Genomic DNA, 72,089 nt, shown 5'->3' on the forward strand with positions numbered 1-72,089 from the left:
TACTTCCTCTCTCTCACACATTTGGTACTCCCCTCTTTTATAGCAAATGTATTCTCACCTCCTCCCTGTAATTCTCACCCCGTCCTTACAGATACCATAATGTCTTACTTCTGCATTATCATTATCATCATGATCTAGTTCCAATAAATTGTTTGATAAACTGATGGATGGATGGATACATTGATTAATTGTTTGTGTGTTCTTGTTCTATAGTGTATTTTTGGGGTGGCAGATTTTTTTTGTATACAGTTTTCATAAATGTTTTGTGTCCTCAAAATACCCTCCCCACCCCTCTCCTTCTGTGTCCCAAATGGCACTATTCTTGTGGGTTCTGGTCCAAAGTAGAGCTCTATATAGGGACTACGGTGCCATTTGAGATGCAGACTTCCTGTTAACACTCTGTTGTGGTGTGGTGACACCAGCAAGTTTCATGATTTATTGTCATATGCACAAGTACAGTGAAATGCTTATTTGCTAGCACTGCTCCGTGGTCTTAGGCACTGCATCGCAGTGCTAGCTGTGCCACTAGAGATTCTGGGTTCGAGTCCAAGCTCTGTCGCCGCGACCGGAAGACCCATGGATTGACCCAGCGTCGTCTGGGTTAGGGGAGGGTTTGGCCGGCAGGGATGTCCTTGTCCCATCACGCACTAGCGACTGCTGTGGCGGCCCGGGCCCAGTGCACGCTGACACGGTAGCCAAGTGTACAGTGTTTCCTCCGATATATTGGTGCAGAGGAAACACACCGGGTTAAGTGGGCATTGTGTCAAGAAGCAGTGCGGCTTGATTTGGTTGGGGTTGTGTTTCGGAGGACGCACGGCTCTTGACCTTCGCCTCTCCCGAGTCCATATGGGAGTTGCTGCGATGAGACAACACTGTAACTACCAATTGGATACCATGAAATTGGGGGGGATACAAAAAAAATAACATTTATTCAGATCTTACAGAATCTCACTGATGTTAGAGAAAATGTATTAGTGACTAAAAGTGTTGGTAACACACTCAATATAGCAAGATAATACTTTGATCAAAGATAGGCATACATATTTCATTACTGTGTGCAGCTGCGGTGTTATCGCTTACTCACCTAAAACTGTAAACACTAAAGAGGTAGTGGCTAGGGCATGGAGGTAGGGGCTATGGAGAAGAAGCTATGGGTTACTATTGGATCACCAAGACCTAGTTCTCTTCACTGTTTAAGCGTCCTCTTGGTTTTGTCTCTCAGGACTGATTGGACAGAGGCGGCTTGGGACTTGAACCTGGCTTTCTGCTGCTTTCAGTGGTGAGAGAGAGAGAGAGAGAGAGAGAGAGAGAGAGAGAGAGAGAGAGAGAGAGAGAGAGAGAGAGAGAGAGAGAGAGAGAGAGAGAGAGAGAGAGAGATCAGTCTCATCTTTCACCACCCTGTAAAGTTCATCATAACTTATTTCACCTCTAGCCTAATAAACTGTAGCCTTTCCCGAGTCGTAGTGGGAGGACCACACACCATATCACCTGAATCCAAGTTGACTTCGATATGATGGTTATTATATCAATATCTGCGCATAAAGGTGTTTCCACCGCCATTTCTCGCATAATTCATTTTACCGACACAGAAAGATCCCACCTTGCCTGGCGTATTTTGTTTTGTCGACATTTGGAAAGTTTACAGCCAAATGTGTTGTTTCCATCAGGCCTGTCCTGACATGTTTAATCCGACATGTACTTTACTCACATAACAAGGTTGGATGGAAACCAGGTTAGTGATGCTAATATACATTATTACATTCAGTAATAAGCTACAGTCTGTCTGAAATGACATCCTATTCCTATAGTGCACTAGGGAGTAGGGTGCCATTTCAGACACACTTCAGAGACACATCATGTTAATATGCAGTCTTTGAAAATGTTGCCAATGGTTACGGGGTCAAATGAACTCTGAACTTTCCAGAGAGGATGTCCTGTGTCGGTGATGTCACAGGGTCCTGTTTTTCAGCGGACGGAGGGATGTTGTAGAAAACAGAGGACGGAAAGACATAGGAGGGAGAGGAGCAGGAAGAGGAGGAAGAGAGGGAGGAGGAAGAAGGGAGTAATGTGGGGGAGAGTGTGGAAGGAGGAGAGGGTTTGAGGAATTTTATTTCAGGGGCTTTGATTGCAGTGCATCTTATCTTGAAGGTCTCTGTTTCTGAAAAGAGAGAGAACAGCAGAAAAAATGAATATTTCAGTGTCTCAGCTTTTGTCCAACTCCTTTCTACCCGTATATTTTTACTGATTATTTCATCTAGTTTTCCAGCCATTCACTCTTACTTGTCTTCTTTAGCCCCGGAAGTCTGTGCTTTCTCTTTTTGCTCAGACAAATGTTATGTTTCTGAGCAGAACTGTCCAGAACTCCAAGTGACTGAGAAAGAGAGGGTGTGTGAGAGAGAGAGAGAGAGAGAGAGAGAGAGAGAGAGAGAGCGAGAGAGAGAGAGAGAATAAGAACAAGATTTTGCAGTGAGTGTTTATATACCAGGGCTCTCCAACCCTGTTCCTGCAGAGCTACTGTCCCATAGGTGTTCAACCCTAATCCAGAGCACCTGATTGTAATAATTAGTTGGCTTATAAGATGAATCAGGTTAGTAGCAACTGGGGTTGGAGCAAAAACCCACGGGGGGGGGGTAGCTCTCCAGGAACAGGGTTGGAGAGCCCTGTTCTATAGACATAGTCCTACAATAGCACTTTAAATGACTACAATACCCACAATCCTGCAGTGTGGCTCACCTCAACACAGAGGAAGTCAAGAAGGTCCTTTGATTGGGTCCTTATGGGGGACTTGCACAATTCAACAGAGTCATGGATGTCCTTAGACATGGGTCTGGAGTGGTCCAACTCACTCTCCTCCGCTGCATCATTGTCCAATAGTATCTTCGGTTTGATGACAGCAATGGCATCAGCTCCTGTGTCATTGTTGTTGTCTACTTCCTGTTGTCTGTTGTCCGATTGGTTGTCCATGATCTCATTCGGACTTGATTGGCTGAAGCTAACGGCCTCGTATAAAGAAAGGCCTATGTCCTCGTGGTTACGTTGAACGTCGCTGGGACTCTGGTCCAGTCTTTAATTGGTCGCCTTCCTCATAACCGTGTTGGCTAGCAGCCTCTGATTGGTAAACGGACGGTGAGGGGGCGGGACTGTCCTTGATGGACAGGAATGGTGACCACTCCTCTCCTGTTAGAATCTCGTCCACCAAGCTGATGGGACTGAAGTTGAACTTGAAAGAGCTGAAGGAGCTGAAAAATAGAGGGGAAAAAACATTGAAGTTAATGGTTTTGTCACAAAATGGCACCCTATTCCCTATATAGTGCACTACATTTGAACAGTGCTCTGATAAAACTATACACCATATTCCCTATAAAGTGCACATCATTTGACCACTACATTTAACCAATTAGTGCACTATATAGGGAATAGGGTGCCATTTGGGAAACAAAATATATATTATGTCGTCTGTCATGGGTTGATGAAACCAGTAGTCACATTTCTTTAAACAAATATATATAATAATAATTTTCACAAGTATGTGGTACATTTTCACAACTCTAGATAGTACAAAACTCAAAAGATATCATCTAAAAGGTAGTTGTTTCAAAACTTTAATTACATTTTCAATTGACAAAGTACAACACACAAACTCACACAGTCACTTTTTCACCACACTTAATCAGTGTTTAATCTAGAAATGCATGTTTGACATTGTAATACATGTTCATATAAAGTAATAGCCTTTCACAATGCATTGTTCACATTACTTATGATATGATTCTGTTCTCATTTGTTCAAATACATTGTTCTGGTACTTAATCCAACTGCTCTTAATTGATAATCACTTAACCATTTGGTAAACCTATATTCTCATTTTTATAACTACAGAATAAAAACGTATATTTGTAAAGTATAAACATATAACGTATGATATACACTGAGTGTACAAAACATTAGGAACACCTTTCTAATATTGAGTTGCACCCCCTTTTGTCCTCAGAACAGCCTCAATTCGTCAGGGCATGGACTCTACAAGGTGTCGAAAGTGTTCCACAGGGATGTTGACTCCAATGCTTCCCACAGTTGTGTCAAGTTGGCAGGATGTCCTTTGGGTGGTGGACCATTCTTGATACACACGGAAAACTGTTGAGTGTCAAAAAACCCAGCAGCGTTGCAGTTCTTGACACACTCAAAGTGGTGCGCCTGGCACCTACTACCATAACCCGTTCAAGGGCACTTAAATATTTTGTCTTGCCCATTCACCCTCTGAATGGCACACATACACTATCCATGTCTCATGAAAATCCTTCTTTAACCGGTCTCTCCTTCATCTAAACTGATTGAAATGGATTTAACAAGTGCCATCAATAAGGGATCATAGCTTTCACCCGCTCAGTCTATGTCATGGAAAGGGATGTATACTGTAATGTACAATTATGATGATGGCTATTGTGATTTGACTCTACGGTAAGTTTAAAAACAAATCTGATATTGACAAGAACAGAGATGTACTGTATGCAACCGATGCATCACCCACACAGTAAGAACGGATCGAAAATAATGTTGTTGTTTTTGTTCTTTTTGCAGGGGGGGTTTCACACTGGTTTACAATGCTGCACATCTCATTGAGTTACTCCATGAGATTGAGCAGGCCTGTCAAGGTGAATGAGTCACCTATGTCGTTGTGTGGGAAAATTCACCACATACTTGTGAAAATAGCACCAAAGCGATTGGGGGGAAATAACGATATTGCAAAAATGCCACATAACTGACCTAACAGCTCGGAGCACAGAATGTGTGTGTGTGTGTTTCTCCTCATCTTACTCCCTCTCATTCTGTCTCTCACCTCTGAAAACGTATCTCTCTCTCTCTCTCTCTCTCTCTCCTCATCTTACTCCCTCTCATTCTGTCTCTCACCTCTGAAAACGTGTCTCTCTCTCTCTTTCTCCTCATCTTACTCCCTCTCATTCTGTCTCTCACCTCTGAAAACATGCATGGTGTCCCACAGGCTTCCTCTCCGTCTCAGCTTGGCTGGGCTGCTCCATCGTTAGTGACTCCTGTGTAGCCTCATCACTCCTCTTCTCCTCCTCTTTCTCCTCCTCTTCCTCTATGACGGACATTTTAGTATGCATGTCGATGGAGGTTCACCTGTCAAAAAGATCACACCATGATCATCACCCTAAAAGAAGAGGGCGACTTCATTCTTAATCAATGTTAAATAGTTCAACTGGATGTTGATCTTGATTGAGGTTCACCTGTTCTAACATAACTGTAAGAGGAAAATGATGCAATAATTGTCTCATTATTTAATGTTAGATAGTTCATTGGTGTAAAAGAAAGAATACGAATGTAATTTCGTCGCATTAATGAGCAAGAAAGACTCACTAACGGCATTTCGCTCTCCACCTCTTTTCCTCCGTCGTCCTCCTGAATCTCTCCATTTCCTCTCTTCTCCTCTCGACTCTCCTTCCATCTGCTCATCATCTTCTTGGTAAATTTCCTCAGCTTTCCTCCCTTCATTTTCTTCATATTCGGGCGTTTCGACCCAAGCATACCCCCACCACCCCATGTTGCAGTGTCCTGAACCACAACTTCCTGTGTGCCTTCTAAATTTCCTCCCCCCTTCTAACAAACCTCCCTCCTCCGTGTTACACCGAATCTCTGCAGGGGTTCTGGAGCTCTCGCTCCCATCTGCGATGTGTTTGCTAGGCTCTGATGGTTCTCTAACTCCCTCTGTCTCTGGAGATATAGACTGGAGGCCAGGGGGGATGTCTCTCATTTCAGAGCCAGAAGAGGCACTTCCATCTGGGCTGTCCTGGGCTCTCCCTTCAGGTACCTGGGGCAGAGATCTGTTTCTGCGTGGAGGTTTTGGCATAAGTGGCTTGGGTGAGGTGAATTCCAATGGTTTGGGTATCCCCATTACCCCCATCCCCACCGGCTCAGAGGCTTTAGGGGGGCGCCCTATATCCTTCCCCCTCAAGTGGGAAGGGTCCTGTGTTGCCACGGACACAGTCGTCTCCAACTGCTGCACGCCCCCACCCCTCTGTGCTGTAGAGCTCAGAGTAAAATCCAGAATGGGCTGTGAGAATCGGCGTTCTGACTTAAGGGTGACAGCTGAGTATATTGACAGCCTATCTGCTGAGGATGATAGCATATCCTCCTCCTGGCCTCCAGGCCCTCTCCCATGCCCTGTAGGCCTCAGCTCACAGCCTGGGCCCTCGCCTACCACTCTCCCCCACACAGGAGCACTCTGGCTAGGGTCGAGGGCTGGTGGAGGGGGCGGCGGTGGTGGCCCTGTAGGGTGTAGCGGTGGTTTAGCCCTCCTCTTGGGGGGAAGGGGGGGAAGTGGGGGTCTGGCGTCCAGGCCAGGGGGACAGGGTAGCAACTGCCTTCCCTCCCTTCTGGGAATCACAGCAGGGCTTTCGCTGATTTCCTCTTCCTCCTCGTTGCCCAGTTTTTCCAATCCTGCATCCAAAAATGGAATACCAAAATTCCATTCTTCTCTTTCTGAATCCCTGTCTGATGATTCCAGACCGTTGTCCCTTTCAGTCAAAACTTCCAATTGGGGATCATTATCATTATCAACACAATCACCATCATCATCCTCAATCACTGCAACAAGCTTTCCTTTGAATATGAGCTCTGCATTATTGTGGTCCTGAGGGGTCACATAGAATCCCCTGTCTGTTTCCACTGAGGTCCTGAGGTGTTGGTGTGTGTTACGGTGTGTGTTACAGTGTGTGTTACGGTGTGTGTTAGGAGGTTGATCAGTGTCTTCTGCAGTGCTCAGTCTGCGCAGCATGGACTGGATCAGAGACATACTTCCAGAGTGACTGTCCGCCTCAGACATCTAGAAAGAGAGGAATACAGAGACATTTTTATCATGTGTGGCCCAAATGGCACTCTATTCCCTTTATTGTGCACTACTATTGACCAGGGCCCATTCCAAATATAGTGCCCATAGGGCTCTGGTCAAAAGTAGTGCACTACATAAGGAATACGGTGTCATTTTAGATGCATACAGAGTGTTGTTTCATAACCACATTTCTACAGTAATAATACACTCAGTGTCTGTCTGCCTGTCTGTCTCTCGACCTGTCTGTCTGCCTGTCTGTGACCAGTGTGTGTCAAAGTCAGCACAAGTCATTGATGGCATAATTTTACAGAAATCTTGACTTAGTTTTGTCAACTGAGGCTATTCACAGCTCGGATTCACTCATGACGTCCAATATGCCCCTACAGAAGCTGTACAACAAGCTGTTAACATTACTACGCCCTCTCCCTCAGTGTAATGTTAATGCATTTCAATCACTGCTTCTTCACAGTTCTTTAGAGATCTATGTATTAGACTTAAGGTTGAAAAATGTCGGTACATTTCCCCAAATTCCCAGGTTCTCTGGAAATTCCGGTTAGAATATTCCCGGAATCAGAAGGGAATACACAGGGAATCCCGAGACCTCCCACCAGGATTTCTGGAAAAATCTGTCTGTATATTTCTCTTACCGCTGTTCTGTTCTCTTCGTCTGTGTTTCCTTCCCTTCATCCTCTTCTCCCTCTTTCATTAAAAGCTCTCCTTTAAACTCAGCTGCTTTCCTTCAGTCCCTCTCTCTCTTTTTCCCATGTGTGTTCCTAACAAACACAACTCTAACATGTGCAGCCTCACTCTTCCCTCCTGTCGTTTCCCTCTGGCTCTGTGTGCTCGTGCATGTGTGTGTGTGTTTTTAATAATTTCTTCATCGAATCTGCCAAAACCAGTTCTTTCCCATTCCGCGCACAGTGTCAGTGACTCAAAGTTTAACATTGCATGGCATGCTATATTAAACACACAGTTTCCAAACATTAAATGATCCACCTTTTTCCTTGAACATTTTGAGATGCCAGTTTCCATTGGCTTCTGTGACTAAACTGTGTAAGGTAGATTCGGCATCAGATGTTGTGCACAGGAGTGCACGGATGCACACACACACACACACACACACACACACACACACACACACACACACACACACACACACACACACACACACACACACACACACACACACACTTTGACTACTTGCCTACTCCTTCAACAAGTAGGCCAACCAGGGCCGGCTTTAGCCTATAAATTCCTACAGCCAGCAAGTGAGCGGAGTTTGCCGTTCAAGATGTGATTATAGCTGTCCTCTGTACTCAGGATATACCCCAAAATAGCCTACATGTTTGCCATTGATTTAATATACAATATTTTTGAGGCAATCCGAACGGTTCCCTTCTATCAATAAATGCCAGTCGCTGAACCGCCTCACCCACTGGAAGAAAAGTGTAGGTCACTACGTACAGTAGGTGGCGGCACCGTGTAAACCCCACAGAAGAAGCTGAAAAGCCTTCAATAGGAAGTCGTTTTTTTGCCATCCTCCATCAAGTTTTCAAAACTGTCTTTGATACTTGGTAGTAGCCAGTAGCTCTGAGGCTGTGAGGAAAGTAGAGGATGGTGGGCTAAGGGTGAGGGAGCCTGAGAGGATCACTGTCAGTAGGACAGTACAGAGTTACCCGAACAGTTTGTCCTTTAGTAAGGCTGACTTCTTGGCATTGATTACGATGGTCATTAATTGTATTGCACAGTCGGAAAGGAAATCCCAGAACATTGAATTGGTAGTAGCAACAGAGACGTTGTTGGGTGGCAAGAGATTTTAGTGCAGAACTGCAGGGGGGGGTTGAGAAAAGGGGTTCCAGCCTCTCAGGCTGATGGCCTAGTATAGGATCTGTCCGGGCCAAAGTAGTGGGATGGGGTTGTGGGTTTGTTGGGGATAGAGGTATAGATCTAGGGTTGGATGTTGATGCAATTTATATTTTCCCCATTTCCATTTTCCCTTTATTGTGAACAAAATGTGCAATGCACTTTCTAAACTGTGAAAGGCAGCAATATGCCACACAAAGAAGAAGCCAGTAGCTTTTAGAATGAAAACGCCACAGGCTTTTGGAGGTAAAGAACAGTTTAATTGTCTGTATTTATCACCACCCTGTCACGACTTCCACCGAAGGTGGCTCCTCTCCCTGTTCGGGCGGTGCTCGGTGGTCGTCGTCGCCGGCCTACTAGCTGCCACCGATCCATTTTTCCTTTTCGTTTGTGTCTGTCTGTTTTTTCACACCTGTGTTCATTTAGTTGATTTCGGTGGGTTTATTTACACCCCGCTGCCCGCTAGTCTTTGTGCGGGATTGTTTGTATGTTTTCTACGTTAGGGGTGCGTGTCTGCACCACGGGGCTTTCGTTTTATTCGGTAGTGTTTACCGTTTTCGAGATTTTGTTTAGGAGTCAAGGTTTCCCCTCCGTGTGTAATTAGTTTCCCTGTGTGTATTTGAGTCAGGACTACAATAATAAATGTTTGTGCCACTGGAACTTCCTTGCTCTCCTGCTCCTGATTCCTGCACCTCCCTCCTACTAGGAGGCATTAGTAACACACCTAACGTTTTGAAATACTGATCAATAATACACTAGCTGCACACATTCGATATACAGTGCCTTCAGAAAGTATTCATACCCCTTGACTTATTACACATTTTGTTGTGTTAGAGCCTGAATTCAAAATGTGGAAATATATGTTTTTTCTCACCCATCTACACACAATACCCCATATGTATCTGAGAAATGTTTTCAGAAATGTTTGCAAATGTATTGAAAATAAATAAAATACAGAAGTATCTCATTTACATAAGTATTCACACCCCTGAGTCAATACTTTGTAGAAGCACTTTTGGCATCTGGAGTCTTTTGGAGTCTTTCTGGGTAAGTCTCTAAGGGATTTCCACACCTGGATTGTGCAATATTTGCCCATTATTATTTTCAAAATTCGGCCACTCAGGAACATTCAATGTCTTCTTGGTAAGCAACGCTGTGTAGATTTGGCCTTGTGTTTTAGGTTAGTGTCCTGCTGAAAGGTGATTTCCTCCCCCAGTGTCTGGTGGAAAGCAGACGGGTTTTCCTCTAGGATTCTGCCTGTGCATAGCTCCACTCCGTTTCTTTTTTATCCTGAAAAACTCCCCAGTCCTTAATGTTCGCATTATACACCCACCCAGACCAACCACCCTACTTTGGTTGTTGCCTTAAGTAGCCATCTGTCTGATGTAACCATACCAAACGTTTCATATCATACTCATTTGAGTGTCCTGGATTGACCTTTACTGTGTTACGTCTAGTCTGTGAGACCAGGCTGTGCAAATAGGATGCATGTTTTGGAATATTTGTATTCTGTACAGGCTTACTTCTTTTCACTCTGTCAATTAGGTTAACTTTGTGGAGTAACTACAATGTTGTTGATCAGTTTTCTCCTATCACAGCCATTAAACTCTGTAACAGTTTTAAAGTCACCATTGGCCTCATGGTAAAATCCTTGAGAAGTTTACTTCCTCTCCAGCAACTCAAATCAAATCAAATGTTATTGGTCACATACACATGTTTAGCAGATGTTATTGTGGGTGTAGTGTAATGCTTGTTTTTCTAGCTCCGACAAGTAATATCTAACAAGTAATATCTAACAACTTCACAACATATACCCAATACACACAAATCTAAGTAAGGAATGGAATTAAGAATAGAGCAACATAGACCAAGATAGAGTAGAATAGAATAGAATACAGTATATACATATGAAATGAGTACTGCAAAAATATGTAAACATTATTAAAGTGAGTAGTGTTCCATTTATTAAAGTGGCCAGTGATTTCAAGTCTATGCATATAGGGCAGCAGCTCTAATGTGCTTAATGTGCTAGTAATGTCTATTTAACAGTCAGCTTTGATGCACCTGTATTGACCTCACCTTCTGGATGATTGCTGTGCGAACAGGCAGTGCCTCGGGTGGTTGTTGTTCTTGATGATCTTTTTGGCCTTCCTGTGATATTGGGTGCTGTAGGTGTCCTGGAGGGCAAGTAGTTTGCCCCCGGTGATGCGTTGGGCAGACCGCACCACTCTCTGGAGAGCCCTGCGGTTGCGGGCGGGCGGTGCAGTTGCCATACCAGGTGGTGATAGAGCCCGACAGGATGCTCTCAATTGTGCATCTGTAAAAGTTTGTGAGGGTTTTAGGTGCCAAGCCAAATTTCTTCAGTCTCTCTGTGTGAGTGGACCATTTCAGTTTGTTAGTGATGTGTACGCCAAGGAGCTTCCCACCTTCCCCAGTCCTGAGTTAGGAAGGACGCCAGTATCTTTGTAGTGACTGTGTGTATTGACACACCATCCAAAGTGTAATGAAAACCTTCACCATGCTCAAAGGGAGGCTGTAACACAACAAAATGTGGAAAAAGTCAAGAGGTGTGAATACTTTCTGAAGGGACTGTAGATAGATTGATCACCAATTCGCTAGCATGGATTTTGAATCATGCATGGAGAGAGTGGATTGTTCGTTGGAGACAATAGACTTAATTTGAAATGTTAAAAAAAAATGTTCTCATCTTTTCATACACCAGATTGGAATGCAAAGTTTTTTTTCCCAAGTAAGGAAAGTTACGGCTTTCCTTCATTTGTGTGTAGTTTTACTTGTGTAAAGCATTAACATAAAAAACGACAATAATGCAAGATAGATAGCTAGCCTAGCTAGTTAACGTTACTTGGCTAGCTTGCTAAAGTTAGATGGCTTACTAATGTTAGCTACTTAGCTAGCTAGAAACATGAACTTAGCAGTTGCTAGCTAGCTAAACTATGGGGTAAATGCTGTTAAGTTGGCTAGTTTGCTATCTGACTGTGTCCTTGCTAGCCGATTTACGTAGCTAGCCATCTTGCTAACCTTAGATGGTTTGTTAATGTTAGTTAGCTAGATAGCTAACAACATTGACTAACTTTATATGCACATTCAGAGGAGAAAAAAGCCCATTTTATTCATGTTGAAGCCCCTTTTATTCATGTTGCTACTCTGGTTTCATTCAATTAGGGTATTCATTTCAATGTGGCGTTATTGTTTCAATCAGGGCCAGGAGAGAGACACTACAGGCCAACGGTGCCAAGTTTGGGCCGCAGACATGAAGGTAAGAACATAACTGTTAAAAACGTTAATGTTTTTATAGACTGTCACAATGAATGTATATATAAAAAATATAGGGGGTGGGGGAGGGAAATATGTTAACATAGTAAGTCATTTCTAATACTTCTCTTGCATTTTGTAGCTTAGGTTTCTGGCTGTAATGCCAAGGACCTGAAGTCGACAGTGTGGCAGATGCTACCTTGCCACGGATGAGGGTCCAGATTCAGGTCACCCGTTATCTGAAAGGGGCCTCCGATTGTGAAGGCAGGAGGTGGTGGCGCACAGGAGAGAGGGATCTGCTGCAGTGAAGGTCAACATCAACATTCAGACCACTTGTCTCAAAGCCAGCCTCTACAATCAAGCCACAATATTGTTCCAACAGCTGAACCTTGGGTTGAATATTGCACCATACCACACACTTACCATTTATTTTAATATTCTGTACACACTGAAATTACTTTGTAGTATACATTATCATAGTACAGTACCATCAATCACAAATGTCCCACCACACCTGATTTCCCACTAATGCTGATTTATAGTCCTAGCCCACTTCTAGGACAAAGAACAAAACTGTTACTGTTATTCGCCAGTGTAAAAAAAGTTAATTGAAATTGACAAAAAAGGTAATAAACATATACTTAATCAAAATGAAGGCAAGTAGTTTCAGTGATTTGTTAATTACATTTTACCACAACATTTCAGAATAAATCCTATTTAATATGTTGCTCAAAATGTATTATCATATTTCTCTAAACATAATTTAAGTTCTTGCAACAACTTGCCAAGTGGCTCCATTTTTCGAGGACTGTGGGTAATTCAAAAATGTTTTACCTTATGATTATTTTACACAATGTTGAATAACATTTACATTTTAGTCATTTAGCGGACACTGTTATCCAGAGCAGCTTACAGTTAGTACATTTATCTTAAGATAGTTAGGTGGGACAACCACATTATCTCAGTCATAGTAAGTACATTTTCCTAAATAAAATAGTTAGTAGGAAAAGCGCTAGCAATGCTAGTACGAAAAAAAAAGTCACTTCCGAGTGTCAATTCGATAAAAGGCAAGGGGTGGGTGGTGCTGTGGGATTATTTAAGATACTCTTTGAAGAGGTAGGGTCTCAGACGTTTTTGGGGAGAGATGGGCAGGGGCAAGCTTGTTCCACAATTGGGGTGCCAGGACAGACAAGAGCTTTGACTGGGCTGAGTGGGAGCTGACCTCCCTTAGAGGTGGGAGGGCCAGGAGACCAGAGGTGTCAGAGCTCGGGTTGGGGTGTAGGGTTTGAGCATAGGCTGGAGGTAGGGAGGGACAGTTCCCCTTGCTGCTCTGTTGGCAAGCACCAAGGTCTTGTAGTGGATGCGAGCTTCGACTGGAAGCCAGTGGAGTGTATGGAGGAGCGGAGCGACATGGGAGAACTTGGAATGGATGAACACCAATCAGGCTGCTGTGTTCTGCAACAGTTGCAGGAATTTAATAGCACAAGTGGGGAGCCCAGCCAACAGCAAGTTTTTGTAGTTGAGAGAGGAGATGTCTGGATTAGGACCTGCCCCGCTTCCTGTGTGAGGTAAGGTCGCACTCTATGAATGTTGTAGAGCATGAACCTGCAGGAGCGAGTCACTGCTTTGTTTGCAGAGAACGACAGGGTGTTGTCCAGGGTCACGCCAAGGTTCTTTGCACTCTGGGAGGAGGACACAGTGGAGTTGTCAACCATGATGGAGAAGTCTTGTAGCGGGCAAGCCTTCCCTGGGAGGAAGAGCAGCTCTGTCTTGTCGAGGTTGAGCTTGAAGTGGTGGGCCGACATCCAAGCTGAGATGTCTGCCAGGCACGCAGAGATGCGTGTCAGCACCTGGGTGTCAGTAGAGGGTAAAGAGAAAAGTCATTGACTGTCGTCAACATAGCAATGATAGGAGAGACCACGTGAGGATATGACGGAGCCAAGTGACTTGGTGTATAGAGAGAAGAGGGCCTATAACCGAGCCCTGGGGGACACCAGTAGTGAGAGCAGGAGAGGAGGGTCCGATGGTTCACGGTGTCAAAGGCAGCAGATAGATCTAGGAGGATGAGAACAAAGGAGAGATAGTCAGCTTTGGCAGTGTGGAGAGCCTCCATGAAGCAGAGGAGAACGATCTCGGGTGAGTGGCCCATCTTGAAGCCTGACTGGTTAGGGTCAAGAAAATAGTTCTGAGAGAGATAATGAGAGAGTTGGTCATAGACAGCATGCTCAAGTGTTTTGGAAAGAAAAGAAAGAAGGGATACCAGTCTATAGTTTGATGTCAGAGGGGTCGAGTGTTGGTTTCTTGAGGAGGGGAGCGACTCTGGCTATCTTGAAGTCAGTGGTCAGGGATTAGTTGATGAGAGAATTGAGGAATGGAAGAAGGTCTCCAGAGATGGTCTGGGGAAGGGAGGAGATGGGGTCGAGCGGGTAGATAGTTGAGCAGCCAGACATGACCCATCGCAGGATTTCATCTGGAATGCATGTTTGAAAAAATTAAGTATATTTCTATATCAGTATTAAGCAGCTTGTTGTGCCATGAGGTGTAATGCATCATGATGAATGGATAACAAAACCGTCATGTAAATTGTCATTTAATGATGAGATGGATACATTAGTGTAAAATTTCGTGTAAAAGGTAACTTTGTAATTAATACACCACATTGAAAGTAGAAATATAAACATTTTACTGCGGTTTCTGCGGTTTCTGTTTTTCATCATTGTTGCGATCATAAAGGTTATAAAATACAAATATTTTAAGGTATTTTGGGGCAACAAGGGAAGCCATGACCCAAAACGTCAATACAGGTGAATGCTTTTTCACCATTTACCTATAGGGGGTGCTGAAATGGACCTATATCAGATTTTGTTCAGCGTGAAAAATTATATAAGTGTGCCAATTTCCACGCTTCCATAGTAAATCAAACAATATGGTATTTTTTGGGAGCTTATCTACTGTACTATAAGATCATTGTCCTCTCATAGAATGTTAGTGCCTTTTGCATCCCTTTGATATGTTAAGTAGAAATTGTGCACCCATATTGAATTTTTAAAACCTGTTATATTCAATGTAGTGAACTTTAATATAGACCACATGGAGAATTCAATAAATCAGATTTTTAATATGAATAAAGACTTCCTAACTGCCCAAATTCAGAATTTTGACAGGTCCCTCTTTGCACCCTCTGTGACATCCAGGAAGATTTTAACCCACTTAACCCCAAAATGTTTCCAAGTTTTCACCATCAATGTGGGCTCCCTAGTGGCGCAGTGGTCTAAGGCACTGCATCTCGGTGCAAGAGGCGTCACTACAGTCACTGGTTTAAATCTTGGCTGCTTAGTTAAAAAAAAAAAAATGTAAGTCCCAGTTGCTTTGACAAAGTCATTTCTAAAGATTCATTTGCGATTAGTGATTCATTTGAAGATTAAAAAAAATGTAATCCCTAATTTTAAGGTCAACCCTGTTACGTGAACTAAACTCCCGTTTTAATATATTGAAACTATTCTTTTTTTAAGTAAATATTTAACATCTAATAGTCAATCATAGTGTAAGGGCAGGTGAGCTGGTTCTACTCTTTCTTTTGGTCGTTTTCTGGTGGAAAACTGAGTGGGTCGAGCATAACACGTCAACCCTGTTACCCACAGAGAGACAGGCTAGAAATGTTTTCATCATTTATTTTTTGGTGGAGCTTGCATTCATTTGCCCTTCCTCTTGCATTCAACAAGCCTCCATTCCCTATGCTACAAGGGGATTTATGGCTGATTGAAGATGAAATCATCAACCATGTTACTTCATTTGGCACTTATAGTAAACATTTTATTAACCTCTTGAGATGGGAAAACATGTTTTTTTATTAAATTGAACATGTGCTCCTAGGTGAAATGGTATGTTTTTTTCTCATAAAGCACCGAAATTGGTAGTGAAGTTGAGAGAAGCCTTTTAGTATTTGATGCAGTAGGTGCCCAGCCTGTAACAGTCGTCAAATGTATTCAGGTCACAGGCTCTGGGCATGTCATACCCTGCAGTCTCCTCCTGGAGATTCACTGGGACAGCAGCGCCACCTAGGGGACGATGATGGAATAACTACACTGTTTCACCAGGTAAATTGACTGAGAATAAAGTCTATTCTATGACTCTCGTTACAAATAAAAAAATACAATTTTCACAATGGCATTTTAAAGTAAATCATCCTCTCTTCTCCTTTTTTGTCGAGATAGTCCATTATCTAATATAAAATGTAATCTCACCTCCTCCCTGTGCCTCTCACCCTTACAGATACCGTAACCGTCTTACATCTGCATTACATTTGGAACACACTGTCGTACACGTCGATTCAGAGCATCCCAAACATGCTCAACGGGTGACATGTCTGGTGAGTATAAAGCAAAGGAAGAACTGGGACATTTTCAACTTCCAGGAATTGTGTACAGATCCTTGCGAGTAGGGCTGTGTATTATCATGCTGAAACATGAGGTGATGGCAGCTGATGAATGGCACGACAATGGGCCTCAGGATCTTGTCAATGTATCTCTGTGCATTCAAATTGCCATCGATAAAATGCAATTGTGTTTGTTGTGTGTAGCTTATGCTTGCCCCTACCACCACCATGGGGAACTCTGTTCGCATCATTGACATCAGCAAACCGATCGCCCACACGGCGCCATACACGCTGCCTGCCATCTGCCCGGTACAGTTGAAACCGGGATTAATCCCTGAAGAGGAGATGAATGCTCCAGCATGCGGTTGTGAGGCCGGTTTGTGCGTATGGAAAGTTTCTGTGATCTTTTACTTCAGCTCATGAAACATGGGACCAACCATTTACATGCTGAGTTTATATTTTTGTTCAGTGTACATTCAGTAATAAGCTATGTCTGAAATTACATCCTATTCCTATAGTGCACTAGGGAGTAGGGTGCCATTTCAGACACACTTCAGAGGCACATCATGTTAATGTACAGTATTTGAAAATGTTGCCAATGGTTACGGGGTCAAATGAACTCTGAACTTTCCGGAGAGGTTGTCCTGTGTCGGTGATGTCACAGGGTCTTGTTCTTCAGCGGATGGAGCGATGTTGTAGAAAACAGAGGACGAAAAGACATAGGTGGGAGAAGCAGGAAGAGGAGGAAGAGAGGGAGGAGGAAGAAGGGAGTAATGTGGGGGAGAGTGTGGAGGAGGAAAGGGTTTGAGAGGCTTTGATTGCAGTGCATCTTCTCTTGAAGGTCTCGGTTTCTGGAAAGAAAGAGAACAGCAGAATTGTTTTATATTTCAGGGTCTCAGCTTTTGTCCAACTCCTTTCTACCCTTCTGTTTTCACTGATTCCTTCATCCCGTTTTCCAGCCATTTAATCTTACTTCTCTTCTTTAGCCCCGGAAGTCTGTGCTTTCTCTTTTTGTTCAGATGAATCCAATGTTTCTGAGCAGAACTGTCCAGAACTCCAAATGACAGAGAGACAGAGAGAGATAGAGATTTGCAGTGAGTGTTTCGATACACTCAGGCCTATTACAGCACTCTAAAATGACTGCAATACCCACAATCCTGCAGTGTGGCTCACCTCAACACAGGAGACATCAAGAAGGTCCTTTGATTTGTTCCTTATGGGGGACTTAGAGTCATGGATGTCCTTAGACATGGGTCTGGAGTGGTCCATCTCACTCTCCTCCGCTGCATCATTGTCCAAATAGTACACTATATATGCACAAAACTATGTGGAAACCCCTTCAAATTAGTGCATTCGGTTATTTTAGCCACACCCGTTGCTGACCAATGTATAAAATCGAGCAGACAGCCATGCAATCTCTATAGACAAACATTTGCAGTAGAATGGCCTTACTAAAGAGCTCAGTGACTTTCACACAGGTTGTAGGATGTTACCTTTTCAATCAAGTCAGTTCAGCAAATTTCTGCCTTGCTAGAGCTGCCCTGGTCAACTGTAAGTGCTATTATTGTGAAGTAGAAACGTCTAGGAGCAACAACGGCTCAGCTGCTAAGTGGTAAGTCACACAAGCTCACAGAACGGGAACAGCGAGTGATGAAGCGCGTAAAAATTGTCTGTCCTCAGTTGCAACACTCACTACCGAGTTCCAAACTGGCTCTGGAAGCAACGTCAGCACAATAACTGTTCGTCGGGAGCTTCATGAAATGGGTTTCCATGGCCAAGAAGCCGCACACAAGCCTAAGATCACCATGCGCAATTTCAAGCGTCAGCTGGAGTGGTGTAAAGCTTGCTGCCATTGGACTCTGGCGCAGTGGAAACGCGTTCTCTGGAGTGATGAATCATGCTACACCATTTGGCAGTCTGACGGCCGAATCTGGGTTTGGCGGATGCCAGGGAAACACTACCTGCCCCAATGCATAGTGCCAACTGTAAAGTTTGTAGGTGGAGGAATAATGGTCTGGGGCTGTTTGTCATGGTTCGGACTAGGCCCCTTAGTTCAAGTGAAGGGAAATCTTTACGCTACAGCATACAATGACATTCTAGACGATTCTGCGCTTCCCTTGGCACTCACATCTGTAGCCATGAAAGGCTTTGAAAGGTTGGTCAAGGCTCACATCAACACCATCATCCCAGACATACTCCAATTCACATATCGCCCCAACAGATCCACAGATGACGCAATCTCGATTGCACTCGACACTGCCCTTTCCCTCCTGGACAAAAGGAACACCTATGTGAGAATGCAGTCCATTGACTACAGCTCGGCATTCAACAACATAGTGCCTCAAAGCGCATCACTAAGCTAAGGTGATGCTCTGTGCAACTAAATCCTGGACTTCCTGACGGGCCCACCCCAGGTGGTGAGGGTAGATAACACATCCGCCATGCTGACCCTCAACACAGGGGCCACTCAGAGGTGCGTGCTTAGTCCACTCCTGTATTGCCTGTTCACCCACGACTGTGGCAATGCACGACTCCAACACCATCGATAAGTTTGCCGACAAGACAACGGTGGTAGGCCTGATCACAGAAGACAATGACACAGCCTGTAAGAGAAGAGGTCAGTGACCTGGCAGTGTGGTGCCAGCAGTGGCGACCCGCCATTCAGGGCAGTTTTGAGCACCACCGATTTGTTGACTGTTTTGCATGTTATTTTGGCATTAATTCCTGTCACATATCAGTTTGAAAACAATGTAAAAACATTTGAGTGAATAAAGCCGCATACAAACGCCGTCTCTTTCTTGCTTTCTTGAGTAAGGCAACACCAAAATGCAGGTGTTTCAGCCAAGCTCAGTGCTTTCTGTTGTGGAGGGGCAGCCAGCTGAAACTACAGCGTAGGCGTTGGTAATCTTCTCTAGTTGCTCAGTGTTCTGTCACTCATGGGAACACTACGACAACGCAGAATCTACAGGGAGAGCTAGGCAGTTCAAGCCTCCTTGGGTGCTGCCATAGAGTTACATTAGAAGTGCCCATCCAAGAAGGCTCAAGGTCATTGGCCACAGATAAAATTACATTATATCCCATTATATCTACCGTGGCTTTGATTGGACTGATCATGTCAACATCATACTTTCAATATCGTAGCAAGCAAGCTAGACAAGCAGTCATCATCATGAATCACATCGACAATCTACTGGCAAATCCTTTTCAATCCTTGTCATATGAAGAGAAATGATAGATAAAACGTATTGGTGCTCATCGGCCATTGGATATAAACATTACATAACAAGTCAGAAATCGCAAATTCAACAAAGAGGGGTTTGGAAGGAACATTCACACACAACACCATGGGCCAGAAAAGGTTGAATACATTGGCCATGCTGTCAATCCAACATGACTTCTGCCGCTTTCAAAACAACTGGAAACTCTGAATTGGGAAATCTCAGACTTCAGTGAGTTCAAGCCAACTAGACGAGCTCCGACTTGGAAAACACGTTTTGAACGGTCATCCAACTCGGAATTCCAAGTTGGGAACTCTGGCCTCTTTCTGGAGCTCCGACCTGATGATCACTGACATCATGGAATCAAACTTATTTTTTTCCCCCCCAGTTCCCAGTTGTCTTGAAAGCACCATAAATCCTGAGAATGCCAGACCGATGACAAAATTTGGCCACAAGGACCGTTGAGCCACCTTCCTGTTCAAATGAGCACAGCACAACAATGGTGAGTCCAAAAATGTATTGTATGCTCCTGCATACAGAGCATTCGGTAAGTATTCAGACCCCTTCGCTTTTTCCACATTTTTGTTACGTTACAGCCTTATCCTAAAATGGATTAAATCGTTTTTTTTTCTTCCCCTCAGCAATCTACACACAATACCCCATGATGATAAAGCAAAAAGGTTTGTAGAATTCTTTGCAAATGTATAAAAATAAATAAATGCAATATCACACTTAAATAAGTATTCACACCCTTTGATATGAGACTCGAAATGGAGCTCAGGTGCATCCGGTTTCATACAACTTGCGCTTCACGGCACAGTGCAGCGTTGTTGTGAAGGAAGTTGTCAAGGAAGTGAGTTTGTGTTTATATAGGACCTCCCGCCCCCAGCTACCGTTAACCAATCATGTCAATGCGGAGATATACGGAGCCCTCCGTAACAGAATTCAAGCTCAATTTGGCCTCTGCATGCCTTCAGAGGCTCCGCAAATGCGTCACACCCTCCATATGAAGTCTACGACCATATTTTCGGATCAAGCATAAGTTGGCTCTTACACTGACACCCCAACACATACATGCATACTGACGCCACACACACTTTCACATTCACCACATACGTTGCTGCTACTGTATTATATATCCTGTTTGCCTAGTCACTTTACCCCTACCTATATGTACAGTAAATAGCTACTTCAATCAACAACAAAAATAATACTTTAAGTAAAATGTTTTTATATATTTTCAAATGTTTTACTTTTATGTTTAGATAATAATATATACAAGTATACATTCAGGTGTCTGTAATAGAATAAACTTGACAAAAACAAATGTAGACATTAATAAATGCATATCAAAACGTCCTTTTATATTGTTTTAAACCGGTGGGGGAGTGCCAAGATGGAGGCACCTATTTTCAAAACAGTGACCCATGAGTCATCTAGTGTATTAATCATTGGCACCATCATGTGATTCCAACCCCGGAAAAATAATAGAAAAAAAGTTTGATTCGCAACTTGCTCTGTCAAAACATTTCATTTTCCATTATTTTTTTAAACAGTTATTGCACCAATGCGATGGAATATATGATATAACAATGAAGTCTGCATTGTTACACGTTTTAGTGCCCTTTTGTGTTTGTATCGCTTTGGCGAACACTGGTCTATTCAACAGCGTTTTAGTCGACATGGACTATGATCACTACGCCGAGAAGACAGTTGACTACCTACCCTTTTACCTGGCAATGCCATTCAATTCCTTGGTCAATTTGGGATACATTTTCATGGGCATTTACTGGCTACTTCAACGGACGGACGGTAAAAGAGACACGAGGGCAGATTACATCAAAGACATGTTCGCACTCATGGCCATTGCCTACGCACCTGTGCAGTGGGTGCGCCTCGCAACGCTCCTTCGCGCCCCAGCTGTTTTGGACCAGTGGTTCAGTCTTCCCATCTTTGCGTGGGTTCCGGTGTGGTTATAGAGCACGGTTGGCGGCCACGGTACGCGTTAACGGTCGAGTTGTTCTCCATTCTCAGCTATGGCCTTTCGCTGGTGCACGACCAAGGGTTCGAGGTGGCCCTCGGGTGTCATGTGGCCTTCGCGGTCATCAAAGGTGTAGGGGTAAACCGTAACCATGGAGACTACAACTCCCGGAGATACCTGGGTCTTGCGGTACTGTCCTGCTGTGGTTTCGTGTTGCTGAAACTGTTGGATCACACCCTGGCCCGGTACCGACCGTTCCAACATCTCACTGGACACTTCTGGTCCAAAGTGTGTGACGTTCTGCAGTTCCACTACAGTTTCTGCTTTCTCACGCGCTTCACAAGTATAGCACCAAAACGGTCTGAATAGGTCTATCCGTGGATGATCAATGGCAATCAATGTCATGGGGCAGTAGGTCGGAGTCTGGTTGCAACTAATGTATGTTAATTCATTCAATTGTCTTCATGGACTTGAGGGAGCAGAAATTGTGTAGAAGAAACTTAGCCCACTTCAAGGACAAATTACAAAACTGTGTCATCATTCACTGAAGTTGTATTTTAGATATTAGGCTAATCACACCTAATTTAGATTTGAAAGGAATGTAGGTACATGTAGGCTGGTTTGATCAAATTCAGAGGGGAATAGTCAGCAAGAATTAAGATCGATGAAGATGTTTTTTTCTTTGTAATTTTAACCAATGCGTGATGTCTCATTCGTTACCATCTTATCTCATACGTAATATCAACATCAGTGCAACTTGTATTTCCAACAAATGTGTAAATATGTAAAACAATCATTGTCATAATACTTCAAATTGGAGGAATTAAAACTTTTATGAGAAATCTTATAGCCACCAACTTTACATAATTTATTTTTTTGTCAATCTTTACAATTCCAACTTTGTCATGCTTGCCAGCAAAGGCTCAGAGAATAACAACATCCTACTGGTCCAGAACAGAGCAAGTCCCGCCTCTCGGAAGTCCTGATTGGCACAGTAGATGGGGTTCAACCCGAAGTCTAGGTAAGACATCACCGACGACAGGGTTCTCAGCCAATCAGGTGCAGTGGATAGGTCCAGTCTACCCAGGAGAATCAGCTGTGGTGAGAGGGATCAAAAAGAACCATTGGCTTCAGGGGAGAGTGAGGGTGCACGTGCATGCGTGTCACCTCAGACACAATGGAGTGTAGCAGAGCAGGTAGAAGGCGACCATCAGAGGAGTGACAGGAGAGGTCATCTGGGTCACTATGAAGGAGAGAGGGAAAGAGAGCCGTTACTGAGGAAGGTACTAATCTGGGTGCCTCTCATTCTATGTGAGGTTGCCTTCTCTCTTCATCGCCTTTCCATCATCTGCACTGATCTGTCATTTTGGACTATATATGAATGGAACCTCCATTTCCAACTTGAATAAGATACTTTGGTAACGCAAGAATGGTGTCAATGCATCATACAAATGCAGATGATGTAAACGAGACGAGGGGGAGGAGACCATTTCAGACTATTACGATGCATCCAAAACACAACACATACCTGTCGCAGTTCCTCCCACAGCCAGCAGCAGTGAAGAGAGAGCAGAAGGGGAAGAAGATGGAGAAAGCACAGAGGATATAGACCAGCATGTCAGAGTAACTGCTCTCCCAGAACACTGCACACAGCATCTCTGCAGGGTCGTACCTGAGAGTTAGAGAGAGTTCAGAGGCAGGGACAGACCAGACCAAATTCGGCCTTGAACATTTCTAACAGACCGGCCTATTTCTTTCATTGAGGGCCCAACACCAGCCCACTTTTTCCTTGGGCCCCCATTATTGACTAAATAATTATAATTCTGTGCAAAACCACTCATTTAGATTGGCTAACTGGGCTAAAGATGGACTCTAGTACATTGATTGGAGAGAAGATAAATGAACATTGACCTAGTCTTCCTCACTGTATGTCTTGTATGACCCAAACTACAAGACCATCTCCACACCCCTCCCTCACCTGATCCAGTTGTAGACCACAGGGATGCTCCCAAACACCACCCCTGTCAACCAGGAAGCCAGGCAAGCCAGCGCCACGAAAACAAAGGCGCCACTCCCTGTGGCACCAAAGCCCTTGGCTCGCTGGATGCAGAGAATCGCTGTGGACAGGGGAGGAATTAGTGTTTTTAAAAGTAGTGCACTACATAGGAAATAGAGTGCTATTTGGTATACACCATAGATGTAAGTGGATTGAGGATTGTTGAATTGGATGTAAAAGCTGTATGTGTGAGGAGAGGAGTGGGTGTTTAGAAGTGAATAGTGAGAATGGAAGGTAAAAGGTGTGTGTGGGAAGAGAAGTTGGTTAGGGCAGTAAGTGGTCATCAAAGTCAGTCTTGTAACACCTAAGCCCAGGAGAGTCTCACCTATGCTTCCAATAGAGGAAGTGATGAAGGTGAATTTGAACCTCGCACCATGGTGACCTCTGACCCTTAGTCAGCATAGCCAATAGGGAGCCAGAGATGATGAGCAGGGAGGAGCCAAGGTCGGAGAGGGTCAGACTGACAAAGGGGACCCAGTATCTACAGGGAAACTGACCCCTACACTGAGAAAGAGACAGAAAGAGATTATTCTATTTCAAGCTTATATATATATATATATATATATATATATATATATATATAAATAATGGGCTATGCTCATTGGCATTGCTCAGTGCCTCTTTATCAGCAGATAGAGCTTGTTTGTACTATGACATTTTGTAAAAGAATGCCACCATCAGGCAGGCATATGTAAAGTAAAACGCATTCACAGAAGTAAGCTAGTCAGAACACTGGTTAAAAATAGGATATACGAGTCCTTGGTTAGATCTCCTAACAGTAGGTCAGGGAGAGAAGTGTGTGTGAGAAAGAGAGTCACACTCAGTTAGAGTTAATAACAATTACCTAGCAGGATTTTTGCCAGTAGTACCAGACAGTTCCCAATGACCCCCAGCACCATCTCCACGCTCAGAACTGCCACCAGCACTGACCTCTCAGCCCTCGTCCACGACTGCTCCAACACTACTGCTGTACTGTTGGCCCACTCGTTCACTGAGCGATGGAGAAGAGAAAGAACAGGGATACGTTATAAAGATATAAATTAATTCAGTCAATTACTGTTGGTTAGTCAAATTATACAATCTTGAAAGCATCACAACTTGTAGAAAAAATCATTGATATTATAGAATAATTAATGTAATTGTAATACAGTAGCGTACTTACTTTTAAAACGGATGGTTAGAGTCCACAACCATGAGGAGATAGAGGGAGTTATGGGAGAGTGAAAATTACACAAAGCGACATCAAAAACACAATCTCCAATTAAAACTATCCTGATTCATTTGCTAGCAAATACGGTATCAAGCATTGTGTGTGTGTGTCTGTAAAATATCACTACTAAATACTGAATGAAGCACAATCAATTCAAAACAACGATACATTTAATAATTTCACGTAGCACTATTTTAGGATAGAAAATCATATTCTCAAACTTTTGAACTTGCCACATCAAACATGGCGACTTTTTGACGTTCAACGCGAGATCTGTCATAACGTGCTTTCACTTCCTGCCCACGCAGGTTGCACTTCCCAATTCGTCCGCTGTTCTGGTTTAGAAGGCCAAATAGCGACAGGTCAGTGAGCTTCAAGTTATTTTATCAACTACATCATTATTTGCAATGATTTTAAATATATTTTACAACACATAATATATTTTATATTTCTACTGCCTTTTGGTGCTTGTATTACCGCTGTTTTTACAGCTAAGCGACATAACGTCAGTCATTGGAAAAGTCCTTGAGGATGGTATGGCTAACCGGTTGCTAGCCGGCTCGCTAATACCCATCCAACAAGCATTTGTCATAGTATAACGCGTTTTGGTATTTAGATTTTTGGGAGTAATACATTTTTCTACAATATATATTGTCACGCAGTAAAAATAGCGTTGAACGGGGCCTGGGTCACCTGGGTAGACGGTTGACTTTTGTTTTCGGGAAGAACAGTTGTCTTGCTAGAACACTTATGTCCTCAACTAGCGAGATAACGTACTGACTAACCTATGCTGTCAACAGATATTCAGCAGTACAGTAGCTTCTCTCTCGCATCGCATGCTGTCATCACAAGGACCAGCTGAACGCTGACATAAGGGTCATTATGATCATCACACATGAAGGATTTTCTTAACAAGCTCACATACTAACCTCTTAGCTATGGAACTTAGTTAGCTATCTACCTATTTCTTGACCAGGCACATCTTTACATTATGTCATGACAAACAAAGTAAGACCAATACCGGTTTTCTGAATGAGCGCAATGTATTATCTGCCAATAGATTTCACATTGTCGGTTTAATAGATCAGTAACCTTAAAATGTTGCACCTGTTCCGTGTCACATGGTTAATAATAACATGTTTCTGTTTCTTTCTCTACCTCTTTCCTCCTGTGGTGTTGACATGTTCCAGGCATGTCTGCAGCGTTGCGTGTACTATATTCCTTGTCCCGGCCAGGTAAGACCTCACCTGAGGAGGGAGGGAAGGAAAGATGGATGGATATTGATGTGGTGCACTGCTTTATTGATAGAAAAGTCACATTGGTCATCAACAGTTCAAGAGGAAATTTAGGCTATACTCAGTTATTTGGGGGTAACAGTGGTTACAGATACCCAAAACACATCTCAACTCATCTCAACTATCTATGAAGATACTGACTAAGTCGCTCTGGATAAGTGTCTGATAAATTCTCTAAATGTGAAAATGTAAGACGAGTCAATGCTGTTATTTGTTAGCCGTCATTGAAGTCTACTTGCTAATTGTTGATCTCTTGTGGTGAAAACATTTCCCTGATAGCGCCATTCCATCTTCTGCCTTATGTCATAATTTTACTCCTTTATTTTTATTTTTCCACAGGCACCATTGCGGCTGGACACAATCTTGTGCGTCCTATCAGTCTGTCGGCCCAGCGAGAGGGATTCAGTAAGTACTGCCTCTTCCCCCGGCTCTCAAGGCACGTTAGTTTTGCATCACTGGGTGGGCGGCATTTGCACATTCCATTAGTCCTCGAGGGGTATCCCCCACCCATCCGGGGCACTGGGAAATTCAAAACGAGCACACCCAGTGTCTCTCATATACACCTGACCACTGTGATCCCCACACAGCTGCACTTTGTTTGCCTTTGATTAGTATGAATGTTCAGACGCGCACTCAACATTAATCTCACTGTCTTTTTTCTTTACGTCGCTCTCTTTCTCCCTCCCTTCCCTCTCTCTGTAGAGTATGTGAATGCTCAGGATCTGCCCACAGACATGAAGTCCATAACAGACCGAGCCGCTCAGACTCTGCTGTGGACGGAGCTCTTCAGAGGTCAGTTTCCCTCCTGACTCTTCGTGACACCAACCCCCATGTCTGAAACGGTGCTGTATTCCCTATATAGTCCACTACTTTTGACCAGGGCCCATAGGATGTCATTTCAGACACAGCCACTGAATAACCTGGTCCCAGATTTCTTGTTGTTATTTTGCAAACTCCTATGACAACTTTCATAGGAGTTGACAAGAGGGCACCAAAAGATCAGGGACCAGCCTTGCAATGACTGTGATAACGGCTACATACTGACAAAGTAGTCTTTACCTGAACTCTGTGCTTGTACGGTGCCATTTTGGATGCAGCCAGTGCAGTGTATAACATCACTTCCTGCTCCGCCAGGATTGGGCATGACCATGAGCTACCTGTTCAGAGAGCCGGCCACCATAAACTACCCGTTTGAGAAGGGGCCCCTGTCTCCCCGTTTCCGCGGTGAGCACGCCCTGCGCAGGTACCCCTCTGGAGAGGAACGCTGCATCGCCTGCAAGCTGTGTGAAGCCATCTGCCCCGCCCAGGTACATAGAAACACACCTGTTGCACCAGTTGGGCGTTAAAGCGTGGTCTTAAATGCTAGGTCAGGCGTAGCTACGTCAGACTGTGATCAGAATTTACACCTGTTGCACCAACCCAAAATAAGACTTGTCGTAGCTAAGCAAAGCGTGTTCATGAGATTTAATGCTTCATAATCAGGGATGCAAACGAGTCGCCTTTCGGCAAAATTCGGCGTTTTGAATCCAAAATGGGTGTCCTACGTGATTCGTGTAGATCCAATGAGAAAAGTTTGGTGGGGGCGACTTTGGATCACTACTGGCTGGATTACTACTGGCTGTAAGTGAACAAGTGATGTGCGTTTGGAGGAATACTGGCTGTATCCAAGGCTCAGCCAATCGTTCACATAACAGAATGCAGCGCAGCACGTGACTGAAAAGAGATGACCAACTTGTTAGTTACAGCATCAGCATGCACTCTGGAAAGACCACATTGAGTAGAAAGCCAGTTACAGCAGCGCGTCCCCTGAACGATAACGAAGAGGTGATGTTAGGTGAGAAGCCTGACCACGGAGACGGGGGTGAGAAGGTGATGAAGCATACTTCATGATCTGTAACCGAAAAACAACTGGCATTTGGAAAGTTTGAGGTGAGGGAGAAGGTGTGGATTAAGTATCTTGCTAGCTGGATCGAATTCTTCGTTAGCTAGCCAGAGACATGTTGAGCAAAATTTGCCAACTTATCTGATCAAATAATTGAGTTTATGGTGTGAAAATTAGCTTGCTAATAAAGTCAGACAGCTAACGTTACTAACATTAGTAACCTAACCAATTCGCTATAGTATTAACTGGTATACGACACCTTGCTGGACCCTGGCAATCTGTGTGAAATGCTAACTACTATCTGTGAACTAATGTTTTCCCTCTACAGTTTGTAGTTAGTTTTCAGAATGAGAGAATTAGGTGAAAAATGAGGCGTTGCTTCTTAAACAAGTGGATTCAGGGATCATGTGTAGCTGGGCCTGGCTTAAACTGGATGCCACTATAGAGGTGAAGGAACACCACACACTTTCCCTCTTTCAATACAGTGGATAACAAGGGGTATGCCAGGTGTACTCTCTGCCTGAAAGATCAATTATGCCAACAAAGGGTATCATGCTCTGCTGGTGACACGTTGTAGAACAGATGTCAACAGGCAGAAAGTGTACAATGTAATAATATGCAGTGCTGCCAAAGATATTGCTTTTGTTGTGTTGAACGTGACAGTAACACCTGCAAGTGAGGGAGGATTATTACATTTTTTACTCAGTGAATGTTATTTTTTGCACACATGTAGCCTTGTGCACTTCATCGACGTCTGCTATAGTGGCCACTATAATAGAGCAAAAATAGAATGCCTGTTTCACTATTTCTACTTTAAGATGTTTTTTTCCCCCAAGTGCAATATTTATGTGCGGTCACAAGCATTATAAAGGCTGTCATGGCTAACTGCAGTATTAGTGTATTGTTTTTTTCTCAAGACATAAGTGCAATTTACAGTAAAGTCTAGGCAGCAAATAACATTGGATTGCTTTCTTAAATTTTTTTAGCTGTGAGTTAGGTTCACATTAACCACTGGATTTTAAAACAGAATGATCATGTAGATCATATTCTTTGTTGTTTAATTAGTTAAAACCTGCATTTCCCCCTAGCAGGGATTTTTTTTTGCATCCCTGCATGATGGTTGCGAGGCAGCTCCTGTTACTAGGCTGTTACCGTCCTCGTGGCAGTTCTAAACTTTGCGAGCCATGTCACTTCCATAGAGAGAGAACAGTCCATCCTTTTGCATAACCCACCACTATGCATTAACCTTTGTTAACCACAACTGGATGGATCCATAAGGAATTACTGTGGGAATTAATATTCTATATATTGTTTTACTTGTATCTAATCGGGAACCCATTGAGACAAGGGTCTCATTTTCAATAGTGCCATGAGGACAACAAATTCAACATGAACATTCCCTACAAAAGTATGTATATATATTAATATTGTGGGGGGGATTGTGGAGGCCAGGTCATCTGATGCAGCACTCCCATCACTGTCCTTGGTAAAATGGCCCTTACACAGCCTGGAGGTGTGTTGAGTCATTGTCCTGTTGAAAAACAAATGATAGTCCCACTAAGCACAAACCAGATGGGATATCGCTGCAGAATGCTGTGGTAGCCTTGCTGGTTAAGTGTGCCTTTAATAATAAATAAATCACAGACAGTGTCGCCAGCAAAGCACCCCCACACCATAACACCTCCTTCTCCATGCTTTACGGTGGGAAATACAAATGCAGAGATCACCTGTTCACCCACACCGCATCTCAGAAAGATACGGCCGTTGGAACCAAAAATCACCAATTTGGACTCCAGACCAAAGGACAGATTTCCACCGGTCTAAGGTCCATTGCTCGTGTTTCTTGGCCCAAGCAAGTCTCTTCTTCTTATTGGTGTCCTTTAGTAGTGGTTTCTTTGCAACAATTCAACCATGAAGGCCTGATTCACAGTCTCCTCTGAACAGTTGATGTTGAGATGTGTCTGTTACTTGAACTCTGTGAAGCATTTATTTGGGCTGCAGTTTCTGAGGCTGGTAACTAATGAACTTATCCTCTGCAGCAGAGGTAACTCTGGGTCTTCCATTCCAGTGGCGGTCCTCGTGAGAGCCAGTTTCATCATAGCGCTTGATGGTTTTTGCGACTGCCCTTGAAGAAACTTTCAAAGTTCTTGACATTTTCCGTATTGACCGACATTCATGTCTTAAAGTAATGGAGTGTCATTTCTCTTTGCGTATTTGAGCTAGTCTGGCCATAATATGGACTTGGTCTTTTACCAAATAGGGCTATCTTCTGTATACCCCCCCCCCACCTTGTCACAACACAACTGATTGGCTCAAACGCATTAAGATGGGGAAGAATTTTTTTTTTTTTTTAAATCAACAAATGAACTTAAGGCACACCTCTTCATTGAAATGTATTCCAGGTGACTACCTCATGAAGCTGGTTGAGTGAATGCCAAGAGTGTGTAAAGCTGTCATCAAGGCAAAGGGTGGCTATTTTAAGAATCTCAAATATAAAAAAATTCAACACCATTTTTATTTTTTGTTGTTGCTTTCAATCAAAACAAATGCAATTCTCATTTAACAAATTCAACATTAGACTCCTAAACTGCCCTAGCGACACCAGGGAATCAATATGCAGTTCTGCAGATTATTAAAACAATTGGGGGCATTTAAAACCTAATTCGGTGGAGAGACCAGAGGAACCTTGAACTGGTTTGGTATCATGTTTTGATACTTTCACAATGAAGCTAGGTAAATCAGAAGCTTGTGTAGTAGAGCTTTGTGGACAAAAAAGGAATAGTGAAGTGATCTACTGTACTTTCATGAGGACCAGCTAACCTTTTGATACAGGATGCAGTCATGCGTATTAAATGTAAATGCCAAGATATTTGCAGGCGGGAAACCTATCTTTTAGTCTTGACGACTCATCTATTATTTAGCACTCAGACCATTTTGATAGCATGTTATGTGGCCTATAACAAGTTGATGATTTTTCTATTTACTCTCGTATTAACTTGTCTGATGTGATTTTGTTTCACTGAATCTCCGTCTGTATATTTGGTTAATTGGTCTCGGGCTGGGCAAATCAGTGTTGGCAGCTCATTTATTCATTTGCTCATCGATCGCTGATCAGAAACATTTAGCATGCTATAATGTTGCCCAAATCTACAGTGTTATTTAGCTAATGACTCGTGCGTAGGCAACTCCAAAAGCCAGTGGAGGTTGTGAAATACGAACGCGAGATTCACATGCTTTTGAAAATGGAGGACTATTCATTTCTAAATCGGTATCGTGATGAAGATCGTCTCAATTTAACACCATACTCCTGCTCACTACTAGACAACTCACAGAAGGCTTACGCCCAGGTGGTGCAACGGGTATGATTTTTTTTGTCCGGCGTTATGCGCATTTTACGTCTGACGTAGTTACGACCAACTGGTGCAACCGTACCCTGTAGTGTTTACACGACTGTACTATTCACATCTGCATATCCCTACCACTCCCAGGGCATTAAAACACCTGCACTTTGCAACGTAAATACCTCCATGGCTGCGCAGATCCCTACATAGTGCACCCTATAGGCCCTGGTCAAAAGAAGTGCACCACTTACAGAATATGGTGCCATTTGGGACCAATCCTATGTCTGCTATAGCATAACACCTTAAGGCTCGCTGCCCTAAACATGATTTACCCCCCCCCAATGCATAGGCCATCACCATTGAGGCAGAGCCCCGTTCGGACGGCAGCAGGAGGACAACGCGCTACGACATCGACATGACCAAATGTATTTACTGTGGCTTCTGCCAGGAGGCCTGTCCTGTTGATGCCATCGTGGAGGTGAGCAGGACCTTCTAAACCTCTACTGTGGTCGTTGTCCCAAATGGCACCCTATTCCCTACTTAGTGCACTACATTTGACCAAAGGTAGTGCACTATGTAGGTAAAAGAGTGCCTTTTGGCACAAACCCCTCTACCATAGCTTCCTCTGTAGATGTCTGGATGTTCAGATTCCTGTGACTGAGGTTGGCGTGAAGGACCTGTAAAACTATTTGTTTTGGTGTCTCCCCTCTCGTTCCCTCTCTCTCCCTCAGGGCCCCAACTTTGAGTTTTCCACAGAGACCCATGAGGAGCTGCTCTACAACAAAGAGAAACTGCTCAACAACGGAGACAAGTGGGAGGCTGAGATCGCTGCCAACATACAAGCTGATTATCTCTATCGATAGACAGACAGGCTGGCTGACGTGCGCGCACACACACAGACTGACCGACCGTGCTCTGTTGATAACCATGAAACACACACAGATGCACATTGTATAGATATCCGTCAGCCTCTTTGACACAGACACACGTCCATTTCTACTGTACAGTTGATCCAGATCAGTGTTCACACCCAGACCGGTTTCCAGAGATCCAGACAGCACCGTTTATCTATATTGCATATCTATACTGTATAGATATTGAATGTGACTTGGATGAATGGGATAAAATAAACAGCAGGAAGCCACAGCTCTCCAGAACCAGGTCTGTGTGGACCACTGTTAAAATAAGCTCAGCTCACCCACAGAGAGATGCACCCTCGGTCTCCTGTACCGGCGGCCAGCCCACAGATGCCTATCCTGGGGTATATTCAATAGGGATACGTTGTGGAAAATTTCATAAAGAAATTACATAATGGAGTTGACATGATTCTTTATTCTACTTGTCAGAGAGGCATGTTTGTTCTACGTACCATATGTCTGAACGCTGTGCCCTGCTGAACGCACCCCTGATATCTATCTGATTCGAGGTAAGATATTGCCCCAAACCACAGATCTAGGATCCGATCAAATGAACTTGAACCATTAGGGACAAGGGAAAAAAATCTTACCATGTGTTAGTTGTTAGGGACAACTACCTACTTTGTGTCCCAAATGGTACCTTACCTCCTATATAGTGCACTACTTTTGACCAGGGCCCATAAGACTGGTCAAAATTAATGCACTATAGAAGGAATAGGGTGGCTTTTGGGATGCAGTCCTACTATGTTTTAAGGGCGGAGTGTTAACATTTTGTCAGATAGTAATACACAACCAGTTGGCACATGATACTCAGGCTCTATTATTATTATCCTCAAACTAGTAGATATATTAGCCTGCTGCAAACTAAGTTACATGGGGGTTTGTTGTCATGAGAATTGTACAAAGGTTAAATACTTGTGGACTTTAAATTATGAAGAATAAATCTTGTTCTGTCCTAAGTTTTAAAATGGCCTGCAGCGTTGTCTTTTAAAGTCCCATTGAAGTCAAAGGTGTGATTTTCCTGTGTTTTTATATATATTTTCACACTGAGGTTAGAAGAGTACTGTGGAATTGATAATGCCCTTTTAGTGTAAGAGCCTGTTTCAGGTGGTAAATTAGTTATACAGTGCATTCGGGAAGTATTCATTCCCTTTTACTTTTTCCAGACTTTGTTACGTTACAGCCTTATTCTAAAATGTATCTTTTCTTTTCTTAATGACAAAGTGAAAACAGGTTTTTATAAATGTTTGCACGTTTATAAAAAAAACTAAAACAAGTACCTTATTTACATAAGTATTCAGACCCTTTGCTATGATACTCGAAATTGAGGTCAGGTGCATCCTGTTTCCATTGATCATCGTTGACATGTTTCTACAACTTGATTGGACTCCACCTGTGGTAAATTCAATTGATTGGACATGATTTGGAAAGGCACACACTTGTCTATGTAAGGTCCCACAGTTGACAGTTGTCGTGACTCTCCTTGGTGAGGATCAAAGGTGCCAGATCAGCTTGGCACATGGCTGACAGCAAAACCCCCTCTCTCCCACAGGAGAGGAGGGGGAGTTAGGAAGGTTTTATGACTTAGCAGCAGGTCGTAAATTTAGAGAGAACTTTCTCTTTCTGGCCTGCAGTATTGGGAAAGAAATCCCTTTGTTACAGAGACTGTGGCCCGCCTAAAAACTCTTAACGGCCAAAGAAGAACTTTGGAACAATTTTTCTAACAAAGAATGTGGGAAATGGTCAGTGGGAACTTAAAGAATAAACCTGTCACATGGTTTATTCTTTTGTGATGTCATTAAGGATGTTATATCAAGGTAACGGTAACTCAAAGTGTATGCGTCCTTGGTATAAGGTTTGCATCTAAATGTTGTAGAAATTGATTAAACATGAGAATACTTTTGTGAAGATAGCAATGTGATTTTAGCCTTATAAATGATAATTGTTTTTCATGCAAACTTGTGCCCAGTCAGTAGTCACGCCCAAGTGAGCTCAGAGTTCATTTCAACATGACTGAATGCTCTCCAAGGCCTGAGTGCTTAAAAGGACTTGCTAAGAATTAACATACAGACCAGATAATGTGAGGCCAGGGTCCAAACGTTGAAATGGTTAGAAACTTTGTAAACCAGACCAAAACATGCCAGGTTGCTGCTCGCGTGTAAAGTGGTTAGAGACCAAGCAGACAGATGGTGTAAACCGGGCATCACGAATGGTTAACTACAAGACCAGACAGCGTGGAGCGGTAGCTACACATTACGAAATGGTTAGAAGTTCTGAAACCCTCAACACAAGTGAAGAAGGTAAAGACTAGACCAGAACATTCACAGTCTGCAGCTGTGCATGTAAAAGTGGTTCTAGGACATTAAACTCTCAGTACGTGGGGGAAGACCGATCCCTCTGACCACTGTAGGTTCGTCTGTAGTGTCTACTCTAACGAACACTACAAGATCAAAGAAGCCTAAAACTAAGGGCATTGACCTCTGGTGGACAACCAGAGACTTATATCGAACCACTCCCCATAGACGGATCAAGTGGTTTCAACAGAGACGACAGAGAAAGACATCTATGCGTAAATATATATTGCATTTCTAATCCGAATGAGCAGTTGTTGGGTGCTAAGTATTCATATTCCCATGACCGTAGCTTCCAAATATATGTATGATAAGTTGACTCATTGTCTCCCCCTCTCCTTACATACCCCTCCCTTTCCATTGTGTAACCAAACGGTCATGCTTTTGTTAGTCCACTTGCATTATGTTAGTAATAAATAACCTATACCATGTGTGTGTTTATGTATTTGTGTGATTATTTAGTTACTAAATAAAATATTAAGCCAATTTGTGTATTGCTGATTCATCAATTAGGTTAGGATTCTTGCAGATATCAAAGAATTATGCGACATTCAGAATGAGACTGATATGAGGTAATAATAATTAAGTGGCTTATTGAGATATAAACTCAGCAAAAAAAGAAATGTCCCTTTTTCAGGACCCTGTCTTTCAAAGATAATTCATCGAAAACAACTTCAGAGATCTTTATTGTAAAGGGTTTAAACACTGTTTCGCATGCTTGTTCAATGAACCATAAACAATGAACATGTACCTGTGGAACGGTTGTTAAGACACTAACAGCTTAGGCAGTTAAGGTCACAGTTATGAAAACTTAGGACACTAAAGAGGCCTTTCTACTGACTCTAAAAAACACCAAAAGAAAGATGCCCAGGGTCCCTGCTCATCTGCATGAATGTGCCTTAGGAGGCATGAGGAACTGAGATGTGGCCAGGGCAATAAATTGCAATGTCTGTACTGTGAGACGCCTAAGTGAGCGCTACAGGGAGACAGGACAGACAGCTGATCGTCCTCGCAGTGGCAGACCACGTGTAACAACACCTGCACAGGATCGGTACATCCGAACATCACACCTGCGAGACAGGTAGAGGACGGCAACAACAACTGCCCGAGTTACACCAGGAACGCACAATCCCTCCATTGCACAGACTGTCCGCAATAGGCTGAGAGAGGCTGGACTGAGGTCTTGTAGGCCTGTTGTAAGGCAGGTCCATACCAGATATCACCGGCAACAACGTCACGTATGGGCACAAACCCACCATTGCTGGACCAGACAGGACTGGCAAAAAGTGCTCTTCACTGACGAGTCGCGGTTTTGTCTCACCAGGATTGATGGTCGGATTCGTGTTTATCGTCGAAGGAATGAGCGTTACACCGAGGCCTGTACTCTGGAGCGGGATCAAGGTGGAGGGTCCGCCATGGTCTGGGGCGGTGTGTCCATGCATTATCGGACTGAGCTTGTTGTCATTGCAGGCAATCTCAACGCTGTGTGTTACAGGGAAGACATCCTCCTCCCTCATGTGGTACCCTTCCTGCAGGCTCATCCTGACATGTCTCTAGAAACGTCATTGAAACCAGAAGATGTCATAGCATGTGTGGGTGGTGGAACTGAAAGGTTGGATAAGGTATAATGAGCAGGGCTAGAGGCTCTACAGTGAAATAAGCCAATAAACACTAACCAGAAGAGCAATGGACAAGGCATATTGACATTAAGGATAGGCATGCTCATAAATGTCCAAGTGAGATTCAGACAGCTAGCCGGGCCATAGGTAGCAAGCTGGCAGAAGATGGAGGGAGGTCTGTTTTTAGCCACCTCGTGGATTTCTGTCTGTATATTAGTGGGGTTCTGTGTGGTAGGGGGGACCAGTCCAATTGGCAAAATAGTTATAGTTATAGTGGCCCAAGAAAATTGTCCGATAGACCTATTAAGATAGCAGCCGATAAGACAGCTAACGATTAGCGGGCCGCAGATGGGCGTTCAGGTTACGTCGCGACGGAGGGGCCAGTTGGATAACTCCCTCGGGCAGATAACATCGGTAGTCCAGTCGTGAAGGCCCGATGGGGCTCCGCATCGGCAGTAAAACGGGTCCGGATAGGTGATTGTAGCCCAGGAGTGGCTGATGGAACTCTTCAGCTGGTTAGCTCCGGAATAATTGGGACCGACGTTAGCCAATAGTCACTCGGGTAGCAGCTAGCTAGCTGCAAGATCCAGGTGTAAATGTCCAGAGCCTGTGGTAGAAATCCCGGTATATGGAGAGAAAAATAGGTCCAGTATGCTCTGGTCTGAGTCGCGCTGTACAAAACTGCCGATAGTTTTCCGAGCTAAGGGATAGCTGATGACCGCCAACCGTGGCTAGCTGAACTCCTACGTTAGCCAGTGAACTGGCCAGCCTCTGGCTATCCTCTGGCTAGCTTCTGTTGTAGATTTCAGATTTGAGGTAAATAATACTTTTTTTTTTAATTGGTGAGGCGGGTTGCATGACTGGGAAGGGGCGCAGCCATGGGTGGGCCTGGGAGGGCAGCTTACACGTGGTATGCGGTTGTGAGGCCAGTTAGATTTACTGCCAAATTCGACATTGGAGACAGCTTATGGTAGAGAAAATTAGCATTAAATTCTCTGGCAACAGCTCTGGTGGACATTCCTGCGGTCAGCATGCCAATTGCACGCTCCCTCAACTTGAGACACCTGTGGTGTTGTATTGTGTGACAAAACTGCACTTTGAGAGTGTCTTTTTATTGTCCCCAGCACAAGGTGTATATATATATATACACTGCTCAAAAAATTAAAGGGAACACTTAAACAACACAATGTAACTCCAAGTCAATCACACTTCTGTGAAATCAAACTGTCCACTTAGGAAGCAACACTGATTGACAATAAATTTCACATGCTGTTGTGCAAATGGAATAGACAACAGGTGGAAATTATAGGCAATTAGCAAGACACCCCCAATAAAGGAGTGGTTCGGCAGGTGGTGACCACAGACCACTTCTCAGTTCTTATGCTTCCTGGCTGATGTTTTGGTCACTTTTGAATGCTGGCGGTGCTTTCACTCTAGTGGTAGCATGAGACGGAGTCTACAACCCACACAAGTGGCTCAGGTAGTGCAGCTCATCCAGGATGGCACATCAATGCGAGCTGTGGCAAGAAGGTTTGCTGTGTCTGTCAGCGTAGTGTCCAGAGCATGGAGGCGCTACCAGGAGACAGGCCAGTACATCAAGAGACGTGGAGGAGGCCGTAGGAGGGCAACAACCCAGCAGCAGGACCGCTACCTCCGCCTTTGTGCAAGGAGGAGCAGGAGAAGCACTGCCAGAGCCCTGCAAAATGACCTCCAGCAGGCCACAAATGTGCATGTGTCTGCTCAAATGTTCAGAAACAGACTCCATGAGGGTGGTATGAGGGCCCGACGTCCACAGGTGGGGGTTGTGCTTACAGCCCAACACTGTGCAGGACGTTAGGCATTTGCCAGAGAACACCAAGATTGGCAAATTCACCACTGGCGCCCTGTGCTCTTCACAGATGAAGCAGGTTCACACTGAGCACACGTGACAGACGTGGAGAACGTTCTGCTGCCTGCAACATCCTCCAGCATGACCGGTTTGGCAGTGGGTCAGTCATGGTGTGGGGTGGCATTTCTTTGGGGGGCCGCACAGCCCTCCATGTGCTCGCCAGAGGTAGCCTGACTGCCATTAGGTACCGAGATGTGATCCTCAGACCCCTTGTGAGACCATATGCTGGTGCGGTTGGCCCTGGGTTCCTCCTAATGCAAGACAATGCTAGACCTCATGTGGCTGGAGTGTGTCAGCAGTTCCTGCAAGAGGAAGGCATTGATGCTATGGACTGGCCCGCCCGTTCCCCAGACCTGAATCTAATTGAGCACATCTGGGACATCATGTCTCGCTCCATCCATCAACGCCACGTTGCACCACAGACTGTCCAGGAGTTGGCGGATGCTTTAGTCCAGGTCTGGGAGGAGATCCCTCAGGAGACCATCCGCCACCTCATCAGGAGCATGCCCAGGCATTGTAGGGAGGTCATACAGGCACGTGGAGGCCACACACACTACTGAGCCTCATTTTGACTTGTTTTAAGGACATTACATCAAAGTTGGATCAGCCTGTAGTGTGGTTTTCCACTTTAATTTTGAGTGTGACTCCAAATCCAGACCTCCATGGGTTGATAAATTGGATTTCCATTGATTATTTTTGTGTGATTTTGTTGTCAGCACATTCAACTATGTAAAGAAAAAAGTATTTAATAAGATTATTTCATTCATTCAGATCTAGGATGTGTTATTTTAGTGTTCCCTTTATTTTTTTGAGCAGTATGTATATTTGTAATAATGACAATAACAACAATACTGAATGAAGACTTTCATTTTAACTTACATCAATAAAATCAATTTAGTCTGAAATAAATAATGAAACATGTTCAATTTGGTTTAAATAATGCAAAAACAAAGTGTTGGAGAAGAAAGTAAAAGTGCAATATTTGCCATGTAAAAAAGCTAACTTTTAAGTTCCTTGCTCAGAACATGAGAACATATGAAAGCTGGTGGTTCCTTTTAACATGAGTCTTCAATATTCCCAGGTAAGAAGTTTTAGGTTGTAGTTATTATAGGAATTATAGGACCATTTCTCTCTATACCATTTGTATTTAATATACCATTGACTACTGGATGTAATTATAGGCACTATAATAGTATTGCCAGCCTAATCTCGGGAGTTGATAGGCTTGAAGTCATAAACAGCGCAATGCTTGAAGCACAGCGAAGAGCTGCTGGCAAATGCAGGAAAGTTCTGATTGAATGAATGCTTACGAGCCTGCTGCTGCCTACCACCGTTCAGTCAGACTACTCTATCAAATATCAAATCATAGACTTAATTATAATATAATAACACACACAAATACGAGTCTTAGGTCATGAATATGGTCAAATCCGGAAACTATCATTTCGAAAACAAAACATTTATTCTTTCAGTGAAATACGGAACCGTTCTATATTTTATCTAACGGGTGGCATCCCTAAGTCCTTAAATATTGCTGTTACATTGCACAACCTTCAATGTTATGTCATAATTATGTACAATTCTGGCAAATTAATTAAAGTCTTTGTTAGGAAGAAATGGGCTTCACACAGTTTGCAACGAGCCAGGCAGCCCAAACTGCTGCATATTTCCTGACTCTGCTTGCACAGAATGCAAGAGTAGTGACACAATTTCCCTAGTTAAAAGAAATTCATGTTAGCAGGCAATATTAACTAAATATGCAGGTTTAAAAATATATACGTGTGTATTGATTTTATGAAAAGCATTGATGTTTATGGTTAAATACACATTGGTGCAACGACAGTGCTTTTCTCGCGAATGCGCTTGTTAAATCCTAACCCGTTTGGCGAAGTAGGCTGTGATTCGATGATAAATTAACAGGCACCGCATCGATTATATGCAACGCAGGACAAGCTAGTTAAACTAGAAATATCATCCACCATGTGTAGTTAACTAGTGATTATGTTAAGATTGATTGTTTTTTATAAGATAAGTTTAATGCTAGCTAGCAACTTACCGTTGCTCCTTGCTGCACTCATGTAACAGGTAGTTAGCCTGCCACGCAGTCTCCTCGTGGAGTGCAATGTAATCAGCCATAATCGGTGTCCAAAAATGCTGATTACCGATTGTTATGAAAACTTGAAATCGTCCCTAATTAATCGGCCATTCCGAGTAATCGGTCGACCTCTAAACATAACACGTGCGAGACAGGTAGAGGACGGCAACAACAACTGCCCGAGTTACACCAGGAACGCACAATCCCTCCATCAGTGCTCAGACTGTCCGCAATAGGCTGAGAGAGGCTGGACTGAGGGCTTGTAGGCCTGTTGTAAGGCAGGTCCTCACCAGACATCACCGGCAACAACGTCGCCTATGGGCACAAACCCATTGCAGGCAATCTCAATGCTGTGGGTTACAGGGAAGACATCCTCCTCCCTCATGTGGTACCCTTCTTGCAGGCTCATCCTGACATGACCCCCCAGCATGACAATGCCACCAGCCATACTGCTCGTTCTGTGCGTGATTTCCTACAAGACAGGAATGTCAGTGTTGACAATTACATTGGTAGAAACTTCATGGGTGTCTCGAAAGACCCAAATATTGGTCGTACAGGAGCAGGTGTTTACATTCCTCAATTTGATGTGGAGATGTGTAGAAGACCAACAGATGAACTCTCAGTATACTCTTAACTTGTTTGCGATGGTAGCTGCCCTCCAGTGGGTGGAGGATGTTAAACTTGTCACAATTGTAGAATACAATTGCCTGTCTGTATTGATTAGTTTATCATCTCTCAAATCTAATAGGAGTGACCTACTATTGGAGGTATTAATGTATTATGGAGAATCGAGAGACAGGGTGTAGTAGTGAAATTCTGCTGGGTCCCAGCCCATTCGGGAGTGAACGTGAATGAAATGGTAGACCAGGTAGCCAAAAAGGCTTTAAAACGAGATATAATTGATATTCTTGCTCCATTGGGTAGAGGTGAGGCCAAATGTAAGATTACAGCCATTATGATAGATGTGTGGCAGAAGAGGTGGGACTCAGAACCCAAGGGCCGGCATTTATATGCCCTCCAAAAAAAGGTTGTCGGACCAAGATTCAAGGGTCAGATTAGGAAGGAAGAGGTGGTGTTTGTGCGATTGCATCGAGGACATTGTACATTGAACTTGTCATATTTGGTTGGCAAGCATGTGAATGGTTTGTGTTCAGAGTGTATGGTCAATGAAATAGTGAAGCATATGTTTATGTCCCATACCACTCCATATCAACCTATGGGCAACGGTCAGACGGAAAGATTCAACCGCATGCTTGGTAACATGGTCCGATCGTTGCCAGCGAGAGCAAAAGAAAGATGACCCCAGATGTACAACTGTACCACACACGAAATGACAGGATTCGCACCGTTCTACCTGATGTTCAGCCGAGTTCCAAGGTTGCCAGTGGTCATCATGTTCGCACCTTGAAAAACGAAGACGTGTTGACTCATGACGAGTATGTCGACTCCTTCCAAAAGGACCTGCGAGAGGCTGTCAGGATCGCTCAGGCCAACACCACTGAAGCTCAGAAAAAGCAAGCAAGTCAGTATAACAAGAGAGTGAAAGGTACTACCCTGGAGATTGGAGACCAAGCTCTCTTGGCCAACCGAAAGAAAAGAGGAAAGGGAAAACTTGTGGGATTCAATGGTCTATGTGATCACATGGAAAGACCCATCTGTGCACATCTACAGTTTGAAGATCCTACCACCAAGAAGATGCTTCATCGAAACTTCATACTGCCAGTGAACTTCCTGCCGGTGGGACAGACAGATGAGATGTCCACAGTCACCTCTACTGCTTCAGAGGAGAACATAAACGCAGACAAAGGTGACGACAGACCGGTATTCGATATGGATGAGGATTCAGAGGATCAAAGGACTGCTGCCTGGATTCTCGAGGGCCAGAACCCTGAGGGGCCCACGGAAGCTGAAGCCCAAAAATCTTCGGGACTTGAAGATGGAGTAAACATGAGAGAAGCTGATCCTCGAAGCCTACGGGTGGACATGATCTCCGGACAAACAGCTAGCTCAAGCACAGGAAGCTCCTCAAGGATGCCTAGTGATGGTTCAAGTGATCCTTCCAAAGATGACACAAGTAAAAAAGCGACGTCAGTGAGCAGTCTAGATGGCATCAGCAGTAGAAGGGCATCAGTCAGCAGCTCTGGATGCATAAGATCTACTAAAATGAGATCGAGTAACCAGAACATAAGATCTACTAAGAAGAGAATGAGTAACCAAAGAGAGGAAGAGCGGAGAAACAGCCAGACTTTTGAGCTCACTGATACAGTCCTAAGACCCAGTGAAGACACCCTGAGAACTCGAACTGGAAGAGTTGTGAAGCCTGTCAGAAGACTTTTAGAGTCAATGAGTCAAGTGATTGCTGAGCCTGACAAAAGAGCATTTAGCTGCCCTGATTCAAGCCCTATCAACTTTTGTTGAAGTGACAGTACTACCCCAGTGAAACATAGAGGCCCAGAGGATAGATTAATAGAGAAATAGATCTCAAGAAAGAATCAATAGATTAAGGGAATGAGAAATACTTTATTAGAGGGTCATAGGTTATATGAATAAGGCCATATTTCTACCTGGCTTGATCAAGGTTACCCCTGTGGAGGAAGAACTCTTACCTTATGTCTTAACGTTTGGTGAAATTAAAAGAGTTAAAATGGTTATTCCATCAAACTTTAAATTATTAGAATAGTACACAACGCAGAACAGAATATCCAGGTGAAGGGTCAGTGGCCCAAGCCCGCGAACAGGAATATTCCAAGTTCAGACAGAAGGGGGGAGTCAGATCGCTATGATCGCTAGGAACTTTACTTTTGGTTTCTATTTTCAATTGTTGCACTACTAGTACTGCCTGTTGATGTTAAGTAGGCGGCTACAGTAGCTGGATGATATTAAATTTGTTTTGCTCAATATGGCTGCAGCAGTGTTTCCAACCTGTAGTTTTACTACGCCTATCCTCTCAAGGAGGATTAGAGCAACAGTTGTATAGAGGGCAATTGATCTCAATTCAATTCAAGGGCTTTATTGGCATGGGTAACATATGTTAACATTGCCAAATCAAGTAAAGTAGATAATAAACAAAGTGAAATACACAATACAAATTTACAGTAAACATTACACTCACAAAGTTCCAAAAGAATAAAGACGTTTCAAATGTCAATATGTGTATATACAGTGTTTTAACGATGTGAAAATAGTGAAAGTACAAAAGGGAAAATAAATAAACATAAATATGGGTAGAATTTACAATGGTGTTTGTTCTTCACTTGTTGCCCTTTTCTTTTGGCATTAGGTCACAAGTCTTGCTGCTGTGATGGCACACTGTGATATTTCATCCAATATTGGGTTTGTTTGCAAATTCTTTGTGGATCTGTGTAATCTGAGGGAAATATGTGTCTCTAATATTGTCAAACTGTACATTTGGCAGGAGGTTTTGTGGGCAGTGTTGCACATAGCCTTTCTTCTTTTGAGAGCCAGGTCTGCCTATGGAGGCCTTTCTCAATAGCAAGGCATAGTCAAAGCTTTCCTTAAGTTTAGGTCAGTCACAGTGGTCAGGTATTCTGCCACTGTGTACTCTCTGTTTAGGGCCAAGTAGCATTCTAGTTTGCTCTGTTTTTTTAATAATTCTTTCCAATGTGTCAAGTAATACTTTTTAGTTTTCTCCTGATTTGGTTGGGTCTAATTGTGTTGCTGTCCTGGGGCTCTGTGGGGTCTGTTTGTATTTGTGAACAGAGCCCCAGGACCAGCTTGCTTAGGGGACTCTTCTCCAGGTTCATCTCTCTGTAGGTGATGGCTTTGTTATGGAAGGTTTGGGAATTGCTTCCTGTTAGGTGGTTGTAGAATTTAACCAATCTTTTCTGGATTTTGATAATTAGCGGGTATCGGCCTGATTCTGCTCTGCATGCGTAATTTGGTGTTTTACGTTGTACACAGAGGATATTTTTACAGAATTCTGCATGCAGTGTCTCAATTTGGTGTTTGTCCCATTTTCTGCATTTTTGGTTGGTGAGCGGACCCCAGACCTCACAACCATAAAGGGAAATGGGTTCAATAACTGATTCAAGTATTATTAGCCAGATCCTAATAGGTATGTCGAATTTGATGTTCCTTTTGATGGCATAGAAGGCCCTTCTTACCTTGTCTCTCAGCTCGTTCACAGCTTTGTGGAAGTTACCCGTGGCGCTAATGTTTAGATTAATCTCTCCCACTCTTTCTGATCAATAGCATGCGTAAAAAAGCAAGCAAAGTAAATATCATGCATGCTCTCTGTTTTGGGCACACTACTCAAACATGGCACCGAATGGAAAGGTAATAGGTTAAATTCTAAATCTGTAAAGTCAACCCAGTGGGTTGTCCATCTATCTATAAGACGAGTGTCACGTTCCTCGTATTCTCCCTCATCGGAAGATATGTCGAAATCACTCGATGACCAATACGCAGCAGGTTGACTGTTCCACATCATATTTATTTTAGATGGAAACGACAAAACAAAATAAACACGCAGAGGAGAAAGGTGACAGTTTCACAGGTGAAACGAAACACAGTGCAAAATTACAATTACCCACCAAAAATCAAACAAACACACCCCACTATATGGGACTCTCAATCAAAGGCAGATAGACAACATCTGCCTTCAACTGAGAGTCCCAACCCCAATTAACCCAACAGACATACACTCACCAAACTCCACATAGAAATACCTAACCTAGAACCTACCCCAACACTCACAACCCCACTATACCATAACCAAACATAACTGCCACGTCCTGACCAAATATAATACAAAAAACCTAAGTATATGGTCAGGACGTGACATTACCCCCCCTAAAGGTGCATACACTGAATGCACAAAACCAACAGAAAAAACAACAAAAAAAAACAACACACAATTAACCTCCTAACTAAAGGGGAGGGAAGGGAGGGTGGCTGCCGTCAACGACGGCACAGTGCTACACCCCCTCCCCAACCCACCTCTATTGGAGGTGGCTCCGGTTCTGGCCTACTGTCCAACAGACCGTAGACAGACCTGTTGGGCTTAGGACAGTAGGCAGACTTCTTTGGTTCTGGTTCGTGGGCCGACTCCGTCGGTCCCAGGCTGTAAGCAGACTCCTTCGGTTCTGGGTTGTAGGCAGAATCATCACAGTCATAGTTAATCAACTTTATTTTAGAATTGTGACCAGACTCACCCGGTTCTGGGTCACAGGCAGCTCCCCTCAGTCCCGGGTCGCAAGAGGTTGTCGGATACTCTGGTCCGCACCCGGTGTCGGATCCTCTGGGCCGCACCCGGTGTCGGATCCTCCGACAGCCCCTGACCCAGGATTCACCAGGCTGGGGAGACATGATGGATGCCTGGCCCTGGGCACAGGCACAGGACTCACCAGGCTGGGGAGACCCACTGAAGGCCTGGTCCTGGGAGGTGGCACAGGATGAACCAGGATGGGGAGACCCACTGAAGGCCTGGTCCTGGGAGGTGGCACAGGACTCACCAGGCTGGGGAGACTCACTGAAGGCCTGGTCCTGGGAGGTGGCACAGGATGAACCAGGATGGGGAGACCCACTGAAGGCCTGGTCCTGGGAGGTGGCACAGGACTCACCAGGCTGGGGAGACCCACTGAAGGCCTGGTCCTGGGAGGTGGCACAGGATGAACCAGGATGGGGAGACCCACTGAAGGCCTGGTCCTGGGAGGTGGCACAGGATGAACCAGGATGGGGAGACCCACTGGAGGCCTGGTCCGAGGAGGTGGCACAGGACGGACCAGGATGGGGAGACCCACTGAAGGCCTGGTCCTGGGAGGTGGCACAGGATGAACCAGGATGGGGAGACCCACTGGAGGCCTGGTCCGAGGAGGAGGCACAGGATAAACCGGGCTGTGGGGGAGCACTGGAGTTCTGGTACGGACACTCTTTACCCACACTCCAGGCTGAATGCCCACTTTGGCCCGGCACGGGCGGAGAGCAGGCATTGGGCGAACTGGACCCTCCCAGCGCTCTGGAGACACAGTGCGCAACGCCGGCGCAGGATAACCTGGACCGAGGAGGCGCACTGGAGACCAGACGCGCTGAGCTGGCACCATCCGCCCTGGCTCGATGCCTGCACTCGCATGGCACTTGCGGGGGGCTGGTATGTAGCGCACCGGGCTTTGAACGCGCACTGGGGACACCGTGCGCTCCATCGCATAACACGGTGTCTTACCAGTACCACGCTGCTTCCGGTAAGCACGGGGAGTTGGCTTAGGTCTACCACCTGACTCCGCCAATCTCCCCCGTGTGCCCCCCCAAAAAAATTGTGGGGCTGCCTCCCGTGTCCGTTGCGCTCCCTCTCCTCATACCAGCGCCTCTCAGCTCTTGCCGCCTCGATCTCCCACTGTGGGCGGCGATAATCCCCAGCTTGAGTCCATGGTCCTTTCCCGTCCAGGATTTCCTCCCAAGTCCATGACTCCAGATAGCCTTTCTCCTGGTGCCTCTCCTTGTGCTGCTCCTTCCTCTGCTGCTTGGTCCGTTGTCGGTGGGTAATTCTGTCACGTTCCTCGTATTCTCCCTCATCGGAAGATATGTCGAAATCACTCGATGACCAATACGCAGCAGGTTGACTGTTCCACATCATATTTATTTTAGATGGAAACGACAAAACAAAATAAACACGCAGAGGAGAAAGGTGACAGTTTCACAGGTGAAACGAAACACAGTGCAAAATTACAATTACCCACCAAAAATCAAACACAAACACACCCCACTATATGGGACTCTCAATCAAAGGCAGATAGACAACACCTGCCTTCAACTGAGAGTCCCAACCCCAATTAACCCAACAGACATACACTCACCAAACTCCACATAGAAATACCTAACCTAGAACCTACCCCAACACTCACAACCCCACTATACCATAACCAAACATAACTGCCACGTCCTGACCAAATATAATACAAAAAAACCTAAGTATATGGTCAGGACGTGACAACGAGGCTGTGTTGTTATGTAGTGACCCCTTGTCCCCATCGACTTGCTAAATAAGGCCAAGTCAACAAAAGAAAGTCATGCAATGATTATTTTAATGAAGATATTTTTCTATTCCTTTTTTATTTTTGCTAGTCAAGCAATGCACAGTGTTTCATAGTACAAACAAGTGAAGCAGTATTTTATCAACACCATTCCCCTGAAATAGATTAGGTTACACTATTTTCTGACAATAGGCCTAGATAGAATTCTCAAATGCAATGTGTTTAGAAGTTTGTAATACAATCAGTTGTTTCATTAAATCTTACTTTGGGCGGACTGAAACTGACTGTGATGGTGAGAACTTTTAGCTGACAAAGGCTTAGTCTTTGAGCAGTGGGTTTTCTCTAACATTTTACAGGGTCCTGGTGTCGTGATGTCTGAGAAAGCTGTAATGCAAAGCGTATCTGACAGGTAGTATATACTGCTATACTGCTCATCTGTCATCTACTTTAAATGATAAACCTCCCACTCCCTTTTTCCACCGTCCCCTCTTCTTCTCCTCCATTCGTTTCCTCTCTTTCACCAGATATGAAGGCACACAGAAAGTAATTGGTTTGGCTGCACGGCTTATCATTCCATTCCCCTTTGACTGAGATGCATAGAGATGGAGAGATAAAATGAAAAAAGTTAGTTTTATCCATTATTAAATCCCTTTTAGAGAGTATTGAGCTATATAAGTAGCTAAGTAGCCTTGTCCAAGCCAGAACCGCATGAGCCTATCTACTGTTTCTGTACCATGAGGCTTTTGATGTATCATTTAATACAAGTACAACGTCTTGACACTAGTCTATCACAGGGCCTTACCCCCAAAACTTCACTTTAATGCTGAGTGCCAAGCAGAGAGGAATCTGTCCCCTTTTGGTATGACTTGACCTGGGATCAAACCCCCAACCTTCCAAGCTCAGGACAGTCACTCTAACCACATGGCCACTGATCTATATAACACAAAACTATGAGATTTGTCATACTTCAAATCTAAAACCTCCCACTCCCTTTTTCCACAATATTTAACACAATTCTGAATACATCAGCATACTGGATTTGGTGCAGCTGGTAGCTTAGCGGTTAAGAGCGTTGGTTCAAATCCCAGAGCTGACTAGGTGAGAAATCTGTCGATGTGCCCTTGATTAAGGCAATTAACCTTAATTGCTCTTGGAAGTCGCTCTGTCATGTCCCCTCTTTCCCCTACTCCCGAGTTGCGCAGCGGTCTAAGGTACTGCATCTCAGTGCTAGAGGTATTACTACAGACGCTGGTTCGATTCCAGGCTGTATCACAACCAGCTGTGATCGGGAGTCCCATAGGTCAGCGAACAATTGGCCCAGCGTTGTCCAGTTTAGGGTTTGGCCGAGGTAGGCTGTCATTGTAAATAAGAATTTGTTCTTAACTGACCTTCCTAGTTAAATAAAAAAATACTCCCTCCCTCTCTGCCTGCCTTCCTTCACCCCCTCTCTCCCTCCCCTCCCATTATCCCTGCCTTCTCTTGCTTACGCTGCCAGTTCATTTCCATGCACTGTCCGTCATCGGATGGCTGACTGGGGTTCTGAAGCCAGGAATAGTAGTCCATGGGGGACCCATCAGTCCAGAGGTAGCGGTGAGGCTATGAGAGAGAGAGAAAGAGAGAGCGATACAGAGAGAGACAGACAGAGATCAAGCATAACGACAGAAGGAGTTGGGGGGCATGAACACTGTTGTCCACCTGGTTTTTATAATGATGATCAAGTTGAATGGTGAACACTATGGGGTGGTTTCCTGGATACCGATTAAGCCTAGTCCTGGACTAAAAAGCAGACTCAATAAAGAAACTCCATCAATAATAATTTTTAGTCTAGGTCAATCTGTGTCTGGGAAACTGCCCCTATTGAGTCTAAAACCGCCACCTGAAGGGGGTCGGATACTGTAAAACCGCCAAGCCAGATGCGAGGGGAATTTCTGCTGAACGTCTGAGCAAAAACATCCACATCCTCATTCTCCTGGGCAGAGTGGATTGATATCAGATGAGATTTGCCCTTTTGAGAGCGGCAGAAATCCTGTGTGGGTGAGAATGAATGAATGAGAAAACGAAAGAGAGAGAGAGATGTCATCATCAAAATACATTTAGAGTTAGGGTTAGACACTAATGCGCAACACTGAAAACTTGTTAAAGACAATAGTGTGGATATACTGAACTTGAGTACAGCATGCGGCTTTGAGAGTTAGTTATGGTGGTAATTTTGGTAATAAGGCATATCATGTAGAGATACAGAGGTACACTACAGTATGTCTACCTTTAACGAAAAGAGCCCTTGGTCTCAATGGGACTCTCTTGCCTAAATAAAGGTTAATTAACTGAGGGAACATGGGTCTGTAGACTAAAACCTTAGAGAAGTCTGAATTTACCTCAGCAGATGCAAAGTCCAATTCTTCTTTGAAGTGCTTAACACATTTGGACCCCAGTTTATACCAGGTAGAATGGCCAGGACATGGGAGAAAGGCCTTGACCTTCCCAGAGACCCACTTAGGTTCTAAAAGAACAAGGGGAGAACAAGCGAGAGATTAAAAGGACGGATATGAGAGAGAGGCTCCGTCCATATACTCACAGGGCTGGTTTCCCACCCACATGAAAAAAAAACTACAATTTCCAATAGAATAGTACTCTACTTACTATAGAATTCCATAGTAAACTGTAGTAAACTGTGGAACACTACACTACACACTGTTGTATCCCTCGAACATGTGTAGTACTTACTATAGAATGCTGTAGTATACTGTAGAATACTATAGTAAATACTATAGTATTATCCACACAAAAAAACACTACACTTTTTTTAACTATAGTAAATACTACACTATCTTATTTGCATATAACCTGCCCATTCCCCTCACCCATATCGCCATTTTTTCCACCCATAAGTGAGAAACCTACATGCCAATTATATACCAAATATTGTGTTCCCTACAGGTTATAGAAAAGAGCAGAAGCGTTAGGGCCTGTCTTAGACTCATATAGTATTCACGCTACAGTGAATACTATAGTATTCACATGTATACTATAGCATATATTTTCTTGTGGGCAGACACAGAACTTTACATGGCTATTCTAATTTGAGCATTCTTTTCAGTCCAGGATGAGACTTATTCTGGGTCAGGGTAACCGGCCCTCAATAAATATCTTCTATTGAGAGAATCTACATCAGTCACTGTGGTGTTGAGATGATGAGGGAAGGCTACTGGTACCGGTGGACTTTAGGCCATTGAGCAGACGCCCATGGCAGACGCCCCGAGTAGCATCATGGCCAGAATGGATAGGACCTTCATCATGGAATCTTCACTTCTCTTCAGCTGTTGGGAAAAGAGCAAAGTTATTATATATATTTTATAAAGGAAACTGGGAGTTCCGATCTGTGGAGGCACGCAACCAGACTCTCGCAAACTCAGAGACAAATGGGAAAGAGGTGCTTTTTCTCATTACAGAATTAAATATTTGGGTTTTACCTTGGTGTATGTAAATGTCAACATCTTTTTCCTCTATTCTTGCTTCTCGATGCTTCAGATGCTCTCTTTCACTCAGCTCTGCTTCCTTATATACCTATTCCATGCCTCTTAATCTCCATCCTAATCTCAGATGTATTTCCTCTTTTCTGCTGTCTCAACCTCTTACACATAAAAAGTTGCAACCCCTCTAGGTTTGTCTCGACAGTATGTGCAATCCCTGGGTACAGTTGTCACCCTTGCACTTTTCAACAACAAAAAAACTCCAGTTATTTGTTTTACTTGTCCCATTGAAAAACAACAAGTATAACTACAGTAATGTATCACCAAATGAAGCATTCCTACAGCATTCCTCCCTACAATCAAACATGGGAGAGTTTCGATAATGCTGTGGGGTTGCTTTGCTGCCTCTGGTACTGGGGGCCTTGAACATGTGCAAGGCATCATGAAATCAGCAGATTATCAAGGGGTTTTGGAGTGGAGTGTTCAACCCGGTGTTCAAAAACTAGGTCTCCGTCAAAGTCGTGGGTATCCAGCAGGACAACGAACCCAAGAACATTAAAAAGCACCCAGGAATGGTTCAAGAAGAAACACTGAACTGACCAGCAATGACTCCAGATCTGTGTCCCATCGAAAACCTACGGCGAGATCTGAAAACAGCAGTTGGTCAAAGGCAACCATCATACATTGAAGAATTGGGAGCAGTTTACAGCTGAAGAGTGAGCAAAATTGCATCCGCAGAGAAGAATGGGAGAAACTCTCCAAATGCAGGTACTCCAAGCTTGTTGCATCATACGTAAGAAGACTCTAGGCTGTATTTGCTGCCGAAGGTGCTTCAACAAAGTACTGGGTTAAAGGGTCTGAATACTTATGTAAATGTGATATTTCAGCTTTTTTTGGTGCAAACATTTTTAAAAACCTGTATTTGCTTTGTCACTATCGGGTATTGTGTGTAGATTAATGAGAAAAAAAATATTTCATCAATTTTAGAATAAGGCTGTAACGTAACAAAATGTGGAAAAAGTCAAGGGGTCTGAATACTTTGAGTGCACTGTATGTACAGTACCAGTCAAAAGATTGGACACACCTACTTATTCAAGGGTTTTTCTTTATTTGTACTATTTTCTACATTGTAGAATAATAACTATGAAATAACACATATGGAATCATGTAGGAACCAAAAATGTGTTAAACAAATCATAATATATTCTTGGCATTCTCTCAACCAGCTTCATGAGGTAGTCACCTGGAATGCATTTCATGTAACAGGTGTGCCTTGTTTAAAGTTAATTTGTGGAATTTCTTTCCTTCGTAATGCGTTTGAGCCAATTGAGTTGTGACAAGATAGGGTTGGTATTTCAGAAGAATTTTCCAAGAGTTAGCCAAACACAAAATCTCAATTTAATCGATTTTATATTCAGGCTGTACCACAACAAAAATTGGAAAAAGTCAAGGGGCGTGAATAATTTCTGAAGGCACTGCAGGAGGGAGGGCATGCAGGCTGTCGCCAATTTATTGATGCACAATTTGCCTAAATGGGTAATGGAAACACTTCAACCGCTTCATTTTTATTCAACACTTTAGTTTATTTTTAATTGTGTTATTGTGACGTCATTATGTCCAGCTGTTTAAATCGAGACAAGACTGTTAAATGGAAACACATCGTAGCAGGCAAATGTCAAATTTATTTCTTATATAAACGTTCTAAATGTCAACAAAATCACTGGACAAGTTAAAGGAAACATAGCTATTGTTACAACGAGGAGATACTTTTTTATTGTACCATGTAACGAGTTTGTTGTGAAATGAGCTTGTGAGCACCTGAAAGAGACGCACGCATTACCTTTGTTATTGTGCAGGTCATTTTGGAGGTTTGCATATTGTAGCCAGCAGCGTTGGCTGGACCACACTTCAGTTGGGAGTTACTCTAATATTTCAACATGTCTTATGTAAGAGCGTTGGTCTATGATGCATTTCTTAACAGGGCTAATGTTTACTTGTAAAGGCCAATAGTGTCAGTTTAGAAAACCCTACTAGCACCGAGTTTCTAAACCCAGAGTCGCAACATCATGAGACTTCTGAGAATGCTTGTGAAACAGACAAAGCAGACCAGGCGGGGTTTGCGATTTGAGAAGCCAATGAGAGAAGTGAAAAATTATTCCTTAGTTGTTCATTTTCTCAATCTAAAGGCACAACTTTGATTGGAGCCAATGTCTTCAGTAGTTGAACATGTTATTACTCCAACCTTGTGAAAGTGACAAACTAACATGTTTTCATTTGTCAAAACAACTTTATATCGAAGGAGTTCCTTTGATTTGACGGCCTGCACATGCACAGTTCGGCGCGAGACGACCGTTAGACTCCATGACGTGTTTCTGAACGTAAGCTCAGCTAACCAACGTTGCCATGACATCTCCTACAAGCATTATCAGGCATTTTGATAGAAGAGTCAAAATGCCTATAGAATAGAGAGTAAAAAGTGTCAGTTTCCTCACTAAATAAGCCTAAAGAAAACCAAGTTTGGTGTCAGTGCTTGACTCTCTTTTAGTTTTCTACAGAGACCCATGAGGAGCTCCACAACAAAGGGGAACTGCTTGACAAGTGGGAGGCCGAGATCTTTGCCGACATACAAGCTGATTATCTCTATCGATAGACAGACAGGCTGGCTGACTCTTCTTCTTCTACATACACTTCTACATACACTGTGTTCCAAAAGGTACCTTACCTCCTATATAGTGCACTACTTTTGACCAGGGCCCATAAGACTCTGGTCAAAAGTAATACACTATACAAGGAATAGGGTGGCTTTTGGGACGCAGTCCTCCTCTTTTTGTTTTAAGGGTGGAGTGTTATCATTTTGTTAGAAAACGTTACACAACCAGTTGGCACATGATAGACTCAGGCACGTGTGTGTTGCTCTATTATAATTATTATCATTATTATTATTATCCTCAAACTCTAGTAGATATATTAGCCTTCTGCAAACACAAAGTTCAATGTTTTTTTTTTCATGAGAAACGAACAAAGGTTACGTACTTGTGGACTTCAAATGATGTAGAATAAATCATGTTTTCAAATGGCCTGAGGCATCTTTTAAATGCCCAGTGCAGTCAAACACTTTATTTTATATATATTTCCACACTATGAGGTTGGAATAATACTGTTAAATTGTGGTTAATGCCCTTTTAGTGTAAGAGCTGTTAGAAAAGATTGCCTGAAATTTCAGCCTGTTTGTCATCTGCCTGGTGACATCACTAGGTATTAAATTAGTTATATATTTTATACGTCAGTTAGCAGAGTCTTTTATCAAAGCAACTTACATTCATGTGTGCATACATTTTATGTATGGAAGACTCCGGGAATTGAACCCACTACCCTGATGGTAGAGCATGGTGCTCGCGCTAACTGAGCCATACAGGACCAGTTAATAGACCAATTAGAAAGAGAGTTACAAGGCTCTCCGCCAATAGCAGGTCATTTTCCATTTTCTCCTCCCCACTCAGACCACTCTCAGACCGTGCTTGCAAAATTAGTGCTTGAGAAATTGCTATTTGCTAAGAATCTATTGTTGTTTCTTTTTCAACATTTTAATAGAAAAGAATCACAGTAAGGTAGTTAACTGTTACCGAGTAATGATTTGATATTGAGATAAAATGGCTGCATTGGACCTTCAAGTCACACTTGCCCCAGCTCAGCCCTACCAGCCCCTGGCCTAGCCATACCAGCCCCTGTCCCATCCACACCAGGCCCAGCTCAGCCCTACCAGCCCCTGGCCCAGCCATACCAGGCCCCAGCTCAGCCCTACCAGCCTCCCGCCCAGCCATACCAGGCACCAGCTCAGCCCTACCAGCCCCTGGCCCAGCCATACCAGGCCCCAGCTCAGCCCTACCAGCCTCCCGCCCAGCCATACCAGGCACCAGCTCAGCCCTACCAGCCCCTGGCCCAGCCATACCAGGCCCCAGCTCAGCTTCTACAACTCACCATATGCAGCCTGCCTTTTATGCTCGCTTTCGGGCAAGCAACACTGAAGCACCAGCTGTTCAGGATGACTGTGTGATAACGCTCTCGGTAGCCGATGTGAGACCTTTAAACAGGTCAACATTCACAAAGCAGCGGGACCAGATGGATTACCAGGACGTGTACTCAAAGCATGTCCGGACCAACTGGCAAGTGTCTTCATTGACATTTTCAACCTCTTCCTTGTTTCAAGCAGACCACCATAGTCGCTGTGCCCAAGGAAGCGATGGTAACCTGCCTAAATGATTACCGCCCCGTAGCACTCACGTCAGTAGCCATGAAGTGCTTTTTATGGCTCACATCAACAGCATCCTTCCGGATAACCTAGACCCAATCCAATTCGCATATCGCCTCAACAGATCCACAGATGACGCAATCGCACTCCACACTGGCCTTTTCCACCTGGACAAAAGGAATGCCTATGTGAGAATGCTGTTCATTGACTACAGCTCAGTGTTCAACACCATGGTGCCCACAAAGCTCATCACTAAGCTAAGGACCCTGGGACTAAACACCTCCCTCTGCAACTGGATACTGGACTTCCTGACGGGCCGCCCCCAGGTGGTAAGGGTAAGCAACAACACATCTGCTACGCTGATCCTCAACACTGGGGCCTCTCAGGGGTGTGTGCTTAGTCCCCTCCTGTACTCCCTGTTCACCCACGACTGCGTGGCCAAACATGACTCCAACCCCAATCATTACATTTTCTGACGACACAACAGTGGTAGGCCTGATTACTGACAACGATGAGACAGCCTATAGGGAGGAGGTCAGAGACCTGGCAGTGTGGTGCCAGAACAACAACCTCTCCCTCAATGTGAGCAAGACAAAGGAGCTGATAGTGGACTACAGGAAAAGGCGGGCTGAACAGGCCCCCATTAATATCGACGGGGCTGTAGTGGAGTGGGTCGAGAGTTTCAAGTTCCTTGGTGTCCACATCACCAACAAACTATCATGGTCCAAACACACCAAGACAGTCGTGAAGAGGGCACGACAACACCCTTCAGGAGACTGAAAAGATTTGGCATGGGACCCCAGATCCTCAAAAAATTTGACAGCCGCACCATAGAGAGCATCCTGACCGGTTGCATCACCGCCTGGTATGGTAACTGCTCGGCATCTGACCGTAAATTGGAAATTCCCTGTGTCTGTGATGCCCACCGTTTGATGCGACGCAGACCCGGTGGCGAGCGTGGTGAAATTGTTATAAATGGGGTGCTGACATACAATCACTTATAGAGCTTTGATCAGAACAGCAGTTGATTATTGGTGCAAAGTTTATGGAACAGTGGCAAAGACTTGGCTTCAGAGGCTGGACAGAATCCAGTATAGCTCTTTAAGGATATGTACTGGTGCATTTAAATCAACACCTTTAAGTGCATTATTAGTAGAGGCAGCAGCGATGCCTTTGGTGATACGCAGTAAAACATTGTTAACTTATTGTGTTAGACCAGGGGTGTCACTCATTCCATGGAGGGCCTAGTGTCTGCGGGTTAAACATTTTTTCCTTTCAATTAAAACCTAGACAACCAGGTGAGGGGAGTTTTTCACTAATTAATGACCTTAATTCATCAATCAAGTACAAGGGAGGAGCAGAAACCTGTAGACACTCTGTCCTCCGTGGAATGAGTTTTACACATGTGGGTTACCCTGAAAAGCTGTGAGGTTGGTCATCTCACTGCTACTGTTCTAGATGGCTGTTGGAAATATACTAGTAAACAAGGCAGTGGATTTGGATGGACAGTTGAAAAGCTTCCTGATGAGTGGTCTGAGGGAGTTGGAGGTTTAGCCCTTCTGTGGTCCTGTTGTTGATCTAACCTTGGTAAAGAAAAGATTGTACAGAAGTGAGTGATATAGGGGAACTTGTTGACAATTACATTGGTAGAAACTTTTTTGGGGGACTCGAAAGACCCAGATATTGGTCGTACAGGAGCAGGTGTTTACATTCCTCAATTTGATGTGGAGATGTGTAGAAGACTAACAGATGAACTCTCAGTATACTCTTAACTTGTTTGCGATGGTAGCTGCCCTCCAGTGGGTGGAGGATGTTCAACTTGTCAGAATTGTAGTATACAATTGCCTGTCTGTATTGATTCGTTTATCATCTGGCAAATCTAATAGGAGTGACCTACTATTGGAGGTATTAATGTATTATGGAGAATCGAAAGACAGGGTGTAGTAGTGAAATTCTGCTGGGTCCCAGCCCATTCGGGAGTGAACGTGAATGAAATGGTAGACCAGGTAGCCAAAAAGGCTTTAAAACGAGATATAATTGATATTCGTGCTCCATTGGGTAGAGGTGAGGCCAAATGTAAGATTACAGCCATTATGATAGATGTGTGGCAGAAGAGGTGGGACTCAGAACCCAAGGGCCGGCATTTATATTCCCTCCATAAAAAGGTTGTCGGACCAAGATTCAAGGGTCAGATTAGGAAGGAAGATGTGGTGTTTGCGCGATTGCATCTAGGACATTGAATTTGTCATATTTGGTTGGCAAACGTGAATGGTTTGTGTTCGAGTGTATAGTCAATGAACCAGTGAAGCGTTTGTTTATGTATTATTGGAAATACCGCGATGTGGAAGAAAGGGAAAGATTGATGTATAGAGTAATTGAGGGTGGATGGGGTGGGAGAGGTTTAGATAGAAGTTAGTAGGGCTCTTTTTTATGTTCTTAGTTGTACAGGATGAGATAGGAGGGTTTAGTTTCTCATAATGTTTGGTTCTTATTCATTTCGTTTGTAAACTGTGATTGACTACACACTCCAGTACAGTAGGCAGCGGCATGCACCTATTGACATTTGTTTGCGGACCGCAATAATGTTATAGAAGATTAGCCCTCTTACAATGAAAACAACATGTAACAGCAGAGATGCGTTCATTGACCGAGTATCGTATGAATGTGGTGTGGCAGTTATCCCTTTACAGTGCATTCAGAAAGTATTCAGACCACTTGACTTTATCCACTTTGTTACAGCCTTATTCTAAACTGGATTAAATTCGTTTTTTTCCTCATCAATCTACACACAATACCTCATAATGACGAAGCAAAAATAGGTTTAGAAATTGCAAATGTATTAAAAATACAATGAAAAATCTAATTTACATAAGTATCCAGACCCTTTACTCAGTACTTTGTTGAAGCACCTTTAGCAGCGATTACAGCCTCGAGTCTTCTTGGGTATGACGCTACAAGCTTGGCACACCTGTATTTGGGGAGTTTCTCCCATTCTTCTCTGCAGATCCTCTCAAGCTCTGTCAGGTTGGATGGGGAGCGTCGCTGCACAGCTATTTTCAGGTCTCTCCAGAGATGTTTGATCGGGTTCAAGTCCGGGCTCTGGCTGGACCACTCAAGGACATTTAGAGACTTGTCCCAAAATGCCATTGCTGCTTTGTCTTGGCTGTGTGCTCACCCAGTCTGAGGTCCTGAGCGCTCAGGAGCAGGTTTTCATCAAGGACCTCTCTGTACTTTGCTCCGTTCATCTTTCTCTCGATCCTGACTAGTCTCCCAGTCCCTGCCGCTGAAAAACATCCCCACAGCATGATGCTGCCACCACCATTCTTCACTGTAGAGACGGTGCCAGGTTTCCTCCAGACGTGACACTTGGCATTCAGACCAGTTAAATCTTGGTTTCATCAGAACAGAGAAAATCTTGTTTCTCATGGTCTGAGAGTCTTTTAGGTACCTTTTGACAAACTCCAAGTGGGCTGTCATGCCTTTTACTGAGGAGTGGCTTCCGTATTGTCCACTCTACCATAAAGGCCTGATTGGTGGAGTGCTGCAGAGATGTTTGTCCTTCTGGAAGGTTCTCTGGAACTATGGGGCTCTGACAGAGTGACCATCAGGTTCTTGGTCACCTCCCTGACCAAGGCCCTTCTCCCCAAATTGCTCAGTTAGGCCAGGCGGCCAGCTCTATGAAGAGTCTTGGTGGTTCCAAACTTCTTCCATTCAAGAATGATGGAGGCCACTGTGTTCTTGGGGACCTTCAATGCTGCAGAAATGTTTTGGTACCCTTCCCCAGATCTGTGCCTCGACACAATCCTGTCTCAGAGCTCAACAGACAATTCCTTCGACTTCTTTTAAAAATTTTATTATTTATTTATTTAACTAGACAAGTCAGTTAAGAACAAATTCTTATTTACAATGACGGCCTACTCCGGCCAAACCCTAAAACTGATGACGCTGGGCCAATTGTGCGCAACCGGCCGGTTGTGATACAGACCAGGATCGAATCGGGAGTTGATAGGCTTGAAGTCATAAACAGCGCAATGCTAGAAGCACAGCGAAGAGCTGCTGGTAAACGCAGGAAAGTGCTGTTTGAATGAATGCTTACGAGCATGCTGCTGCCTACCACCGCTCAGTCAGACTGCTCAATCAAATATCAAATCATAGACTTAATTATAATATAATAACACACACAAATACGAGTCTTAGGTCATTAATATGGTCAAATCCGGAAACTATCATTTCCAAAACAAAACATTTATTCTTTCAGTAAAATACGGAACCGTTCCGTATTTTATCTAACGGGTGGCATCCCTAAGTCCCTAAATATTGCTGTTACATTGCACAACCTTCAATGTTATGTCATAATTATGTACAATTCTGGCAAATTAATTACAGTCTTTGTTAGGAAGAAATGGTCTTCACACAGTTCGCAACGAGCCAGGCAGCCCAAACTGCTGCATATTTCCTGACTCTGCTTGCACAGAACGCAAGAGAAGTGACACAATTTCCCTAGTTAAAATAAATTAATGTTAGCAGGCAATATTAACTAAATATGCAGGTTTAAAAATATATACGTGTGTATTGATTTTAAGAAAGGCATTGATGTTTATGGTTAGGTACACATTGGTGCAACGACAGAGTTTTTTTCGCGAATGCGCTTGTTAAATCATCACCCATTTGGCGAAGTAGGCTGTGATTCAATGATAAATTAACAGGCACCGCATTGATTATATGCAACGCAGGACAAGCTAGATAAACTAGTAATATCATCAACCATGTGTAGTTAACTAGTGATTATGTTAAGATTGATTGTTTTTTATAAGATAAGTTTAATGCTAGCTAGCAGCTTACCTTGGCTCCTTGCTGCACTCATGTAACAGGAAGTCAGCCTGCCACGCAGTCTCCTCGTGGAGTGCAATGTAATCAGCCATAATCGGTGTCCAAAAATGCTGATTACCGATTGTTATGAAAACTTGAAAATCGGCCCTAATTAATCGGCCATTCCGAGTAATCGGTCGACCTCTAAACATAACAGGTGTTCAGAACAAGGTTAAGGGTAGAGGACACTTGTTGGACGCTAAGAAAGCTTTGTTGTAGAGCATTTAACACAAAATCCGCAGAGGGGCCAGCTGAGTATAAGACTGTATTATCTGCATAGAAATGGATGAGAGAGCTTCCTACTGCCTGAGCTATGTTGTTGATGTAAATTGAGAAGAGCGTGGGGCCTAGGATTGAGCCTTGGGGTACTTCCTTGGCAACAGGCAGTGGTTGAGACAGCAGATTTTCTGACTTTATACACTGCACTTTTTGAGAGAGGTAGTTAGCAAACCAGGCCAAAGACCCCTCATGGGAACAACACTTTACCTTTTGTGTTTATATTTTTGTATATAAAATACTTGTAAAGAGCTAAAGCAAGCCCCACAATTTTACTTGTTTCGTCTTGTTCTTGATATTTGTTTTGAGGTGTTCTGACTGATTTCATGTCAATGCTAATATGGCAAAAATTAGCTAGCTGGCTTGCTAACTAACAACTAATGACATATTTGAGAGAAGTGCTCATTGTACAAATGTAATAATTTGCCTATGAACATTGGAGACGAAAATACACATTCAGTTTACAAAACATTAGGAATACCTCATGAGTTTGACCCCCTTTGCCCTCTAAACAACCTCAATTCATCGGGCATGGACTATCCCTTACAAAAAAGCACTATAGGATTACTATAAAAGAGTATTATACAAATGTCACTAAAAAACATACAGTATTCTTGTGGTAAATTCAGACATACTATAGAATAACCATAGTAATCTTATAGTAAAATATAGCAATAACTATAGCAATATTACTGTGATCCTATAAGATTAGTATAGAACAATATTATGTAAATATCACAGAAAAACTTCTATAGTATTCTTTTGGTAAATTCGGACATAATATAGAATAACTATGGTAACCTTAAAGGAATACTATAACATCTTCTTATACTATAGCAATAACTACAGTACACTTTTGAAAAAAAAAATGTTCTGTGTACGTTAAGAAGTTGACAGATACGAGGACATCATATTTGAAAAATGATCAACTTGAATACTTTTTCACTGAGTTAACAAACCAAATAGTTAGGCCTTAGCCTCCAAGTTACTCCCTTTGAGTAAAAAAAAAGCAGTTTTAAACCTAAATCTTGGACTTCTTAAGCAATTCTGGCTCATTGTTAAGCTTCGATCAAATAATTTTTAAGACATCCTTCTCCTCCATCAGGTTTCGCCAAATTAAAAAGGCTGTGGAGAAAAAGAAGAAGGTTTAAACAAATTTGCTTAGAGTGCAGAATAGCCTGCCTAACCCCAAATGAATCAACAGTCTTGGCACAAAGTAATGGACCTGAGATCAGGTTACACACACACACATTCACACTCTTGTAATAAATAAATAATAAAATAAACTACAAAACCCCTTTTTGGCCATTTACAGTACTAGTAGTTCTGCTGTATTTTGAAGTGAAAATCTTTCAGAATTCTACTAAAAAATGACTATATGCAACTTACTGCAAATGGCACACTTTGGTTGGGCACAGCTGTTTCTTTGCCTCCGGGTCCCGGAATGCATTCAGTTTTTTTTCTGTCAAGAGACGGCCATCACGTCTCTGGGAAATAGAGCTGTCATGAGCTCAGAAATGCACTTTGATGGTTCTTTGCTCAGTCGAGTGATAATGTTCGCCTGGAGTTTAACACCCAGTTCCACCTGTAAAACATCGGCCTTTAGAAGCTGTGGTCAAAATGTGCTCTTTGTACAGTACTGTAGTAGTTATCAACAATGCATTCAAACTTCCTTTGTGATGGACAGAAACTTAGTTTTTTGCATTTTAGAATTTTTTAAAAAATTATATCTGAAATCAACACAGTATTTTAATATTAGGATTTGCTCTGAGTTCCAGTTTGTGTGCACCTGTTCCAAAAACCCCTTGCCTTGTTAGCGCAATCGTCCCCAGTATGTCTTTAATAGGGGTGTGCCGAGTATTCGAACAAAACCATTATTATTACCAATATTAGGACTTTGCAGAACACAAATATGAATAGATTATTAACATTATCCGCTATTGTAAAAAGTTTCTGAAAACAGAATTTCTCGAGTTGACTACAAATTTAACAAAACATTGTTTTTGACATTGTCACGTCGTTGCAATTGACGATGGATGTAGTCCTATCCCTGAGCCCTAGTGGCAACTATACAACTCTTATCTCCTTCTTTCTCTCTGTCTCCCTCGCTTTGTCACTCTCCCCTTCCATCTTTCTCCCCCCTTTCTAAGTACAGTATATTAGATTTGAGTCAAGCTACGTTCTCTGCCTATCTCTCAGATTCATGTTTAGATAAATGCTTTGTTCATAAAGTATTATCTTGAAATGTAAACTGTTATATTGCCTTGTTTAATGTTTTCATCAACTATGTTAAAGGGGTGGTTCATCGAAAAATAAATTTCATCTGGCTAGAACATTTTCCTAGGCATTAGCCTTAACCAGAGACAGTTTTTATGTTGGTTGGATCAGTATTTAGTTTAGCTCATCAGCGAATTCTACATTTCCCTCTCCCATAGAAACCCCATTTAATGTCAAAGTTGTCATAAATACCTTCGAAAGACACAACCGGTGCCTCCAATCACTGCAATAGCCCTTGTAGTTAAAATCTCGATAAGATTGCTTTGCTAAAATATTTACCTAGCCTAATATTTCCAAATGATATCAGTAATTTTTTCATTAAAATCCAGGAAGTCATTTATGATTAATCTGCGCCGAGCCGCGATTTGGGTCAGAGTCAGAACTTAATTACAAATCTTTGAATCAAGAGGAAGAGTATCAACCAGATGACACAAATCTGAAGAAAACATTAGCTCTAGTAGGTCGATTTTTGTAACATGTTTTAAAGCAAAACATAGGTTTTGGGCAATTCAATGACGAGACAATATTTGTTGCATAAAGTGAGGATATTTTTTACACATTCTAGATAAAATCGTAAATGTCGCATTTTGAAATAAAATTGCAGAAGTCTAAATACTGATCCAACTAACCTAAAAACTGTCTCTGGTAAAGGCTAATGCTCTAATGAGGTTAAAAGTATTTTTAGATGAACCACCCCTTTAAGTAAGTAATTGTATTTGAATAATAAAACCATTCTCGTCGTCCTTTCTGCCACGACCCAAGTTGTTTGCTTGCTGTACTCGGTTAGATAGTTTTAGTAGTTAACGAGAAATAGCTTCGTGAATATGTTTCGCATAATCCTATATGGCGATCTGTAAGTTAAAACACTTATAAGACAAATTATCATTGTACTATAATATGCATTAAACATTTTCGTTAAATTAAGCAAAACTGCTTACAGTATTTTTCTGCTTGCTGTATTGTTACAATGTTAATACACCTGCTTTTGTATTCAGATTGTGACTAGTTTGCATCCCCACTTTACAGCTCAAGGTTTGAAGTCACCCTACCATGCTGTCTGGTAGGGTTGTGACTAGAGGTCGACCGATTAATCGGAATGGCTGATTAATTAGGGCCGATTTCAAGTTTTCATAACAATCGGTAATCGGTATTTTTAGCCACCGATTTGCAGATGAATTTATTTATTATAATTATTTTTTTAAATGTACACCTTTATTTAACTAGGCAAGTCAGATTAAGAACACATTCTTATTTTCAATGATGGCCTAGGAACGGGGGTTAACTGCCTTGTTCAGGGGGGATTCGTTTTTGGAACCTTCTGGTTACTAGTCCAACGCTCTAACCACCTGCCTTACATTGCACTCCAAAAGGAGCCTGCTGACTATCTGTTACGCGAGGGGAGCAAGAAGCCAAGGTAAGTTGCTAGCTAGCATTAAACTTATCTTATAAAAAACTATCAATCTTCACATAATCACTAGTTAAACTAGTAATATCATCAACCATGTATCTTGTAGTTGTTCCCCTTGTTCTACATGGGTAACGCTGCTTCGAGGGTGGCTGTTGTCGATGTGTTCCTGGTTCGAGCCCAGGTAGGAGCGAGGAGAGGGACGGAAGCTATACTGTTACACTGGCATTACTAAAGTGCCTATAAGAACATCCAATTGTCAAAGGTATATGAAATACAAATCGTATAGAGAGAAATAGTCCTATAATTCCTATAATAACTACAACCTAACTTCTTACCTGGGAATATTGAAGACTCATGTGAAAAGGAACCACCAGCTTTCATATGTTCCCATGTTCTGAGCAAGGCACTTAAACATTAGCTTTCTTACATGGCACATATTGCACTTTTACTTTCTTCTCCAACACTTTGTTTTTGCATTATTTAAACCAAATTGAACATGTTTCATTATTTATTTGAGGCTAAATTGATTTTATTTATGTATTATATTAAGTTAAAATAAGTGTTCATTCAGTATTGTTGTAATTGTCATTATTACAAAAAAAAAAAAAAGGCTGATTAATCGGTATCGGCTTTTTTTGGTCCTCCAATAATTGGTATCGGTATCGGCGTTGAAAAATCATAATCGGTCGACCTCTAGTTGTGACGGCTATGTCTTGGGGTGCTGCTTTTGGGGGTTGGAGGAAGGGTGTGGATCCACCAGCCATGATGTCTGGGAACACACAGTATGACAGACAGTTAAAGAGATTTAATACAGATTCATTCAACCACCTCCTTACAACTTCAAATCATCCCTACTCTCAATCTCTAAATCAAACTTTATTTGCCACATGCACCGAATACAACAAGTGTAGACTTTACCGTGAAATGCTTTACAAGCCCTTAACCAACAGTGCAGTTCAAGAAGAAGAAAATATTTACCAAAGAAGGCTAAAATAAACAGTAATAATAAAAAGTAACACAATCAAAATAACGTGGCTATATACAGGGGGCACCGGTACCGAGTCAGTGTGCAGGGGTACAGGCTAGTTGAGGTAATCTGTACATGTAGGTGGGGGCGAAGTGACCATGCATAGGTAACAAACAAACAGTGAGAAGCAGCAGTGTACAAAGGGGGGGGTCAATGTAAATTGTCCGGTGGTGATTTTTATGAATTGTTCAGCAGTCTAATGGCAGAAGCTGTTGAGGATCCTTTTGGTCTTAGACTTGGCGCTCGGTACCGCTTGCTGTGCGGTAGCAGAGAAGAGTCTATGACTTGGGTGACTGGAGTCTCTGACAATTTTATGGGCTTCCCTCTGACACCACCTATTACATACGTCATGGATGGCAGGAAGCTTAGGCCCCAATACTGTACTGGGCTGTTTGCACTACCCTCTGTAGCGCCTTACGGTCAGATGCCAAGCTGTTGCCATACCAGGCGGTGATGCAACCGGTCAGGATGCTCTCGAAGGTGCAGCTGTAGAACTTTTTGAGGATCTGGGGGCCCATGCCAAATCTTTTCAGTCTCCTGAGTGGGAAAGGCTTATGTTGTGCCCTATTCACCACTGTCTTGGTATGTTTTAAGTATGATAGTTGGTTGGTGATGTGGACACCAAGGAACTTGAAACTCTCGACCCACTCCACTACAGCCCCGTCGATGTTAATGGGAGCCTGTTCGGCCAGCCTTTTCCTGTAGGCCACGATCAGCTCCTTTGTCTTGCTCACATTGAGGGAGAGGTTGTCGTCCTGGCACCACACTGCCAGTTCGCTGACCTCCTCCCTATAGGCCGTCTCATCATTGTCAGTGATCAGGCCTACCACTGTTGTGTCGTCAGCAAACTTAATGATGGTGTTGGAGTCGTATTTGGCCACGCAGTCGTGGGTGAACAAGGAATACAGGAGGGGACTAAGCACACACCCCTGAGAGGCCCCAGTGTTAAGGATCAGCGTGGCAGACGTGTTGTTGCCTACCCTTACCACCTGGAGGTGGCCCGTCAGGAAGTCCAGGATCCAGTTGCAGAGGGAGGTGTTTTGTCCCAGAGTCCTTAGCTTAGTGATGAGCTTCGTGGGCACTATGGTGTTGAATGCTGAGCTGTAGTCGATGAACAGCATTCTCACATAGGTGTTCCTTTTGTCCAGGTGAGAAAGGGCGGTGTGGAGTGCGATTGAGATTGCGTCATCTGTAGATCTGTTGGGGCGGTATGCGACTTGGAGTTCATGGCTACTGACGTGAGTGCTACAGGGCGGTAATCATTTAGGCAGGTTACCTTCGCTTCCTTGGGCACAGGGACTATGGTGGTGTGCTTGAAACATGTAGGTATTACAGACGCGGTCAGGGAGAGGTTGAAAATGTCTGTGAAGACACTTGCCAGTTGGTCCGCGCATGCTTTGAGTACACGTCCTGGTAATCCGTCTGGCCCAGCGGCTTTGTGAATGTTGACCTGTTTAACTTCTTTGGGACTGGGGGGCAGTATTGAGTAGCTTGGATGAATAAGGTGCCCAGAGTAAACTGCCTGCTACTCAGGCCCAAAAGCTAGAATATGCATATAATTAGTAGATTTGGATAGAAAACACTCTGACATTTCTAAAACTGTTTGAATGATGTCTGTGAGTATAACAAAACTCATATGGCAGGCAAAAACCTGAGAAAAAATCCAACCAGGAAGTGGGAAATCTGAGGTTTGTAGTTTTTCAAGTGATTGCCTATCCAATATACAGTGTCTGTGGGGTCATATTGCACTTCCTAAGGCTTCCATTAGATGTAAACAGTCTTTAGAACGTTGGTGCAGGCTTCTACTGTGAAGGGGGAGAGAATAAGAGCTGTTTGAATCAGGGGTCTGGCAGAATGCCATGAGCTAAGTCAAGTGCGCGGCCGTGAGAGCAAGCTGTGTTCCTTTTCATTTCTAAAGACAAAGGAATTGTCCGGTTGGAATATTATTGAAGATTTATGATAAAAAACATCCTAAAGATTGATTCTAAACATCATTTGACATGTTTCTACAAACTGTAATGGAACTTTTTGACTTTTCGTCTGGACTTTGTGCCTGCGCCTTATGCATTTGGAATAGTGAACTGAACGCGCGAACAAAAAGGAGGTATTTGGACATAAATATTAACTTTATCGAACAAAACGAACATTTACTGTGGAACTGGGATTCCTGGGAGTGCATTCCAATGAAGATCATCAAAGGTAAGTGAATATTTATAACACTATTTCTGACTTTTGTTGACTCCACAACATGGCGGGTATCTGTATGGCTTGTTTTGGTGTCTGAGCGCTGTACTCAGATTATCGCAAGGTGTGCTTTCGCCGTGAAGCTTTTTTGAAATCTGACACAGCGGTTGCATTAAGGAGAAGTTTATCTATAATCCTATGCATAACACTTGTATCTTTCATCAAAGTTTATGATGAGTATTTCTGTAAATTGATGTGACTCTGCAAAATCACCGGTTTTTGTAGGCAAAACATTACTGAATATAACGCACCAATGTAAACTGAGATTTTTGGATATAAATATTAACTTTATCGAACAAAACATACATGTATTGTGTAACATGAAGTCCTATGAGTGCTATCTGATGAAGATCATCAAAGGTTAGTGATTAATTTTATCTCTATTTCTGCTTTTTGTGACTCCTCTCTTTGGCTGGAAAATGGCTGTATGTTTTTTTTGTGACTAGGCGCTTACCTAACATAATCGTATGGTGCGCTTTCACCGTAAAGCCTTTTTGAAATCAGACACTGTGGCTGGATTAACAAGAAGTTTATCTTTAAAATGGTGTATAATACTTGTATGTTTGAGGAATTTTAATTATGAGATTTCTGTTGTTTTGAATTTGGCGCCCTGCAATTTCACTGGCTGTTGTCGAGGTGGGACGCTATATCCCAGAGAGGTTAAAGGTTTTGTTCACACCGGCTATAGAGAGCGTTATCACACAGTCATCCAGAACAGCTGGTGCTCTCGTGCATGCTTCAGTGTTGCTTGCCTCAAAGTGAGCATAAAAGGCATTTATCTTGTCTGGTAGGCTCGCGTCACTGGTCAGCTCGCGTCTGGGTTTCCCTTTGTAGTCCGTAATAGTTTTCAAGCCCTGCCACATCCGACGAGCATCCGACGAGAGTCAGAGCCGGTGTAGTAGGATTCAATCTTAATCCTGTATTGACGTTTTGTTTTGATGGTTCGTCTGAGGGCATAGCGGGATTTCTTATAAGCATCCAGATTAGTCTCCCGCTCCTTGAAAGCGGCACATATGCATCTCTGTGTGTGGAGTAAAGGTGGTCTAGGCTTTTTTTCCTCTGGTTGCACATGTGACATGCTGGTAAAAATGTGGTAAAACTGATTTAACTTTGCCTGCATTAAAGTCCCCGGCCACTAGGAACGCCGCTTCTGGGTGAGCATTTTCTTCTTTGCTTATGGCCTTATAGAGTTGGTTGAGAGCGGTCTTAGTGCCAGCTTCACTTTGTGGTGGTAAATAGACGGCTACGAATAATACAGATGAGAACTCTCTTGGCAGATAGTGTGGTCGACAGCTTATCATAAGGTACTCTACCTCAGGCGAGCAATTCCTCGAGACTTCTTTAATATTAAACATCACACACCAGCTGTTATTGACAAAAAGACACACACCCCCACCCCTCGTCTTATGAGAGGCAGTGTCTCTGTTCTGCCGGTGCATGGAAAATCCCACCAGCTCTATATTGTCCGTTTCTTCGTTCAGACACATGTGAAACATAAGATGTTACAGTTTTTAATGTCCCGTTGGTAGGATAATCTTAATAGTATGTCAATCTTATTTTCTAACGATTGCACATTAGCAAGGAGAATGGAAGGCATTGGGAGTTTACTCGCTCTCTTCCGGCTTCTCAGAAATATCCCCGATCTGCGTCCCCTTTTCTTCACGCAAAAGGCGTGGATCTGGGCCTGATCCAGTGAAAGCAGGATATCCTTGTTGTCAGACTCGTTAAAGGAAAAAGTTTCTTCCGGTCCGCAGTGCGTAATTGCTTTTCTGATGTCCAGAAGTTATTTACTCTACTCCTCACATTCTGATCATCAACCAACAACAATATATAAACACACACACCATTAGAAACTGTTTTTCCTCTCTCACCATTGTGAGATTTGGGGATGGGTCTCAAACAACCAGCCATGTCTGGGAACACACAGTATGACAGAGAGTTAGAGAAAATGAATACAGCAGGGATGCAAACTGGTGAGGGCCCAAAAAGGTGACACTTTTTTTGCACTGAAACATTTTAAAAAATCCCTTCTAGGGAGAAATGCAGGTTTTAACTAATTAAACAACAAAGAATATGATCAACATGATCAGTCTCTGTTTTAAAATCTAGTGGTTAATGTGAACCTAACTCACAGCTAAAAAATGTAAAGAAAGCAATCCAATGTTATTTGTTGCCTAGACTTTACTGCAAATGTCACTTAAGTCTTGAGAAAAAAAAACGATACACTAATATTGCAGTTAGCCATGACAGCCTTTATAATAGAATGCTTGTGACCACACACAAATATTGCACTTGGGAAAAAAATACTATTTTTTCTCTATTATATATATATACACACTATACTATAGACATCGATCATGTGCACAAGGCTACATGTGTGCAAAAATAACATTCACTGAATTTAAAAAAAAGATAATCCCCCTCACTCTCACACGTGTTAATGTCAAGTTCAACACAACAAAACAATATCTTTGGGCTACACTGCAAATTATACACTTTCTGCCTGTGGACATCTGTTCTACAATGTGCCAGTAAAAGTGAGAAAGAGGGAAAGTGTGTAGTGTTCCTTTCACATCTATAGTGGCATCCAGTTTAAGCCAGGCCCAGCACTAGCTCCACTTGATCCCTGAATCCACTTGTTTAAGAAGCAACGCCTCATTTTCACCTAATTCTCTCATTCCGAAAATAAACCACATACTGTAGAGGGGAAACATTAGTTAACAGATAGTGGTTTGTTCGTTAGCTAGTTAACATTTCACACAGATTGCCAGGGTGCAGTATGCAACTAACGCTTTATAACTTGAACGGCAAGGACTCGTATACCAGCTAATAGTATAGCCAATTGGTTAGGTTACTAATGTTAGCTCATCTGATATTGTAAGGTTAGCTAGCTAACGTTAGCTGTCTGACTTTATTAGCAAGCTAATTCTCACACCATAAACTCTATTATTTGATCAGATGAGTTGGCTTATGTTGCTCAATACTTCTCTGGCTAGCTAACGGAGAATTCAAACCAGCTAGCAAGATACTTAACAATCCACACCTTCTCCCCCACCTCAAATTTTCCAAATGCCAGTTGTTTTTCGGTTACAGATCATGAAGTATGCTTCATCACCTTCTCACCCCCGTCTCCGTGGTCAGGCTTCTCACCTAACGTTACCTCTTCGTTATCGTTCAGGGGACGTGCTGCTGTAACTGGCTTTCTACTCAATGTGGTCTTTCCAGAGTGCATGCTGACGCTGTAACTAACAAGTTGGTTATCTCTTCTCTCTTCAGTCGCTTGCTGCGCTGCATTATGTTGTTATGTAAACGATAGCTGAGCCTTGGATACAGCCAGTTTTGCTCCAAACGCGCATCACACGTTCGCTTACAGCCACTAGTGATCCAACCCCCCTCCCAAACTTTTTTCATTGGATCTACACGAATCACGTACGTCACCTATTTTGGATTCAAAACGGGGAATTTCGCCGAAAGGTGACTAGTTTGCATCTGTTGGGTTATATTTTCTTAAACTAGTTCTAGTTGTGGTGCATAGCTTATGCATACATTAATGTTAAACATAACAGGTTTGTGCTGTGCTGACATAGATTGAGCAACATAATAAAATGTGACTAATGGGGGGGTTACTACGGTGTAGGCTGAGTTAGACTCTGATAGAGGGGAGAATAACTGTAGCATAAAAACAGGCACTGTCCTTGGGTGTCTGACTCTCGGGTACACACACAAAGATAAGCTGGAAGACAACTACGCTTGGCAACAGTGATGCGCCAAGAGGCTGGGACCAGCCTGTGCGCCTGCGATAGGCTGAGCAAGTCTAAACCACGCTCAGCCTCTACTCTGACAGGCCCGCTCTGAGCGGGAACTATCTCTGTCAGAGTATTAAAAAATTACTTTGAGTTTGAACTGTCAGTTCTCTGTTTGCCCTGAGAGGTGTTACAGTGAACCCATACATACGAAGATTGCATTTACCATTTATTCACCTGACTAATTATATTGAATAAAAAAGCAGAGAATATATTCAGTGACTTAGTGTTAAAACCTCTTGGGGCTAGGTGGGACGCTAGCGTGCCACCTGTGGTGCACTCCATCAACAGCAGGTGCATTTCAAGAGCGGCAAATTTGAATCCAAATAAATGTCAAAATTCAAATTTTTCAAAAATACAACTATGTTACACCATTTGAAAGATAAACATCTCCTTAATCTAACCACGTTTTACGATTTCAAAAAGGTTTTACGGCGAAAGCATAAATTTAGAGTATGTTAGGACAGTACATTTACAAGAGTTGTGTGTAATGTTTTGTCAAGTCAAAGACAGGGTCACCAAAACCATAAAACCAGCTAAAATGATACACTAACCTTTTACAATCTCCATCAGATGACACTCCTAGGACATTATGTTAGACAATGCATGCATTTTTAGTTCTATCAAGTTCATATTTATATACAAAAACAGCGTTTTACTATGGCATTGATGTTGAGGAAATCGTTTCCCTCCAATAACCGGCAGTCAAGTCAGCGTCACAAATTAAATAATTAAAATTAGAAAACATTGGTAAAATATTATATTGTCATTTAAAGAATTATAGATTTACATCTTTTGAACGCAATCAACTTGCCAGATTTAAAAATAACCTTACTGGGAAATCACACTTTGCAATAATCTGAGCACTGTGCCCAGAAAAATACGCGTTGCGATACAGACTAGACGTCATGTTGGGGAGATCTAAAATCGAAAATACTATGTAAATAATCCATTACCTTTGATTCTCTTCATCAGATGTCACTTCCAGGTATCACAGGTCCATAACGAATGTAGTTTTGTTCAAAAAAGCTCATCATTTATGTCCAAAAATCTCCGTCTCGTTAGCACATGATGTAAGCCAGCCGGACTTCTCGTCATGAACGAGGGGAAAAAAATATTTCCGTTCGTTCAAACATGTCAAACGTTGTATAGCATAAATCATTAGGGCCTTTTTTAACCAGAACATGAATAATATTCAAGGTGGACGAATGCATAGCCTTTTATAACGTATTGGAACGAGGGTACCCAACATGAAGTAGCGCCAGG

The 72,089-nt window shown here is 43.1% G+C and overlaps 2 protein-coding genes and 2 long non-coding RNA genes across 4 annotated transcripts; 2 read left to right on the plus strand and 2 right to left on the minus strand.

Moving 5' to 3' along the window:
- The first annotated feature begins 21,038 nt into the window (after positions 1-21,038).
- LOC106609901 (transmembrane protein 187) lies at positions 21,039-22,446 on the plus strand. The gene is given in 2 exon segments (XM_014208949.2): positions 21,039-21,547; positions 21,550-22,446. Coding segments are annotated over 2 exon segments (756 nt in total). The 5' UTR covers positions 21,039-21,168; the 3' UTR covers positions 21,927-22,446.
- Positions 22,447-25,107: 2,661 nt separating this feature from the next.
- On the plus strand, positions 25,108-33,226 carry LOC106609902 (NADH dehydrogenase [ubiquinone] iron-sulfur protein 8, mitochondrial). The gene is made up of 7 exons (XM_014208950.2): positions 25,108-25,185; positions 26,014-26,058; positions 26,458-26,523; positions 26,821-26,910; positions 27,253-27,425; positions 31,691-31,819; positions 32,073-33,226. Exons 2-7 carry the CDS (start codon positions 26,016-26,018, stop codon positions 32,202-32,204), a joined length of 633 nt encoding a protein of 210 aa, XP_014064425.1. The 5' UTR covers positions 25,108-25,185; positions 26,014-26,015; the 3' UTR covers positions 32,205-33,226.
- Positions 33,227-47,242: 14,016 nt separating this feature from the next.
- Positions 47,243-53,550, minus strand: LOC106609865 (uncharacterized). Its single transcript, XR_006770869.1, has 6 exons — positions 52,511-53,550; positions 50,413-50,517; positions 49,576-49,700; positions 49,077-49,226; positions 48,688-48,796; positions 47,243-47,787 (listed from the first exon to the last, which is right to left on the minus strand). It is a non-coding gene; the product is annotated as an uncharacterized lncRNA (long non-coding RNA).
- Positions 53,551-60,466: 6,916 nt separating this feature from the next.
- LOC106609919 (uncharacterized) lies at positions 60,467-63,508 on the minus strand. The gene is made up of 2 exons (XR_001329792.2): positions 61,454-63,508; positions 60,467-61,189 (listed from the first exon to the last, which is right to left on the minus strand). It is a non-coding gene; the product is annotated as an uncharacterized lncRNA (long non-coding RNA).
- Positions 63,509-72,089: the final 8,581 nt, after the last annotated feature.

This window comes from Salmo salar, chromosome ssa08 (assembly GCF_905237065.1).
Source record: "Salmo salar chromosome ssa08, Ssal_v3.1, whole genome shotgun sequence".
In the NCBI taxonomy this organism is placed as follows: Eukaryota; Metazoa; Chordata; class Actinopteri; order Salmoniformes; family Salmonidae; genus Salmo; species Salmo salar.

Excerpts from the sequence above, each read along its gene's own strand:
- LOC106609902 (XM_014208950.2), top strand. The coding sequence starts at position 26,016 with ATGTCTGCAGCGTTGCGTGTACTATATTCCTTGTCCCGGCCAG. Across the intron at positions 26,059-26,457 it reads ATATTCCTTGTCCCGGCCAG|GCACCATTGCGGCTGGACAC; the intron begins GTAAGACCTCAC and ends ATTTTTCCACAG. Across the intron at positions 26,524-26,820 it reads GGCCCAGCGAGAGGGATTCA|AGTATGTGAATGCTCAGGAT; the intron begins GTAAGTACTGCC and ends CTCTCTCTGTAG.